Genomic DNA, 71,673 nt, shown 5'->3' on the forward strand with positions numbered 1-71,673 from the left:
TACTGTTTGAACTTGAGCAAATTCGCTTCTGTGAACTTTAGTTTTTTCACCTGTAAAATGAGCATAAAATGCATGCTTCATAGACTCATTGTGAGGTTCAATTGAGATAAAGTACTTAGTAAGCTTTACAGCTATACAAATATAAGAGATGGAAGTAATGATAATTATTCTTATTATCCTGCTCCCTCTTCACTGAACCTACCCATACTGCAGCTGCCTCAGCTCCTACATCTCCCTGAAGGCCCCAGTTAAGACCTAATCTCCTTCCCCAAGTTCCTTAGGTGCATTAGAAATGCTAAACCAGTGGAAATATGAATCTTAGTTCCCAGTCCTAAGATGGCAAATCAATCTATTTTTTCTAACTTTTGATTTTATCTTCATGATCTAACTTGATTTTCCTTCTTCACAGTGTTACAGCTAGGAAACAACCAGGTCAAGGACCTGGTTCTGAAGCAGGAGATGAAGGAGTAGGTCATAGTTGAAGACCAGAAGGACAAACTCCATTTCCTTCCCTTTCTCCTTCCTATTAAAAGCAAAGTGGGACAATGCTGGGGTTGGGGTGGAAGATAGGTGTTAGGATAAGAAGACTCCCAGTATTATTCTATACTTTTCACTGGTGACTCATAAGCCCTCGATGGTTGTGAGAAGCACTGTCCCCTCCTTCGTTAAGTGAAAGTAAGAATCACTTTCTTTCTGGTCCCCTCCAGCCAAGGAGCCCCACACAGCAGGACTGGTTTTGGTGAAGGTTTCCATACCTTCCCTTTTTTCATTTGTCTCCCTCTCCCTGTTTTTCACCTCTCTCCCTTTGCTCATTCCCCTAATTTAACCACTATCACCACATTTTTGAAAACCATGTCTGACCTACTTGGATTCGCTAGCACTGCTTCCTGCCCTCCCCCCCCGCTCCCTCCCCCTCCCACCTCCGTCCCCCAGCAGACTCTCCCGCAAGGTTGGGCAGGCAACATCACAAGTAGGGAGGAGAATTCTGCTCTCAACCCCCACCACATCCTAATTCCTCCTTCCCTTTCCCCCTCCCGCACCAGAACAGAGCAGATTCACACCAGGGCCCAAGAAAGACCCACTTTCCTGGATAGGAGTCCCGGGATTAGTAGTGTTAGTGACTCCACCTCAATGGCAGAGAATCCTCCCTTATCTGGAGTGAAGGAAACGATTTTTAGCTCACCCCATCCTATCCCTCTGGCAACCAGACAGTGGGAAGCTCCTCTGATAGAGGCTAGGATCCCCCCAGGGAACAGCTAGGCTGAGATAAGCTAGGTTCTGGCGCCTCCCCCTAATCTTCCCCCCCAGCCCCGCCCCCTGCCCCCCCGGATCTGTAGGGGCTGCAGGAGCATCAGTCACAGAGAGCAGTAAACGAGGCAACAGCTGCAGCAACACCCGAAGAGACTCCTGCTACATCTCCATCTTCTCCAGCTCCAGCTCCAGCCTCCTCCCAACCCGGTTCCGACACCACGGACAGCTCCCGGGTTTCAGTACCGCGGACAGCGCACCGCCCCACCCCCCGCAGTCACTTGCTGGCTGCGGAGCAGTGAGCTAGCCTAGAGGGAGCAAGGTAAGCTATGCGGGCGGGATGCCCCGGCTCCCGCTCTCCATGGCGCTGCTCCTCAGCCTTGGCCTCTTCGGGCTGTTTCCAGGTAAGGACACTGAGCCGGTCAGAGACATCCGAGGGGACAGGAGTGGAGAAAGAGCAGTATGCTCTTGGAAGGACCGGGATTCCGGAGGAATTGGGGGAGACTTGGGGAAGGGGAGGGGCCCCAGGGAATGTAGGGGACAGGAGCGGGTGAGGAGAGGGACGTCTCAAGAGCAAAAATGAGGTGGAGTATAATCTCGAAGCTCTCTACCAAATGTAATATTCTGTGATTAAGACCATGGGTGGGGGGGAGGGGAAGGGTGGAAGAAGAATGGGGGGGGAAGGTGGGGGGTAGACGAACAAGGGAAGGGCTCGTCATAGGAGTGAGAAGAGGAACCTGAGATTTAGGGAGAGGGGAAGGAATCCTGTACCTGATATGATTTGACTAATTATTTCAACCCCACAGGCAGCTCTCAAATTGGGTCACCACACAGAGATGAAAGGAAGAAGGGAGGGGATCTCTACTCTCTTAGTGGGAGACAGAAGATAGGTGGGAGATGGAAGAGGAGAGACGGTGGGGGAGTGGGAAAGGGGTGAGAAACATTGCTGTATCTCAATGTGCTGAGTGTACCGAAACAAATAAGTGAGCACGTATGTGTGATTCTGTTAGCAACAGTGAGAGTGAGCAGGCACTTGGGGAGGGAGGGAGAGACGCAGGGATTCTGAGGGTTGATGTTAGTGTGTGGCTGAAGGTGCATTTAGTCAGAGAAGAAAATGTGGTAACTGAGAGTGTATAGATGGTAGATATGAGAACATGTAATCTCGTATTGTATGTGTGTCTCCAAGAAAATCTGGAATGAGAAGGTCCTCCTGATATGTTAAGCATGTGACCAGATACAGAGAGGTACATAGAGCAAAGACACCAAGGTACCACAGCACACACACACGCACACACACACACACACACACACAAAGACAGATACACAATTGGTACACCTAGATAATCCATACTTAATACTGGCCACACAGATACAGAGAACATACATACAGACACATATGTTATCTGTACAAATAGCTGGGTTCTGAGGGACAGAAGGTGAGAAAGATGTGATAATCTGCTTTTTACTCTCATGCCCAAGAAGTTGTGAGTGACTTCTTTATAACACAGAGGAAAGGGAAATCTCAGTCACATGTTCTAAGCTCTAATTCCCCCCTTTGAAGAGAATAAGGGAAGATTTACACTGGTCCTCAAGGAATAGAGCCTGCCACGGGGTCTTCCAGTCTGAGAGACACTCTTTTGTGTTCCTTAGTACAGGGACTCCTTTTTTGGAGGATGAGTATGTTGTCTTCTGTGGATTTTCCTACATGTTAAATTTTTTCTCTGTTATATACTTAATAATAATTCTCAAAAATACAAATAAAATTCGAATTAAAATCACAACAAACAACTTACATTTTGATAAAAGAAAAATATAATATGTAAAATAAAAATAACAACTTATTTAGCATGCATCCCTCTTCCAATCTCTTTTCCATCTTCATATGTATAAAGTTTTGTTGTTTTTAAAAAGTATAATTCTTGTCCATGGTATGGTACCCTATGTTTCTTTCACTTAACAACACTGTTTGTCCTTTCATATTTCTTTTTTATTTATAATAATGTTTCTATAGTGCTTTTAAGCTTATAAAGCAATGTGCTCATTACAACCTGATGAGGTAGACTATACAAATATTATCTTCATCTTACAAATGAAGAAACTGAGGCAATGAGAGGTTAAGTGAATTACCCACAGTCACGTATCCAGTAAATATGAGAGTCAGGATATTTACCATTATTTATTTATTTGTTTGATTGGTTGGCTGTGTTTTTTGTTGTTTGGTTTTTGGTTTTGCTTTTTTTTTTTTTTTTAACCAGACCTGTTTTCTTTACCATTGCCAAATGATACTTTCTCTGCAATTGATAGCCACAGAGAGTTGACTGAGGCACTAGAGGTTAAGCGACTTGCTCAAGATTACATGGCCAGCAAGTGTCACAGGCAGGATTTGAACCCAGGTCTTTCTGAGGACCAGATTAACACCACTATCCATTACAACAGATTGCCTCTTATTTTTGTGACTCATATCAATCAATCAAAAGGCATTTATTAAATGCCTGTTATGTGCCAGGCACAGGTAATCCATTATGATATGTTCTGTGGCATTGATACGCCATAATTTTTTGATGATATGATGTTTAATTTTTAAAATTATAAACTATTTTTAAAAGGGGGGGCAGCTAGGTGGCACAATGGATAGAACTCTGGCCTTGGAGTCAGGAGGACCTGAGTTCAAATTCGACCTCAGACACTTGACACTTATTAGCTGTGTGACCCTGGGCAAGTCACTTAACCCTGATTGCCTCACCAAAAAGCCAAAAAAAATTATGAACTATTAAATTATCAACAAACATGAACATTTCCGTACAGGAAGGTAGAAAAATGAGGATTATATATGAAACTGTGGCTCTATTACATGCAGCTTGTTTTAAACAAATCCATATTAATATTAAATTAAAATTTTAATTAACTTAAATTTAATTAAATATATATTAAATTTACCAGCATTGCTTTGTTGATCTGTGTCCACTTCTGAACTATCTTCTACTCTCTTCTGTGTATTTTTAATATGTTTCATTATTGTTGTTTTCTTCTTTTTTTGTATCACTAGAACTAGCCCTGTTACGTTCTCCTCTGTCTAATTAAAACCCTCCTTTATAATATAAGAATAGTCAAGCAAAGGAAATTTGTATTATATTGGTTGTAGCTAAAAAAATATGTCTCATTCTGCATCTACATACAGTCCATCACTAAGAGGTGGGAGGCATACTTCATGATCAGATGTACTGCCATTTATTTAGCCCTTCTTATTCATGAATACATTAGTTCCATATTTTTTTGGCTGTTGCAAGTAGAACATATATATGTATATACCTATGCATATATATTTACAATAGGTCTTTTTTCAACAGAGATCTGAACTCAGATTATTGGATTCGTAGAAGCAGCATTGGCAGAATACATAGAGGGCAGGCCTTAAAATCAGAAAAACCTGCTTTCAAGTCCTGCTTCTGAAGCACATTGTCTATGTGACCCTGGGCAAAGTCACGTGACCTTTTAGTGCCCGAGGTTGTTCCCTAAAACTCTGAGTTACAGGCAGGTTGCCATTCTGCATGGAGGAAGGGAGTTTGCCATGTGAATAAAATCACAGGTCCAACCCTGATCCACGCCCCACCTCTACCAAGAAAAAAAATCCTTATGATGCAGTCTACTGGTAAAGTCAAAGAACGGAATCAGTTTTATAAGTGTAAGTTTCCAGATTGCTCGCCAAAGAGACTGCATGAATTCATAATTCCACCAACATTGTAATAAAATATCTGTTTCCATAGCTGCACAAACATCAAATTTTATTATTTTTATTATTTCACTTAGTGTGAAGTAGTACCTCAAAGTTGTTTTAATTTGCAGTTTTCTGGTTATGAAAGAAGTGGAACAATTTTATGTCATTTTTTACAAATATATGCTACCTCCTTCAAAAACTAACCATTTACATTCTGGTCATATATCCATTATGACATAGTATTTTATTAAATTTGCATTATTTCTTATAGATACTAAAAGTAAGGTGTTTTTTTAAAAAAAATCACATATATGTTTTGTACTTTTGTCAGGAGGAGAGAGGAGGGTAGAGCTGTGGCCTTAGGGTCCATGCTCTGCCTTCCTTGGCACCCTGTCTGTTAGGGAGGTTGTCCCAAAATACATTTAACTAGCTTTTCTTACTCCCTTTTGGCGCTTTCTCTCACTCTATCCCAGGGTTCCTGGCTACAGATACAGAGGAAAGGTTGGTGGAACATCTCCTGGACCCTGCCCGCTACAATAAGCTCATTCGACCGGCCACCAATGGCTCTGAGCTGGTGACTGTGCAGCTTACAGTATCGCTAGCCCAGCTCATTAGTGTGGTAAGTTAGAAGTAGCAATCTTGGCCCTTCAGGCTCACCTTTGTGCTCCTGAATTCCCTAGGATAAGAGGGTAGATTCTCACCTGATAAAATGCAACCCATTAGTGTGATTTGTGCATATGTGTGCATTCAGCTCTCACATATGCTTCCTTTCTGGGGAGTTCTTCTGGGTACTTGAAGTTAGCCGATCTTCTCTACTTGGTCCTCAGGCATTTGTGTATTTACTTGGGAGGGGTATGGAAGAGTCGGGCTAGAATATTCATCAAGAGCTCCCTCTGTTTTAGCATGAGCGGGAGCAGATCATGACCACCAATGTCTGGCTGACCCAGGTGAGTCACCTAATACTCTCCTTTCAAAGCCCCTCTTCTTTTCAGACCCTGTGTCTCTTTTCCTTCCATTTGCTCTTTCCTTCTATAGTCACTTTTTTCTTGCCCTAATTTTCTAATCAATCACTATCAAAATTACCTTCTCCCCTCATACCTCACAAAATACTCTGTAATTTTCTAATGTATTATCATACGATATTATATTCTGAGTCATTCATTGTGAGCACAATAGGGGCAGGGACACTGTCTTATCTCAACTTTGTATTTCTCCTAGTGCCTTCACAGTGTTGCGTACACTTTTAAATGTTTATTGAATGAATGAGCCTCCTCCAAGCCTGTCTCATGGGCTCCAGGACCTCTTTGGTCACATGGATACCTGTCCTTTGTCTTCTGTATCCCTAGTTTATGCCACAGCTGATAGAGAGAGAATAGTCAATGGCAGTAGTGTCTGTATTTTGAACAGTTTTATTGAGGTAGAGGTAGTTAGTCAATAAACACATATGAAGTGCCTACTATGGGCTGGGTACTATAAAAAGACAAAAAACAGTCCCTGCTTCCCAGGAGCTTGGAGTCTAATGGGGGGAGATAACATGTAAACAGCTATGTACAAACAAGATATAGGCAGGATAAATTGGAAATAATCAACAGAGGGAAGACACTGGCACTAAGGAGGGTTGGGAAAGGCTTCTAGTAGAAGATGGATTTTAGCTGGGACTTGAAAGAAGCCAGGGACGCCAGGAGATGGAGACAAGGATGGAGAGTATTCCGGAATGGGGGATAGCCAGTGAAAATGCCTGGAGTGGGGAGATGCAGCGTCTTGTGTAAAGAGTAGCAAGGAGACTGAATCTACAATCTAGCAGGGTACTGGATTGTAGCATACGTGGTGGAGAGTAAAGTATAAGAAGATTGGAGAGGTAGGAGCAGTCCAGATTATGAGGGGCTTTGAATACCAAACAGATTTTATATTTGACCCTAGAAGTGATAGAGAGCTACTAGAATTTATTGAATAAGTGGGTGACTTGGGCAGATCTTTACTTTAGAAAGATTGACAGCTGAGTAGAGGATGGAGTAGAGGGGAGAGAGACTTGAGGCAGGCAGACCCACTAGCAGGCTATGGTGATAGTCCAGGTGGGAGGTGATGAGGGCCTGCACCAGGGTAGTGGCAATGTCAGAGGAGAGAAGGATATATTCAGGGGTAGGGAACCTGCAGCCTCAGGACCACATGTGGCCCTGTAGGTCCTCAAGTTTGGCCCTTTGACTGAATCCAAACTTCACAGAACAATCCCCTTAGTAAGAGGAATTGTTCTGTAAAACTTGTACTTGGTCAAAAGGCCTTACCCATATACATACACACACACGTTATGAAGATAAAATTGACAGGTCTTGGCAAGAGAATGGATGTGGGGTGGCATGAGAGAATGAGGAGTTAGGGATGTTGTGAACTTGAGTGAATGAAAAGATAATAATACCCTCAACAGTAATAGTTCCCTATATAAATTCATAAGGGGGGAGGTTTGAGGGGGAAAAGAATTAATTCAGTGAGGGAGGGCATACAAATATACCAGACTCATTCTCTCCTGCAGAGCCATCTGGGTCCAGTGACAAGATATAGATCAGGACTCAGTGGGAGACCTTGGCCTTTTTAAGTTAGGTCTTTCCCAGTGTCATATGCTACAAAGAGCTCAAGAAGGATGAAGACTGAGAAAAGGCCATTGGATTTGGCAATTAAGAGATCATTGGTAACTTTGGAGAGAGCAGTTTTAGTTGAATGATGAGGTCAGAAGCCAATTAGAGAGTTACAAATAGAGTTTGAGGAAAGGAAGTACCTATTGTAGATGGCCTTCTCAAGGAATTTAGCCATAAGAGGAAGATAAGGTGTGGGTTTATTGCTAGTGGGGATAGATGGGCCAAGTTGGGGTTTTTGAGGATGAGGGAAACGTGACCATATTTATAGGGAGAGATTGAATAGAATTGAGAGGCTGGGGATGATGGAAGGGGCAATCTGCTGGAGAATGTAGGATGGAATGGGATGTTCATTTAGAATGTTTTGCTTTGGTAAGCAGAAGGCCACCTCTACATTCGAGATAAAGGAGAAGGGGATAATGGCAGAAGGCATCTCCGTGTTGTAGCTTTCTCCAATCCTTCCCTTTCACATTCCTTGTCAACCTCTAGTTCCTCCCCCAATCCTTTCTGTTATTGGAATGGCCACTCTCTGCCTGATCACTTCTCTGGCATTTCTCCTCAGGAGTGGGAGGATTACCGGCTTACGTGGAAGCCAGAAGAATTCGACAATATGAAGAAAGTACGGCTCCCTTCCAAGCATATCTGGCTTCCAGATGTTGTCCTCTACAACAAGTATGTACCTCTTGAGTAACGGGGAGGGAAGGAGGTTGCCAGTGGGAGGATGAGTTGAGTTAGAAATTTAAAAAAAAAACCAACCAAAAACTGGTTCAAGGTAGATGAAGGGAAAGGAACATAAATTGACCAGCATATAGGCAGTGACACAGACAAATAAATATACGTATAGATTAGTTGACAAATAAGATCATTTCAGCTACTACTCTGACCCTTATAATGATTCCTTGTGATTCATAGAATGTTAGAGGTAGAAGAGACCTGACTAGTCATACAGTTTAACACCCTCCCTTTCCTTACCCCTCCTTTTGCAAACAAACAAAACAAAACAAAACAAACAAAACAAAACAAAACAAAACAAAACAAAACAAAACTAGAATTTTGAGCAAGTTTAGAGCAGTAAGAGCAAAATTAGAATCCAGATCTCCTAAACTCCCAGGCCAGCACTCATGTGTTGAGGGTGTGGTGGAAGGAGAGAAACTGTTTAAAAAAAAAAATGCTTGCCAGTTGACTAGGCTGCTTTACTTGTAGTCTAGGTTGAGAAGAGGTGGGAAACAAAGGGTCTTTTGAGGTCCCTTCTCTCACCAAGGAATCCCTCCCATGGCCAGGGGCAAGAATCACCATTCTCTAATAAGTTCATCCTTCCCTATATGTTCCCTATCTTCCCACTGCTTGGGGTTTCAAAGGCTATATCCTATGGCTTCTCTGTGTCTCACTTCAAATCTTAATCCACTTTGTTCGCACTATCAAGCTCCCCGGATTCAATCTAAGAATTACCTGCACCTTTCTATCACCACCTACCCTTTAATCCTCTTTCACTTTTGAAAGTTCCCACAGGCTATTTTCCCTGCTTTAGATAAGCCCCCTTTGCCTCCTACTCCAGCAGTCTTATCCTCCCCTGTCACAAAAGCACACACTCTCTCTCTCTCTCTCTCTCTCTCTCTCTCTCTCTCTCTCTTTCTCACACACACACACACACACACACACACACACACACACACACACACACACACTTTCTTAATCCTGTTCCTCCTTCCTTCCCTTCAGAGAACCTTCCTAAGACTGATTACTGGTCCTCATTCCCCCTCCCCTCCATTTCCTTTTTTTTCCCCTATTCCCTCAACTAATGTTGAGAACACCATCTGGCTGAATCATCTGTTCTTTTTTCTGTCCACATCTGTGCCTTGTAGAATGAGTGTGGTGATGGTGTCTTATATCCCTCATAAGACTAAGAACTTCCTAAGTGTAGGAACTGAATCTCTTTCTCCCTCTAGATGTCCAATTTATGTTACCCAGGACAGGGTGGGTCCCCGAAGAAATGAGACATGACTGATTTCCCCTCATCTTCCCTCCTACCCAATCTTCTTGCAGTGCTGATGGGGTGTATGAGGTCTCCTTCTACTCCAATGCTGTGGTTTCCTATGATGGTAGCATCTTCTGGCTTCCACCTGCCATCTACAAGAGTGCCTGCAAGATTGAGGTCAAGCATTTCCCCTTTGATCAGCAGAATTGTACCATGAAGTTCCGTTCCTGGACCTATGATCGCACAGAAATTGACTTGGTACTGAAGAGTGAAGTTGCCAACTTGGATGATTTTACACCTAGTGGTGAATGGGACATTGTAGCCTTGCCCGGACGGCGGAATGAGAATCCAGACGACTCCACTTATGTGGACATCACCTATGACTTCATCATCCGCCGCAAACCTCTCTTCTACACTATCAACCTCATCATTCCTTGCATCCTCATCACCTCCCTTGCCATCCTGGTCTTCTACTTGCCTTCTGACTGTGGTGAGAAGATGACACTCTGCATCTCTGTCCTGCTGGCTCTCACCGTCTTCCTCCTGCTTATCTCCAAGATTGTCCCACCCACCTCACTGGATGTGCCGCTGGTCGGCAAGTACCTCATGTTCACCATGGTACTGGTGACTTTCTCCATTGTCACCAGTGTCTGTGTCCTCAATGTGCATCACCGATCACCTACCACCCACACCATGGCCCCTTGGGTCAAAGTTGTCTTCTTGGAGAAGCTACCTGCTGTCCTCTTCATGAAGCAGCCACGCCAGAACTGTGCCCGGCAGAGGCTAAGGCAGCGAAGGCGGCAACAGGAGCAGGAAGGTGGTGGGGGGCTCTTCTTCCGAGATGCCCCAGGGGCCAATTCCTGTACTTGCTTTGTCAACCAGGCCTCTGTCAAGGAGTTTGGTGGAGTTTTTGGGGCTGAGTCAGCTGAATCAGCCAATGGCTTCCGGGGGCGAGCGGGCCCTGTTGGGCCGTGTGGCTGTAGGCTCAAGGAGGCAGTCGACGGTGTGCGCTTCATTGCTGATCACATGAGGAGTGAGGATGATGACCAAAGCGTGAGTGTGTGGGGATTGGAAGAGGGCTGGAGGAGTAGAGGTCCTCCCTTGGGGGACGGAAGAGGTATACATGGGGGGGGTATTGGAGGTGTCCTAATGACTTGGTATATAAATTATTTGGTCAGTCAAGTTTCTTTAGCACTCATAAGATACATTATAGGTTATACTATATTATATATATGTACGCACACATAAAAGAAACTATCCCTGTCTTTAAGAAGGTCAAAATATTAGGGTACAATCAATAGAAATGGAAATAATGCTGGAGTTGGAGTCAGAGGAACTTGGTTTGAATCCAAGCTCTAATACTTTCTACCTGGATGGCCTTGGGCAAGTCACTGATCCTCGTGAGGTCTCATCTATAAAATGGGGAGGGTGGTTGGGGCGAATGGTATCTGAGGTCCCCTTAAGCTCTAAATCTGTAAGCCTATGAAATACATAACCACAAAATTTATAAATGTATAGTGAAAAGCGGGACAAAAAGTGGGCCAGAGATCATACTGGGATTTTGAAGTTGAAAGGGACCTTGAAGGCCATCTGATCCAAAGCTTTCACTTTACAGATCTGAGGGGCAGAGAGGGGATGGGATTTGTCCAAAATCACATGGTTAGCTGGTGGTAGAGCCAGACTCTGAACCCAGTCTTCTGTCTCTGTATCCAGTGCCCCACCTATTCTACCACCAGGATGGCCAGTAGGCAAGGTTAGTTTGGAATGGCTTCCTTCAGAGGTCAATCTTTGAGTTCTGAGTGATACAGAATTATCTTTCTGATCTCCAAATATCTGTTTCCAGAAAGAAGCAACAACGGAGTGAGATGGTTTAAGTTGGGGCAAGGGAAAGAGAGAGGGAGAAGGCAGCTTTCTAGAATGTGGTGTGGTCATCTTACCCACCTCTCTTGACAAGCGAAATCTTGTCTCCCCCTCCCTTCAGCTATGTGGTGCAGTGGATAGAGTGATGGGGCCTGGAGTCAGGCAGATTCATTTTCCTGGGTTAAAATCTGGCCTCAGGCACGTGTTAGCTGGATGACCCTGGACAAGTCCCTTAACCCCATTTGCTTCAGTTTCCTCATCTGTCAAATGACCTGGAGAAGGAAATGGCAAAACACCCCAGTATCTTTATCAAGAAAACCCCAAAAGGGGTCACAAAGAATTGGACATAACTGAAATGATTGAACAACAACTCTAAGAGTGGAATGGAGGTTGTGTGCTTTCTGTCCTCTATTGGATATAAAATAAAAGCCCTGGGAAGAGTGGGTAGTAGAAATATCCTGAGGTATTTCCCTCTAGGACAGGTCCACTCCTGGCTCTGCTAGGAAAGGGCATCTCCCCAAACTAATATCCCTTTTCTACTCAATTGGCTCCCCTGGATAGCAGCCTTATGAAATATTTATGGCTGGGACCTTGAGGGTGGAAGCAAGGATGTTGGTTGCTGGGTAGGCATTTTTCATCATTTTCCCCTGCCCTTCCCCTTCATCTCCTCACTGAGTTTGTACTATTCTGGAATTTTCTTCTGCAAAGGCACTTTCAATCCTAGGATCTCAGGGGAGATGGATTTGGTTTTGCTGATGCAATCACTTGGAGAACCTTCTTCACCTCACACTCTCCTACATTAAGCCTGCTCGCCCAGCCTGACCCCTTAGCTCCATCTTTTAAAGCTCAAAGAATTTGTAGCTGGAAGGAAGAGATCATATGGTCTAAACCCTCCCCCCCCTTCATTTTTTTTTAACAAAGGAAGAAACTGAGGCCAAGGTCAAGGTCACATAGGAAACAAGTGCTGCAGCCAGGATTCAGCCCAAGGAGCTCTTTCAAAATCCAGCGCTCTTCTCATTACGCCACACCGTCCATAATCTTGATAGGGAGCGGCCCGTCCATATCACAGCCTTCTCTTTCAGATCCACGGGGGTGGCTTATTGGTCTCCCTCCATAACTGAGCCAGCTGCCGTGGGAACTGGAAGTGTTTTGCCATTGTGATGGGGAATTGGGGGTGGGACGAGGAAGGGATATACTCCATGAGGCTGTGGCTTCTGGGGTCAGTGGGCTCCACATTTCCAGGCAACTGACTATTGGGAGAGTGGATAGACAGACAAACGGATAGATAGAACATTTATTAAGTTCTTACCATATGCCAAGGACTTTGCCTGGGGATACAAATAGTAATAATAATAATAATAGCCAACCTTTATATTTATTGTCATTCAATCACATCTGACTCTTTGTGATCCTGTGGACCATGGCATGCCAATGCAGTCCATAGGGTTTTTTTTTTTTTTGCTTTTAGGCAATTGGGGTTAAGTGACTTGCCCAGGGTCACACAGCTAGTAAGTGTCAAGTGTTTGGTCTGAGGCCGGATTTGAACTCAGGTCCTCCTGACTTCAGGGCTGGTGCTCTATCCACTGCGCCACCTAGCTTCCCCTTCCATAGGGTTTTCTTGGCAAAGATACTGGAGTGGTTTGCCATTTCTTTCTTCATTGGATTGAGGCAAACAGAGGTTAAGTGACTTGCCCAGGGTCACACAGCTAGCAGGTGAAGCCAGATTTTAACTCAAGTCTTCCTGACTCCAGACCAGTGTTATACCCACTGAGCCACTTAGCTGCCTCTGACATCTACAGATACTTTACTAAGAGCTTTATAATTATAATCTCATTTGATCCTCACAACAATCCTGGGAGGCAGAGTACTATTATTGCCCCTATTTTATAATTGAGGAAATTGAGGCAAATAGAGGTTAAGTGACTTGTCCAGGGGCAACAGACTTGCTAAGTGACTCATATAGCTAGTGTCTGAGGTCAGATGTGAACTCAGATCTTTCTGATTAGAGGCTTAGTGCTCTATCCACTGTGCTACCTAGCTGCCTCAATGTAAGTGTAAGGGCCGGTTTTTCCTTAAGATCTTTTTCATAAGGAGCAGTTAATGATGAAAAAGGTGGAAAATTGTGTTTTTACTGTCTGAGAGAAGGTTATATAAGCTGGCCAAACCAAGAAAGAAGTGGGGTGTCTCATGCTAGGTCCCTTCACAGTATCAGTAGCGACCAGACCCCGCTTGTAGCACAGAAAGGGTGCTACCTAAACAAGCATGATAGTCCCAGCCCATGAGGACCTTTCATTCTACTGAGAGTTGGAAATGGACAAGGTACTCAGCACTACCTTCTCCACAGTGTGGAGAGGTCTGGAAAATGGCTCGTCGGCCTGTCTGTCCCCACCCCCCTGGCAAAATAAGTTAAAAGGACACTGTCAGAGGCAAGGGACCCAGGAGGCAGAGTACAGCTTACTTACTGGTGGGGAGGAGGTGAGGCAGGATGAATGAATAGTCAGATCTTTTGGGGAAGCCATGTCAGTGTCTTGGGCACAGCCTGGAGCTTGTGGCAGGAGAAGGAGCTAAGAATGTTGGTGGACCACAAGCATTTTATGAGGCTCAGTGAGACCTGGCTGTCAAAACAGCTAATGTAATTCTAGATTGCTTTAACAGAGGCAGAAAGGATAATACTGATACCGTATCATGCCAAGTAATACTGACTTTTTTTTTTTAAGAACTTGACATAGTAGAAAAAAATACTAGACTTGTATTCAGGAAGACCTGAGTTCAAGGGCTGTGCAGACACTTTAGCTGGAAGGCCCAGGCTGGACAAGTCACTGAACCTCCCCTTATCTCCACTGTCTCATCTGTAAAGTGGGGATAATAATGGTATCCACCTCAGAGATAATCTTTGTTAAGCACCTTGCAAACCTCAAAGTACTATATAAATGTTAGTGGTTATTATTATTATTATTATTGTTGTTGTTGTTGTTGTTGTTGTTGCTGTGGCTTTAAATGAAAGCAGAAGATACAGGGAATTAGAACCTAAATGAAAGGATGGCTCACAAATTCTCCTTTGGAAGGCAAATAAGAGAGTTGACAAAGTCAGTCTCACCTTGTGTAGAAAGACAAGAAAGATCACTTGAAAAATCACTTAGTAGGGGCAACCAGGTGGCACAGTGGATAGAGCACCAGCTCTGGAGTCAGGAGGACTTGAGTTCAAATCCAGCCTCAGACACATGTACTCATTAGCTGTGTGACCCTGGGCAAGTCACTTAACCCCAATTGCCTCATCCAAAAAAAAAATCACTTAGTCACTTGTATCACTGTGCTTATCATATGTATTTATAAAAAGACTACTGTCAATATAATTGCAGCTTATGCACAGAACCTGTTACCAAAAGAGGAGGCAGAGACATTTTAAGAATTCAGAGAGGCCTGTAATTGGGGAAAAATAAAATACTAAATTAAAAAAAAATTAAATTAAAAAAAAAAGAATTCAGAAAGCCAGTGGGATGTAGTAGGTAAGGCATTGGACTTGGAGTCAGGAAGGCTTGGGTTCAACTCCTGTGTCAGGGATTTACTAGGTATGTGACTCTGGGCAAGTCACATCATCATCATTATCATCATCATCATCATCATCATCATCATCATCATCACAATAATAATAGTAATAACAATAATACTAGCTAACATTTATATGGCGCTTACTAGCCAAGCACTGTGCTAAATACTTTACAATTATTATCTCATTAGATCCTAACACTAACCCTGGGAGGTAAGTGCTATTATTATCCCCATTTAGGTTTTTGAGTTTCCTTATCTATAAAATGAGGAAACTTGGACTTGATGGCTTCTGAGATCCCTTCCAGATCTAAATGTGTCATTCTCTGATCCTTTGAAGGAGGGAAAGGAAGGGAATAAGCATTTATATAGCACCTGCTATGTGCCAGGTGCTGTGCTATGTGCTTTATAAATATTATCTCATTTGATCCTCACAACAACATTGCAAGGTAGGTACTGTTATTATCCCCATTTTGCAGTTGAGGAAACTGAGGCAACATAGGTTAAATAACTCACTTAGGGTCACACAGCTAGTAAGTGCCTAAGGCCGGATTTGAACTCAGGTCTTTCTGACTCCAGGCCCAACACTTTAGCTGTTGAGTCACTCAGTACTCAAGGAGATGTTCAGTGGTTTCAATGAAAAGGTGGGCATAGAAAGGCAGTGAAAAATATGTTGGGAAATTGACTCCAGACCAAGAAATCAAAGGGGCTAAAGGCTTTTAGGCTCCACAAAAGCCTCATACATGCTATATATGTATGTGTGTATCTGTATATACACACACAATACAATATATACATATGTGTGTATAGACATATATGTATGTATATATACTTATATGTAATTTGTTCAAGAAGAGAGTCATTATGCACTGGACCTGGTGAGCACTGAGTAATACTATTTTTTTAAAAAGAAATTTTTGTTGTTGAATTGTTTTTCAGTTGCGCCTAATTCTTTGTGACCCCATTTGGAGTTTTCCTGGCAAAGACACTGGAGTAGTTCTCCAGCTCATTTTACAGATGAGGAAACTGAGGCAAACAGGGTTAAGTGACTTGCCCAGGGTCACACATCTAGTAAGCGTCTGAGACCAGATTTGAACTCAGGTCTTCCTGACTCCAGGCCTGCTGCTCTATCTGCCTGTGCCACCTAGCTGCCCATCAAAAAGAAATTAATTATGTCTCAAATGGAAAATGATTGGTTGTCTATGTAGGAATCTTTCACAATTAGCTAGTTGTGTATAGACAGATTAAGGACTTCTTAGGTCAAAGATAAAAATCAATGCCAAATTAGAGGAAAGAACAAAAATTAGAAGGTATGGCATGTGATCAAAATATCTAGTCTGAGCTACTTAACCTATTGTGGGAACTGGATACAGCAACAATCATTGATATAACACTATCACTATTTCTGAAAGAAGTCTAAGTCTAAGAAGTCTAAGAAATATGAAGCCATTGCCACAATGAATAGGCCAAAATAGCCTGTTCTCAGTTGGCAAATGCTTGAATTCCATGCCAACCAGAGAGACGGAAAAGGCAAAGGCAATGCCAATTTAGAATATATGCCATTTATACATCCAGTAGAGAAGGATGGTGAAAGACCAGGGGCAGCAGCATATCATAAAACAGGGGAAATGATAGAGGAAAGACCAAGCTAATGGAAAGCTTGCCACGAGTCCCAAATTGGCCAGATGATCTCAAGAACATTTAAGGATGAAATTAGAAAAAGGACAAGAGACAACAATTGAAAAGATCTCTCAAGATGTTTATAACAAACCATATTCTCCACTGACAATGAGTGGAATGATGAATTTTGGACTCTAACGTCTCAGTCCCAATGAGCTATGCGAAGAGGCAGAAATGGCACTAAAGAAAATGAAGACAGGAGGAACAGCGGGACCAGATCAAAGAGACACAGAGTGGGTCCACCCTGGAGCAGACACAGTTTTGAGGGTGTTGAGGGATTGATTCTCAAGAGATCCAAAAATGAAACCAAATGATTGGAAAGCATCATGTGTGTCATTACATGTAAGAATAGTATTTATTGCCAATTTCTATCTCTACATCTCCATCTCTACAAACTCTTCAGAGAATTCTTTACAACTGTATCATGAGCATTTTTGGTAAAAATATGAGAAGCTTTCAGAAACAATATTCTACAGAGGACCACATCATTGTAGTAACAAATTAACCAAAAGATGCAGAGAATATGGAGATGAAAATGGCAAACCACTTCAGTATGTTGGGCAGCGAGGCAGTAGAATGGATTGCAAGGCTTGGTGCCAAGAAGACATCCTCCTGAGTCCAAATCTAGTCTCAGACACTTACTGGCTGTGTGACCCTGGGCAAGTCATTTCACCCTGTTTGCCTTAGTTTCCTTATCTGTAAAATGAGCTGGAGAAGGCAGTGGAAAAACCACTCCAATATCTTTGCCAAGAAAACCCCAAATGGGGTCACAAAGGGTAAGACATGACTGAAAAATGACTGAACAACAACAGAGAATATAAGGTGACAACTATATTTATTTTTGTTATATGACTGAGACAGCAAAATGCGGTTCTAAAGGCTCTTATCCAACAAGGTACTTCCCATAAGATTGTGCAAAATACCTTTAAAGATATGGGATGATTATGTTTGTCCCATTATTAAAACAACAGTAATACTAGCTAGCATGAATAGCTTTAAGGTTTGCAAAGCGCTTTACAAATATTAACTCATTCTCCCAACAACTGTGGGAGGTTGGTACTCTTACTATCTGGGTTTTACAGATGAAGAAACTCAGGCACAGGTTAAGTGACTTGCCCAGGGTCACACAGCTAGATCTGAAGCTGGATGAGTCTGTCAGGTTTTGCTGACTCCAGGTTCAGGCCTCTCTTCATTATGCCATCTAGGTGCTTCTTATTAATATCAAGTAAGACATAAAGCAGGTACACACATTTGCTAAAGATGTTTGCCATTGTCACAGAGGATGTCCAGGACAGTCTATATGGACGAGAGATTTCTGATATGTGGTGAGGCCCAGCGGATGTTCCAGTTTGTGAATGACATGGTACTTATTGTAACACCCAGATCATTGCATAGCCTCTTAAGTGAGATTCACATCATTCAAGATGTCAGCTTAACAATCCACACAAGAAAAATCAAATGGATGAAGAATGCCTATTACCCAGACTATGATATACAGCCCATAGATCTGGTTCATCAATACAGATACCTTGGATAGACACTACCTACTAAAAATGAATAGGCCCCGGGATTGAAAAAGAGAAAACAACAGGCTGAATCACGGGAGGAAAACGTGCAGTATTTTTGATGACTACAAGATTCTTCCTGAAACAAAAATCTTACCTTTTAAAAACATTAGTATTCTTCCAGTGATGCTATATGGCTGTGAAATCATGGGAATATCGTGCAATCTCAAAAAGGTGAAGCAAGCCAGTAGTTCTAAATCTTTTTTTGTGTGTATTATGGGCCCCTTTGCCAGTCCAGTGAAGCCTATGGACACCATCTTGGAATAATATTTCTAGTGCATAAAATATATGGAATTACAAAGGAACCAAATTGTATTGAAATACATTTATCAAGATTGATTTTTTTAAAATGGTCTGACAGTTAAGAATCCCTGTAATAAGCTATCTCTGGATGTAGGGGGTTCCCTATCACTTGAGGTCTTTGAGTGGAAGCTAGATGACCACTTGTCAGGGACATTATAGAGACTCCTTTTCAGGTGTGGGCAAGACTAGGTGATTGATGAGAACCTCTCTATTTAAGGAAGTGCTGGGGAGAGAGAGGCACCCTTGCTTCTCAAACCTCACTGCGGACGAAGCCATCCTGGAACCCAGAGTTCCGGCTAACAGCTCTCTTCATCTCCAATTATTTTTTTTTTTGGTTCGTTTTTAGTTTTTAAATTAAAAAAAAAATTTTTTTTTTGGTCTAGGCAATGGGGTTAAATGACTTGCCCAGGATCACACAGCTAGTAAGTATCAAGTGTCTGAGGCCTGATTTGAACTGAGGTCCTCCTGACTCCAGGGCCAGTGGCTCTAGCCATTGCATCACCTAGCTGCCCCCGTCTCCAATCACTTTATTTATTTATTTGTTTTTTGCTAGGCACTGGGGTTAAGTGACTTGCCCAGGGTCACACAGCTAGTGTCAAGCATCTGAGGCTGGATTTGAACTCAGGTCCTCCTGACTCCAGGGCCACTGCTTTGGCCACTGCATCACCTAGCTGCCCCCATCTCCAATTATTTTTCAGTGGTGCACATTTGGGACACTGCCAATGAAGTGCAAGTTATAATAATAATGGACACCTGAAATTTATATAGGCCTTTCCATTTTACAAAGTACTCTTATGTAGATAGTTTCATTTGATCCACACAATAACTCCGAGGTAGGCAAGTCAGGGATTATATTCCTGATGAGGAAGTAGAGGTTTGGAGAAATGAGGTGACTTGCATGACGTCACACAACTAGTGTGTGGGGTATCATGGTTTCAGAATCAGGTCTCCTACCTCTATGTCCAAGGCTCAAGGACGTGATCGCTATATTCCTTCATGAACTGCCCCAACATTAAACCAGACAATGTGGGCAGCAGCCTGGGGAGTAACACGTTGGGAGCACAAGGGACACTTTTAAAGCTTGTTGGTTTCTTGGAGACAATCGGGGTTAAGTGACTTGCCCAGGGTCACAGGACTAGTAAGTGTCTGAGGTCTGATTTGAATTCAGGTCCTCCAACTACAGGGCCTATCCACTGCGCCACCTAGCTGCCCCTAAAGATAACTTTTTTGCAAATGCACGTATCAGCAACTCCTGATTTCCTCTTTTCATGGCCAGTAGGTCCTTATTTTTCCAAGTCAAATCGCACGTGTGAGACCCACCTGCTGCTCATTGCAGGAGATGGCCCTATTTTGTGGAGCAGGGAGTAGATGTAGTATCAAGAGATCTGGGCTTAAATTCCATCTCTGACTCTGTGACTCACAAGTAAGTCCCTTGATACTGATGAGCTAACAGGACAATGCTTTGTAAACCTTAAAGTTATCTACAATCGTCATCATTATTTTTATTATTAGAGGCGGAGCCTGGGTGTCAAGCCTCTTCTATGGGACAAGGGGGGAGCAGGCAGGAAGGTGCCCTCACCCACCACTCATCCCTCTCCCATCATGTTGCTGACCCTCTGCCCTCCCCCTTCTCCTCTCTTTCTTCGAGCAGGTGAGTGAGGACTGGAAGTATGTTGCTATGGTGATTGACCGCCTGTTCCTCTGGATCTTTGTCTTTGTCTGTATCTTTGGCACCATCGGCATGTTCCTGCAGCCGCTTTTCCAGAACTACGCCACCAATACCTTCCTCCACCTGGCCCACCCTGCTTCCAGCTCCAAGTGAGATCACCGCGTGTCCAGCCCCCAAACCTAAGCCACCTTAGCCCATCCATGATGGAAGACCCATGGTAGTGGTGGCGGTGGTGGGGTTTGCTGCAGACAGGGAAGAGCAGGAGTGAGGAGCTTCCCTCCAGACGCTTACACTCTCTCTTATGCCAGGCTTAAATTCCAAGCTACTTATGGAACTTGGCTGGTTTGTGCCTCCCCTCTGGTCTCCCCAACCTTTTGTTGCTCTGGGGCCCTGAAAGCAGCTAGTGGTAAGAAATGCCAGCTGAGAAATAAAGGAGCAGAGATGGCAGGAGAGGAACGGACTGAAATCAGAACTCCTGTTGGAAGTTTGAAAGACAAAGAAATGAAAAGGCCTAGAGTCCAAAAGAAGGGGCCTCATTCTCCTCACCAAAATAGATTGTCTCCAGATCATAAGAAAAACAGGGTGAGGGTGGATTGAAGGGGAGAAAGAAGAGAGAAGTGTACAGACATAAGCAGGCTTTTCTGGTTCTTGGTTAAGTTGAGCAAATGGTAGGTAGCTCCAGAGAGTAGGGCATAGCAACTAGAGTCTGTACAACCCTCTTTTCAGAGAACAGACTTTTGGCTTATACTAACTACTGCTGAGTTTAGCTGCAAGGGATTACAAACTGGTCAGTGCATCTAAGTCTAAGGGACCTCTGTGTGCCTGTCTGTAGCTTGATACACAAACCCCATGCTGGAGTGCATTTTTGACCATCCCTCTCCCCCTACTTTCCCTTTTGTAGAGACAGAAAGTTTTTTGGCACCATCCCACTCTTTGCTTTCTGGGCCCTCTCAGTTTCTGGGATGACAGAAACCTCGATCCTACCTTTTGGCTTGTCACTTACCCCAAATGCTGCCACTTCAATCATCCTCATATACCTTACTCTACCTTGGGATGGAAGGAATGTGAGGGGATCGCTTGGTGTCAGGATGGGCTGATCTTACAAAGGCAATCTAGGTACATTTCTAGAATTCCAGGGTTCTAGAATTCGTATTTAGGGGCTAAGGTCAATGATGTTGCCTCCTTAACTGAAAAAGTACAGAAAATACAAGTATGCACAGTCAGTCTCTGACAAACTTTCTGGGAGGCTGAATTGAGTTTTTTAACTGAAGTGACCAAATTTCTTGGTTCTCTTCACCTCGTGCAGACCTAGTCTCAGCATCGTGTTGAGGATCTGAGAGCAGAGAACCAGGAGAGAGGAGGGCAGGACTTCATCTTCTAGCTCTGCCACCTTCACTCCTAACTACACCTGACCTTATCTCCTGGCGTGACTTTAAGAAGGCCCGACAGCTCCCGTGGAAGGGAAGAGTCTGCTGATTCCTGCACTCCTTTCTCCATCCCTTTGGACTCTGCCCCCCACTTTGCAGTTGACCTGGATTGCTGTCTGCAGCTGCTCCAGCCTGATTATAGCTCAGGAGGTTGGGTGGAGGCCAGAGTGGCATTGGTGGGCCATTGTCCTAGGTAACAGAATACCTCCCCTCCTCCACTTGGACCCTGTGTTGATTTCAGTTTGCATGGTTTATCCAGGGCTCACTCTGTGGTCAGCAGAGGGCTGTAAGTGTCAGTCTGTATATGTGATCAGACTTGGGCACTGGTTTCCAGAGGGCCAATTTTACTTTATACTTCTTCAGAGGTGAAGAGATGAAGCTGAGATCAGAAGGGGCGGAGATGAAGACATCAATTACCTCGGCAATCCTCTTGCCACTGGCCAAGTAAACACCTGTCTTCTAGTACTAGGACCCCCCCCCACCTCCCATACACACACTTTACCCACCCCAAAAAGAGATCTGTGGGAGTACAAGATAAGGATAATTACAGGTCACCCACAATTACTTTTTCTGTGAATTAGTCCCAGAAAATTTCCACTAGACTAGGCTAGCCCCCCTTTGCAAACTTCTTACTAGTCTGTTCTCAGAATGCAGGCAGAGTTTAAAAAAAAAAATTCCAATGTCCAAATTTCCAATCCAATAGAAATGATCATTGTTGTCAGCAGGGTCTTGGGTCTCCATCAGTGCAGTTGGGAGTTTACAGGAGCTCCAGCCAGACTAGAGTAAATTACAGCCACATGGTGGCAGTTTCAGCACTACTGCCCCCTCCTCCACTCTCCCCACCACGCCCCCGGCCCCGGGGTTGCTGGACAGACTTCCACGCCTTGTCTAATCAGTTCTTGCTTTGGACCACCCCTCTCCCTTCCCCTCCCCTGAGATTTAGGCGGCTGAGTCCGCGACAAGCGCTGCCCTCTCTTGGATTTATGTAGTCACCACATCCACATTTTGCACCCCGTTTGTGGATAGACCAGAACAAAGCTTCAGAGGTCGGGGGCGGGGCGGGCTGGGAGTTCCCTAGATCCTGAAAGGGCATTCCCATTTCACAAATGTGGCCACCGATGCCGAGAAAGGTGGCGTGACAACAGACGTGCACTTCTTGAAGGAAGGGTTTTGTTTCATTTTTGGTCATCGTTATCACTAGCCCCTAGTAAATGTAGCACACGTTGTAGGTGCTTAATAAATAGTTGAACTGGCCAGGGTGACACTGGTGATTAAACATCAATTCTGGGAATTCAAACCCAGGATGGTATAGTTAGTAGAAGGAACAGCGGCCTGGGAGACGTGGGGCATCGGCGGTGGGGTGGCTCCCAGCTCAGGCATTTGAGGCTATGACTTACCGCAAGTTACTCTTGGCCCTTTCTTTATCAGCAAAGTGAGAGTTAGATTAGATTGGGGGTGCTCTAACTTTTTTGTCACGGGTTCCCACTTTTGGCAGTCTACTAAAGCTTTTGAACCCCTTATCAGAAAAAGGTTTGTTGCCCACATTCAGAATTTAAATGTTACTTTCCAGTTGGGTTAGTAAAGATTAAAGATATACTCCTCCCACCCCCAACCCCATCCAAGTTCTGGGACCCTGAGGAGCCCATGGACCCCAGGTTAAGGATCTTTGGATTAAATTCCGTACTCTTTTAATTACCAGGTGCAGGGAAGCTTTGGAGGAGTTTGAAAGTTGGGCAGGCTCAAAGTTCAGCTCTGGAGGCATAGGAGAGGGAGGGCTGGACCCCACTGAACAAGCAAGGATGCTCAGATGCAAGAGGTCATAGCAGTTAAAATACTTATTTTAGGGCTCTATTAGGTTTCTTTGAGCTGCTGTCACTTCTGCCTCTAGGTCCTCTTGCTCTCTTTTGGAGATACTTTTTCCTTTCCAAGTGATTGTTCTATATCTTGGGACTATTGTCTGGTCACTTGCCATCTGCTGAGGATGAGAAGTGAGGAAAGGGTCAGAATACAGGACGAAAAAGAAAGCTTATAGGAGCTGAGGTAAGCCCACTCAAAAAAACAGGACATCAAGAATCACTTCCATGTTTCAGCAGGCCTAGCAAAGGAGGGATCATTCGTTGTCTCTGAGGAGTGAAGGCTATGAACTGTGTGGAGTAGAAAGGTGTCAGCTTAGGTAACAGGAACCTTGCAGATAATGAAGTAGGAACACAAGAAAATGAGGATGGACCAGATAAGCCCCAGACCTGCTAGCTTAGTGAGGTGTGGTTATATCCCTACACCACAATACTGAAAGGTCCTCAAGATCTATGCAATGGTGCTGACTCCTGCTTTTTTCTTTCTAAAGAAATAACTTCCCAATCACAGTTTATTAACTGCTACTGCCTCAGCCCAGTTAAGAAGAAAGATAGGGGGAAACGCTGACATTAATCAGAAACTTGATCAATCTTTGGACTAGATGGTCTCTGAGGTCCCTTCTGGCTTTACTGCAATGAACCCTTTATAAAACAGTTCAGTTTTCCCCACCTCATGAGCACACGTTGCGTGTATACACACACACACACACACACACACACACACACACTCACTCTCTCTCTCTCTCTCTCTCTCTCTGTCACTCACACAGAGTGCCTGAGGGAGTGAAGGCCTGGGGAGCTGGAACTCCTTCACCTCCCACTTCAATGGTCACTCTTATCTGTCCAGTCTTAACACTCAGTGTTCCAACTTATTCCAGTCTGGATGCCACAGGAATTTAAGATTTTGAAGGTTCTTCTTCTAAAGGAGCATCATCTTGGTTTTGACGTATAATAAAAAACAAAAACACTATTCAGCCAGAGTCCTGATTGGTTTTTTTCCTCCAGCTCAAAAAAGAAGGGCTGGAGAATTACATTTAACTGAAAAATAATAAATAAGGGTTATGGGAGTCCAAAAGAAGCCTGTTCTCACTCATTTCTATGAGTCTTCAAATTCATAATTTATGGCAGTTGGGTTCAATCATGGTGACAGGGTATTTTCAATTTCATCTCATGGCAAAATTAAAAGAAATGCATTTAAACCGCAGCAGAAGGTATTAAATTGAACAAATCCCAGAAAAAATGTGACTTTGGGGAGGGCTATTCAACATGATGAGCTATGGGAGACTTCAATATAATAGCTAAGATTTATATAATGCTTTTAAAGATTTTCCATGATTGCTGCAACTGATCTTCAGTAGAGGTTTTTTATATGTAAATCATTACATACATGAGATGCCTAGAGCAGGTAGGAAGGAAGCTTGGATGGCTTTTCAAGGTTTCTCCTTTTTTTATTTTTATTTTTTTGGGGTGAGGCAATCGGGGTTAAGTGACTTGCCTAGGGTCACACAGCTAGTAAGTTTCATATGTCTCCGACTCCAAGGCCAGAGCTCTATCTACTGCACCACCTAGCGGCCCCTCAAGGTTTCTCCTTTAAAAGACAGACCTGTTAGTCCATATGTAGAAAGGAGCCTCTCAATGTAAGCCTACAGATTGGGAAACAGTTAAAACTAGAGGTTAGCTATTTGCCAAGCATCAGGGAAAGGGGAAAGATGAGTGCGGGGCGGAGGGGAGCTGATCAAAAACACACCTTAGCAAAAATCATTATCCACTGGAAGCTGCCTTTTCCCTATAACCTGCTATGGCAGGTGGCTAGCTGACCACAATCTGTCTCAGGAAATGTCATGCCTAACACAGGCAGGACTTGTGAAGTGGGACTTGGAACAATCAATCCTGTAAGAAAATCTGTGATAGATCTGTCCTCACCCTAGGCTTAAACACTATGACATGAGGAGATGGGAAGAAAAGTCAAAAGATAGCTATTTCTTGCTCCTTTCTCCCTACAACACATGGAATGGACCTTGCTAAGGAAAATGACCTGGTTTTTTAATCTTACCTAGCATACAGGTTGATGCAATACTGGTTATTTTTTTCTTTCAAAGCACATACCTACTTATCTTGCAAGCAACTTCATGAGATCAAAAGAAACAACAGGTCCCTTAGGAAATAATGGGTACTCCATGAAAGGAAGGTGAAAGACACATTCAAGGTATTATCAATGTATTAAAAAGCAAATGGCCAAAGTCCAATTCCATTAAAACAAGCAGTCAAAGCTGAATCTAGGTGTACAATATACTCTGACCTTAAAAAAAAGTAGACCAAGGCCCTGTGGAAGAAGTGATGCAAATGAGAGGAGACAGATGAGCAAGCTGGGGTTGGGGCTGGAGCACATAAGCCATCTGGGACATTTCTAAGGGCAAATACAGCCCCTTCTGGGGGGGCTGCTGAAGCAGCTTCCCTTTGTTCCAGGCAGCGCCTTTGAAATGCTTCCTTCTGCTGTCAAACAGATGCACTGGCTCTCTCTTCAGAACAGGTTTGCAATCAGCTCCTCAGCATTTAAAAAAAAATCCTAGGTCTTAGGGTTCCTTCTCTGAACTTTTAACTCACCAAATGAGTTGCAGAACTAAGGTTGTCTAACAATACAGAAAGTTTCTTTTATTTCTTATGAGGAATGTATATCTTCAATCACTGATATCTAGGGATACTTAAAGGCAGAATTATAAAACAAGTATATTGTGGTCAGTTTTCTCACATTTACATTTGCTTCTCTGTTCTGCTCTCAAGAGCTATTGCCAAAAGGCCCCCCACTCCCAACAGCAAACTAACCCTCAGGTTCAAAAGGGAAATTGGTTCAGGTGGAGATAATTTATGCTAAGTGATTTCTCTAAGGGATATACAATTGCAACTGTTCAGGCTTACCAATCATTGCATTTACCCCCCTTTTGGGAGGAAGGTTGAGAAGGATCATGATAAAGGGGCTAAAGATCCAAGAAGAGACCTCATAAAATGGCATCAGATCCATCCCTGGGAAATTCCACCTTCCCCTTCTCCATTGCTCAGCAGCAGACAAAGGAGGGGAGGGCGTCTGTGTGAATGAAGTAGGAAGGAGAGAGTGGGGCAGGATTACCACAGTCTCAAACACACATTCCTTTGCCCAATGTTCCTGCAACACAAACAGAATCATTAGTAAGGGACGGAGGTATGTTTGATACATTGCAGCCTTCTCATAAAAACAACGTTCACCATTCTACATGGTGTGGACCAGAGCCAACAAAGTATGTTTTGCTGAGGGTTTCTAATATCCAACCAAAGCAGACTGTGGTGGGGGTTGTCAAACACTCCAATTCTATCAACGAGTAATGAAGGAGGAAGAAAGAGATAATAATGCTCTTAATCTGGGGACCCGGGATAAAAGAACTTCCTGTCTGGGAGATTCCTAATTACAGTAGTCACAAGACCTCACTGCCCCCTGGGGCAAGTACCAGGATATTACCAGCTTCATCCAACCTATGACTGAAAGGGATGAAAAGTATTGGAGGCAGGGGCCAAGAGCTTTTGCCCTTCTTTACAAAGAAGGGCACTATTTTTCAACATGCTCCTAGGGACATTCTGGTTTGCCACAAAGACACTCTTACCATGTCATGACATCCTGGCTTTCCTCACTCTCCTTAATTTCTGATTAAGAAGACAGACTGTAGTAGCTACATAGCAAGTGTGCGTACACAGATACATATATATGTAGATATAAAAATGAATGTGTGCATGTTTATGCTTGCGTTTATATATTTGGAGGTGTGGAGGTATGAACAGATAGTTGGACCAGGGGATTGCTTGGACAATGGGAAGGAGTATGTCTTGGCAAGATAACAGGTATAACTGTATCAGTACCATTCTAGGGAGAGCTAGAGAAAAGACAGATGTTAAGGGTGAAATATTTTTGCTATTCTCCCTGAGATATCTGGCTAATCTTTACTCCAACTTGAGAGTTGGTGATGGAGGTGCAGACAAGAATATCTTGGGCCAAGGAGACACTGGGCCTGAGCATCTAACTCAGAGTTAAGTCAGCAATTTCAGGAAACCTTGCTTTTTGCTTACAATGTCCACTTTCTCCCCAACAAGCAGGGGAAAGGAACCATCCTATGGGCCTTTGTACTAGTCAAGAGTCATCTCTAGAAATCAATGATCAAAACCACATGGAGATACTTCTAATATAATTGAAGGATTAAGGTACTAATTTTAAACTTGAATGACAATTCTTGGTTACTTCTGGGAATGAAAAATTAATAACATGTATTTTTAAACCCCCTATTTTTGCCAACACAAGTCAATGTTCCTTGGCCTGGCTGGCAAGAGATCTAGTACTTGACTGACCTGAAGCTGGTCTGATCCCCCAGCATGGCAACTGTCATGCCCTTCTTTTTGTTCCCCACTGATTGAAGATTTAGGCTGAGGAGGTTATACACCACCTTTGGGATCTGACCCAGGCACTGTCCCACTCAGCTGTTTTGGGGTAAAGGCCCTCTTACCTTTAGTAAGGAAATTACTATGGAAAGCAACTATCAGCAGCGGGGCTTAATAATAGCTAGGATTTGGGGGCTCCAGCCCCCTCCAGTAGTGTTCTTGCCCCTACTGCACCGAGGAACTAAACATGTAGCCCTAGGAGAGTTTCTTTCCTACTCTGCTCCTTCCCTCCCGTTATTGCTATGAGTCAGTATTATGCTTTCCACATCCACCCACTCTCAACTGGGTAGAAGGACACGTGACTACCAGGTTTTTTGGGTAGATTAGCTGTAGATCTTGATTATACTAATGCTTTCCTTTACTGGCACAGATAACCTTTCTTCACTTCAGCCTTTCTTCTCTTTGCAAATATTCTGCCCAATACCTGAAATTCACCACTGCGTTCACCCTCCTCAGGGGGAAATGTGGAGTAGCCAGACAGTTTAAGGAAGGGGAAAGAAGAGAAGGTGGAGAAGCCAAAGGACCTGGGATAAACCACCAATTATATCAGTCTTTGAATCACAAAGAGTTGACTGGAACCTAATCAAGACCTCAAGAAGTGAATGTAGCAAAGAAAAAGCTTGAGGGACCACCTTGCATTTGCCCAATGATTGCTTTTGCTTATTAGAGACAGAAGAGCTCTTCTCTCCCCCACAGATTTCTGCCTATTCTCTGGGAATACAGGTGGTGGCAAGGCCTCGCCCATCCTACCCTACCGAACAACCTCAGAGGAGGCAGGACAAATGGGAATCCAAAGCCCTAAATATTAGCAATCTTGGGTCCACTAAAAACAAAACAAAACAAAACAAAACACCAACATAATAAAGAATGCTACCACCCACCTCCCACCCCAAACCCTGAAATACCCCTGAACAACCAGCTGAGCACACTATGCATCACAGAGGGAAAAGTTCTTTTCCTCCAGAGGTTTGCTGATCCAGCTGCCGAAGCCCATGTCCTTCAGACTTTTTATGAAGTACTGCTTGGCCACCTGGTAGTCCTGGGCAGCTTTCTTGGCTTCGTTATAGGAAACAAGCCTCAGTAGGTCCTTGCGGTTGTGATGGGCACATAGCTGCTGAAACAGGCTGAACATGCTCCTCTTGGAGAGACGTGATACATCAAGTCTTGGTCTACAAAAACCGGAATATTTTCCTCATTAGAGCCTGAAAAGGTCAGTTATGGAAGTCCCCAAAGTAGAGAAACTATCAAGCCAACCAGAAGGAAGCAGACTGAATTCACACTAATAGTTTCACATAAGACTCTCTAGGCCGTCAACTTGGGATCACAGATTATGTCACAAAGCATTTAACTCTGGAAAGGACCCTAGCAATCTTCTCCTGTAGCCCTCTGATCTTACTGATGAGAAAACTGAAGTCCAGAGGAGGAAGATGACTGGCTCTCGACCACACAGCTAGTAAAAGGCAGAGCCCAGCACAATGTCCACTAACCCAACAAGGACTTAAGGAAGATGTTTCCCCCACTTCTACCAGTACAAACCCTTACCCTTCCACTTTGCCTTTGGTGCCATCCAGGACCTCTATTTCAGTTCTGTCAGCCACGCACCAGTTAACACTGGACTCCTTGGTCTTCCCAGTCTGCCTTGTAGAATCATATACACTGACCCTGCCCACCTACGGAAATCCAAGGGAAATAGGTCAAAAGTGGATCTCTCTCTCCACTGGGGGATGCAGAGGCAGGGGCCCATGGGGTCTAGGAAAAGAGGAAGTGAAGAAGGGGGAACAACCTTCTTTCAAATGAATTCCATAAAGGTCTGAAGAAGTGGTGCCATTCTCCAAGGGAGGGCTGGGAGGATGAAAGCTATTTCCTCCTAACCCATTCAAATATTTACACATCTGTTGTTGTTGATTGGGCTATTTTATTTTATTGTTATTTTTTTTTGGTAAGGCAATTGGGGTTAAGTGACTTGTCCAGAGTCACACAGCTAGTAAGTGTTATGTGTCTGAGGCTGGATCTGAACTCAGGTCCTGACTCCAGGGCCGGTGCTCTATTCACTGCACCACCTAGCTACCCCAGCAATTTTTTTTCTTTTTCGGTGAGGCAATCGGGGTTAAGTGACTTGCCCAGGGTCACACAGCTAGTGTCAAGTGTCTGAGGCCAGATCTGAACTCAGGTCCTCCTAATTCTAAGGCTGTAGCGCTATCCACTGTGCCACCTAGCTGCCCCGATAGGGCTATTTTAAAGGGAGGTAAAAGTTATAGCACCTTAGGGTGGTTGACAGCGTACGGAGGCTTCAGCCCTTCTTGGAATGCACTTTCGTCTTTGGACATACGGCAGCAGATCGCCCGTGTCAGGTGTCCCTGGCTGTACAAGTAACCTAAGTAATTCAGAAAAAGTGAACACGTGCATCAACAAATGAACCAATCAAGTACTTACTAAATGCAAGCAAACAAAGGGTTTCTGCTCCGAGCACTCTTAACAGGCAGGTGCGTGCCAGGGCCTACAACAGATACATCCAGGCAAGCAGACCCCTTCCTTGTGGGGAGAAGGGCTGTCCGGCTCTCTCATTACTGCAGATTCCCTGGCCCAAGCTTGGGTTAGTAAAATATTACACACCACATAAAGACACCCACAGAATCAAAGACTCTGGAGTATAAAGAGACACTGACACTGCACTTCTAGCTACCGCATTTCTTTAACTTATCTTGGAGAAAATGTTGCTGGGCATGGCTTCATGCGGGCCCAGCTGCTTTAAATGTTCAAACTGATTTTCTTACAACAGTGGAAAGGGCACACAGAATCAATTAAAACCAATGCATAAAGCACCCTGTAAACGGGAGGCCTCCCACTAATGCCAGGCAATGCAGAATGCCATCTGCTGGGGTCCAGGCAGTACCAGCTCACACCAGTCCCAGATCCCAAGCCAAGTCCCTCACCAAGAGTGACTGAGCTGAGATAAATAGGCTGCAAGAAGTGGGACAGCATTGCCCCCTGCAGGCCAAGCACATTCCAACGAAGAATCTTATCACTGCAGGACATAGTACGCAGTCTTTCTCCATGTTGAATGCCATCCCATGTTGGCAGGATATCGCTCGATTCCACTGGGATTGTACCCTCTCCTGTTAAAGACAAGAGAAAGATCCAAAGGCAACTTTTACAATCCCACTAAGGATGCCAGCCCATAACCATCCCCTGACGTGGTATTTATGTACTCATGTGTCATCCTAAACTCTAAGTTCCTAAAGGGCAAAGACAGTACTGTGGGTGTGGGGCCTTTAATACTTGGGACCCTCATTCTGACCACCAAGCCAGGAGCCTTGCCTCTCTGCCTCTGGTTACAGCCCACTCTTGGGGTCACTGGAACTGAACCATTCCGAGGTCTCTTCCAACTCTAAGATTCTGTGAGTCAATGTCACAGCTAAACAACCAGTTTTCTTTGACCCTCCTTGCCTTGACTTAGATCTCTCAACATTACTCCTTTACCGCCAACCATTCTTACTGACATATTTTTATCTGTTTCTTCCACCTTTTGCTCCAAAAAAAGTTAACAAGTTTAGTTAGAATTAACAAGGCTGTTTCTCTGGCTCACTGCAGTATATGTCTTTTCCATTTGTGAGTATTGTTTTCTCAGCCTCTAAGTTCTCAGGTGGCAAGAACTGTGTCACATAGACAGAGGGGACTTAAAGGTATTTGATGATGAGAATAAAAAGTGATCTCCACCTGTCCCCTGTAATCATTGTGGAGTTGAACTTTGGGGGAAGGGGGAGGCATCTGTGACTCACCATTTTCTACCTTGGTGCGCAGCTTGCCTTGTTTAGGGTTCTCAAAGAGTGGCTGGTGCTGTGAGTCCATGTAACTCTCTGGAGGATCACTGCATGTCTTGTCGAAGAGGGCGCCATCTCCACAAGGGGCAGTGCTGAAATACAGAAAGGGAGTCTGCTGGACTCAGGTTCCCTCTCAGTTTCTTAGGGGGACAGTTGGAAGAACACTTAGGTTCAGAGTCAGAAGATCTGGACTTGTGCCCCAGTTCTGCCACTTACTAGCTATGTGACCTTGGACAAATCACTTAATTTCTGAACTAGTTTCCCCACCTGTAAAATGGGGATATTAATACGTGCTCTACTTTCTACACAGGATGAGAAGGCTCAAATGTGATAATATGTAAAGGACTTTAAAGTGAGATGTAAATGTGGGCTATTAATTTTTCTGTGTCTTGTCAAATTCAACATAGAGACATAAAGCCACTTCTTCATTTGTAGCTTAATTCCATAGGCAGGTGCAAACGTCTAAGAGAAAGGACTGTAATTCATTAACTCATGGTAGAGAAACCAACAAGAGTATGAGTTCCCAGAACAACAGGAACAGAAACATTCCTTGGAATCACTGTCCATTGTTTGGGATGGGTTGTACAAAGAATGTGAACGTGTACAGCTGTGATGTGTGCCCTAAACACATGGATGAGTGAGTATGGCTTTCCACAGATATGTGTGATAAAGGACTTCCCGCTACTTGGTAAGAGTTTGACTTGTGGACTAGCTCAGACGACACAATATCTTACATGACAGCCACCATTTATGCAGCACTCTAAGGCTTAGAAAGCCCTATACACACATTTGTACACACATATTTTATCTGACCCTCACAATGACACTGGCAGGTAAATGTTATTATTTTCATTTTAGAGAGGAGGAAACTGAGGCCCAGTGCGTTGCCCAGGGTTCCAGAGCAGCAGTGCTGGAGGTGAGCTATAAAGCCACGCTGCTGTATCACACCGTGTTTGGGGCCTCTCTCATGTCAGTGAGCCTTCTCTAAGGACAAGACAAACTCGGATGAAGAAGAATAATGATGGCTAACGTGTAGACAGAGCTCACTAGATGAATGACCAAGGGTAATCCATACCAACCTGATGTAAAGGTGGAAAGTCACATTCTTTTTTATTTGTAGCTTATTTCCATGGGCAAGCTCAAATATACTGTCTTTCCAAGACATGGGACTGTATTTCATTAACTCATGATACAGAAACCTACAAAAGAGAAGGAGGTTAAAGAGAGAGGTTCACTCGGGGGGCTGGTGCTTCTTCCTTCAGCCCCTTGATTTGTCTGGGACACGTGAGAAGGTGTCTTCACGCACCAAACCTTTCAGTTTGCTCTCCAGCTATGCAAAAAACTTCAGAAGGCTCAGGAGGCAATGGGCAGAAACCATTTTCAGACCGGAGTTTACAAAGCTTGGCAAAACACCCGCTTAATTTGGTTTTGATACTACAAATACTCATCTCTACAGTGGCTGAAGAGAAAAATGCTGTCTAAAACCACAGTAACACACTGTTTCTCCCAGAGTTGTGTTTCCTATCCTATAGTCTAGGACAGACTAAAGAAATCATTCAATGGAAACAGAGAGGTAGTAGATACAGGCTGGGCTTTTTATATGATAAAAACATTCCCAAGGGTAGTTGTCTCATTCCCCTGACCCCAAATGCCAAGAAGTAATTTTTGACTTCCAAAAAGGCTATGAAGGTAGCCAAGAAGGCTAAGAAGCTAGAGCACTTAGAAACTCGGCTTGGGGGCTCCTCACAGCTCAATGTGTAGGGCACAGATTCTTTCCAGAGAGGGGATGAATTCCTTAAGATCAATTCATACAGATAGGGTGGCAGTCTGAGGACTCACCTGCTACACAAGACTACTTGTTTTTGGCCAGTCATTCAGTGATGTCTGACTCTTAGTGACACCGTAGACTACAGCACACCAATGCTGTCCATGGGTGTTTTTGGGCAAAGATACTGGAGTGGTCTGCTGTTTCCTTCTCTAGTGGATTAAGGCCAACAGAGGTTAAATGACTTGCCCAGGGTCATACAGCTAATAAGTGTCTGAGAATGGATTTGAACTCAGGTCTTTCTGACTCCAGGCCCAGCACTCTATCTACTGAGCCACTTAGCTGCCTCTTACACAAGACAATATGAGGCTTACAGCCAAACTTCAGAGTTTAAGAAGCCAAAGCTCAAAGCATCATTGTCAGGCTTGAAAGGGGATGAGGAACAGAGATAAGGTGCAATAGGGAGTGAGCTCAGTGATCTCTCATTTGAATTATCACATTCTACCTTACTTCAGATGTGCATATGTTGTATTTCATCCTCTTTTCCCTATCCCTGATTTTAGATTGTAATCTCTATAAGAGCAGAGGTTGTACTATAAAAAAACAACAACATGGGGCAGCGAGGTGGCACAGTGGATAGAGCACCGGCCCTGGACTCAGGAGGATCTGAGTTAAAATCTGGCCTCAGACACATAACACTTACTAGCTGTGTGACCCTGGGCAAGTCACTTAACCCCATTGTCTAGCCAAAAAAACCAAAAAATAAAAATAAAAAGACAACAACAAACTTATGGGTATTTATTGGTATTCATTTTATACCCTGTTCCTTGTCCTTCTGTGTCATTCCTTGTAACAAAGTGTATCAAAGAAATTTAAAAAAAAAGCAGTTCAGCAAGACATCACCAAGTGAGTGGTCAGTACAGTGCCTCATGCTCACAGATCCCCCTGGGCTGTCTTATCTTGCACAGTACCTGGTACACAGTGGGTGCTGAACTGACATCAAAAGGATAAGACACTCCAGTGACTGGTGCTTTTTCCTTTAACCAGCTCCCCTCTGTCTGGGTCACAGGAGGAAGTCCACAACAGACAAGGGTTACATGCTTGTGAGGCATCTCAGCTCTGCAGCACTCACCTGACAAAACCCCTCCGGGAGATGATTTCGGCATGGCAGTCGTTGACTGTCTCTCCCTTTAGACTCAACTCTTCTCCCTTTACACAGCGATTCCCTGTGGTTGGGGGAAAACCCAGATGTGAAGTCCAAAGGAGCAGAGACTTAGAACTGAAACATCAGAGACCACTTAGTTCAACCCCACAGCTCTACAGATGAAGAAACTGAGGCCCAAAGAGATCAGATAACATGTCCAAGGGCACACAGGTGGTAAAGGTTGCAGAGCCAGGACTCAAACTCTGCTTCTGTAATGCCAAATTGGTTGTCTCCCCCCGCTCCCCAGCTTTGAACAAAATCAACGAAACATACATTCATAATGCTGAAACTGAAAAATGAATTTCAATGGGCAAAACATCCATAATAGCCTATCTTTCCCCAATCTATCTTTGCTTTACAGAACATTTTTACGTAAATAAATCTCTCTTGTTCCCTACAATTCCTTCTATTTAGCAGACAATTTTTCTGCATTTCATAATTGAGTTATGTATCATTCTATTTTCTTACAAAGTCATGTCTGCCTAGGCACACATATGTGTCCTCAAAAACAGCTTTTTTCTATGGTCCGGCTGCATTTTATGTGAAATGAGGCAAGGTTCTAAATTGTTATTCACATTTCTCTAAAACACTAAATAATGAATCCTTTTTATTAGTTTTTACTTTTCCTAGATTTATCACACATATCTGTATATTTGATTCTATTTCTTGGCTGGTTCATCCCATCGTTCTATTTTTCTAGTTTTTGAAGAATACTGATTTATAACACATTTTAAATTCTAGTTTTTAATTTCCTTAGCACTATTTCCCCAACCCTATAGCAACCTCTAATGTTCCTGTTTGCTTGCTACCTAAATTTCACTGAGATTTAATCCAATTCTATAAAGAAGCTCTTCTCTATAACTATTCTTTTTAATATTTTAATTTATGAATGGCTACTATAATCTATTGGAGGACTTTTCTGCATCTACTGCTATGATCATATGATTTTATGTTTTTCCTTCCTAATGTTTCACATTATTTCCCCCCCAATCCTGTGGCATCCATCTTTTCTAGAATAAATTCACTGTCATGATAAATGATTTTCAATGTGCTAAATTCTGCTAATATTTTTACATTTAAATTAATCAATAAGACTATCCTAAAAATCTTTTTAAAAAAAAAAACCCCTCATCTTTACCAGGTTTTTATAATTAAGGCCATCTATATTTGCCTTATAAAAAGAATTAGTATATTACCTTTTCCTATATTTCAAGTCTGCACAAGTATAGAAATTATTTGTTTCTCAAAGCTTAGAAAAGTAACTGATGATCTCATCAGGACCAAGTGCCCAGGATTATAATTAGAATGTTTAATTATTTGACTTATTTACTCCCCTAAAACTGTATTAATTTTGTTTACTGATATTTTGCAAGTTTAAATTCTCAAATTACCATATATAGCTACAATATACCAATATTTTATATTTTTTTGTATTTGTGATTACTTTTTCCATTTCTAATTTCAGTGACATATCTCCTCTCTCCTTTCTTCATTCAGTTTGCTAATGGTTTGTCAATTTTTTGGTCTTCTAGAGAAACTAGTTCTTGGTTTAATTTATTAACTAAACATTTTCTTCATCTTCTACTCTGATTTTTAATATTGTTCTTTACCTACTTTTCTTTGGACTATTATTTTGTTCCTTTTCTAAAATCTTTAGGTACAGCTGTAATTCAATTAGTCTCTTCCTTTTATTAAACATTCAGTGTTATAAACTCATCTCTAAGAACTGTTTCAGCTAAATTCTACAGATTTTGATAAGTGGCATTGATATTATCTTTTATCTTTAAGATAGTATGTTATTGTTTTTCTAACTTCTACTTTACTCTAGTAATTGTTTCAGGGACCATTTTTTGGTTTCATGTAATTTATATGATGAGAAGCAGATGCCCTTAGATAGTAAGGGGACCTTCGTGGATGCTGCTCAAAGTTGAAGGCCTTTTTTCCCCCGTGGCTCTGCCTGGCTATTGTGGTAGTGGCCTCTGATGCCTGCCCTCACCCTCCTCCCCCCTGGTATCTCCCCAAGTCATTCCTCCCTCTTTATCCTGCCCCTTTCTCCCAGCCCCAATACAGTGTCGGTCCCTTTTCAGGCCCTCTCTCTCCCAGACCTGAGGCAGTACATCTTTTAGTGGCTGTGGTTCCTATTCCCTTTATATATATATATATCTTTACCCATCTGATACAGGGGAATCCAGAAGGCACAAGCAGTTGCTCCCCTTTGGGTTTTTTCCTTTCATTTTTCAACCTCCCCACGACCAACATTTCAGTAGTTGTGTGTTCCCTGGTTTGGGTTCAGTCTAATACCCTCTTAGAAGTCTCCAAATGTAAAAAAAATTTTTTTTGTTAATTTATTTTGATTTATCAATAATCATTTCCATAAGCTTTTGAGTTTTAAATTTTTAAACAAGATTTTGAAGAACGGGGCAGGAACTACTGTTTTTGGACTCTACAGAATACTTAACCAGGCTGGGTGTATAGGAAAGAAAGCAATTATGATGGAAAGAACGCTGGATTTGGTATTAGAGTCTGGGTCAAAAACCCCACTCTACCAAAGATGTAACCTTAAGCTAGTTACTTAACAGCTGGGTCTCAGTTTCCAAACCTGTAAAATGTCAGGGATGGACTGGATCTCTAAGAGATCTTCTAAAACTCTAAATTAGGGGTGAGGAGCCTGTGGCTTTAAGGTCATATGTGGCCTTCTAGGCCTCAAGTGTGGCTCTTTGACTGAATCCCCTTAATAAAAGGATTTGTTCTGCAAAACTTGGACCCAGTCAAAAGGCTGTACCGAAGGACCTAGAAGGCCACAGATTGTCTACTCCTGCTCTAAATTCTATTATGTGTGATACTAAATTATTCCTAAAGTAAAAAAAAGCAAGATTTCTTCTCCCCAACTTGGGAGTACTCCTGCTACTACACATAGATAGGTTTTCTCCTTGAAAGGAAAGACTATTCAACAACAAAGAAGAGGAAAGAAATCTTGAACTGAATGAGATGTGAAACGCCAAGATGGCAGGTGGTGGGACACTGGTAAAGGGCAATCCTTAGGGAAGGGTCGGAAAGGGGGTGTGTAGGTGAGTGGGGCTGGGCTGTGCATACCTGTTCCAAAGCTAACCACGAGGCCCAGGTCGTCATCGCTTTTCTTCATAATGATGGCGGCCAGGATCTTTCGGCCAAGCAGGCTATGTTGGATGGGTGAAGTGAGGGAGCTGAAGCACTGGTGGCTCAGCATGGCCACTTGATCGTGGAGGGTGCTACCAGTTAGAGGAAGCTGCAAAACATGAGGCTGGGTTAGGATCACAGCTCCCCACTAGGGAGTTTCTGTCCTATTCTAATGTTTCTACCTTAAAGCCAAGAAAAAAGAGAAATACTTTGGAAACAAATTTTTAATTCTCTTAACTATAGCACATGATTTAAAAAAAAAAAGTTCCAAGAATACCTATATGATATATCGTTCTCTTTTCTCCCTCCTTCACTCCCAAAATATTTAACTTCTAAATTGCTTCATTTAAGGTAGTCTTTAAATCCCATAGGTCGTCATTTAAAATGTGTTGTGCTTAATCTGGAGGTGCACAATCTGTCTGTGGATCATCAAGTGACCTAAGGCCTCAAAGGCGACCAGGAGAAGAGGCAGCAAGAACAGCTGCCACCAGGATGGCCCTAGGGAGTATGGGACAGAGCAGGTTAGGTTCCCTACGAAGGTCAAACAAGCACAGGAAACGACAAGGTCCTGTCACTGTGGTTACCTCTGAAATGCCCATGCCCCCTGTGCGCTTTGCCCTCTCTGTCTCCCCAATCAGGACGCGCAGGGCTGCATCGGCTGCCTCCTGCTTGCCCTGCTTCTTGCTGTGTGCGCTGACAGCGGGGAACCAGCGACCCCCAACTTTTGCTTGGTAAATGAACCTGTTGGATTAGAAAAAAAAGCTGAAAGGCATCGTTAGACCTGGAGAGAAAGCCCTTACAACTGTGGCTTTTAAGATTCCAGGCCAACCTTTTTAAAATTCAGACCTATGATTTCATTAGTATTGGAAACTCTCTTCCCCCAGTTGCAAATAGGCAACTTAGGTATTTTCCTAAGACACAGAAAGGGAAAGGGATTTGCCCATAGTCACAAAATAAGTACATGTTAGAAACAGGTCTTGAACCCAGGTCTTTCTGATTTGAGTTCAACACTCTATTCACTAGAGGGATTGAGTGCTTATCAAACGTATTTGCAAATCTATAAAAACAGTTCATTTTCAAGTATTTCACCCTATTAGAAGGAATAGCACAGAAATTACCCATAGTAAAGACCGTGATCCTTTCATCATCAGTGGAACTTCAACCCTGAGGTCCTATTGACTGGATAAGTGTCAGCCTTTCTTAGCTTATTATTTCAAGATAATCCCAACCAAGTTTAACCTTAGTCCCAACTCCTTGGTCATCTAACTGGACAGCTTCACCAACAGTCTTGCTATCCTTACCCTTTTTTCCCCTCACTATACATCGCTCTGGAACCACAATCAAATCAATTCTATCCTTGTTCCTGGATGTGATGTTATCAATCCACCCCCAATGGTCTCAATTCACCATCTCTGTAACTTTTTGGATCAAAGTGCCTCTTCCCTTACTACCTTCTCTCTATTTGTGAGGTTCCTCCTATTAGGATGTAATCTCCCTAAGAACAAGGGACTAAATTTTCTTTTGTATTTATATCCTCAGCACAGTGCTTGGCAAAGAGTAAGCATTTAGTGCTATTCATTCATTTGTCCTTCCCAAGGAGACAAGGAAACCATATAATTAAATATGTCTGGATTTAAAGGGCCAGATGTCAACAAAGATGAAATGTTAATAAAAGTTTGAAAATAAAATGTGTTATGGCATGCATATCTACGGGTTTGCGTGTGTGCACACCCCCCCAGAGATAAGTTATTGCCACTGATAGTGAAATCTCCTAGTAAAGCAGAAAAGCTGGGTCACTATCTGCTGAGAATTCCCAAAGATGACTGAGATGAATGTGGGGCTGGGTGGTGGTGGCAGCAACAGTCCTGGCAACTCACTAGTAGGCCCTAATTTAGAGATTATTCCTCTTGAGAATCTACAGACCAAAACAGAGTTGATAGCACCATAATTTTAACAGTCCAAGTTGTGAAAATGAGCAAATTCGGCACGATAACTACAGATGTGAAGCCTGAAGGGCCAACTGTTAAGTATCAGATGCTACCTGGAACTGTTCTTCAATTCCACTAAATACCAAAAGAAATGGGATAAATGTTTTGCATGAGGAATTGAAGTTAAGCAACAGGGGTTAAACTGGATTAGTAATAACAGTGACTGGCTTTACATACATTATTTCCTTGAGTTTCACAACACTTCTGCTGAGAAGTTGGCTGTATTTTCTGTGGCAGTGCAATGGGAATGGACAAATTCTCACTATCTTAGAAATGTTAAAATGTGTCCCTGCCTTAAGGCGTGATCTCTTAAGGCTCCTTCAGTCTGAAGGCTAATCTGAAAGGCGGCAATCACCCGGCATGTGGCTATTTTCAAGGTTGTTCAAACAATCCCTCAGAGGCTGCAATACCAAGTCTAAATAATCCATTGGAGGAAAGTGCTCCTTCTCTCCCAGGAAGCTCACGTTCTTTTCTTCTCAAAGAAAGCCTTTCTTTTCTAGACATCTAGTGTCTGCAGACACTCCTAGGTGGAGTGAGGTGAGGACTATGGCTAGAACCCCAGAATACTCACTTGGGCTCATGGGGAGGTCCAGACTGGTCTACCAACTTGAATTCTGCAGCAAAGCCATTGGACCTGGCATATTCAAACAAGCCACTGATAGGGTTGGCATTCAGGTATTTGATAAGATCCCCAATCTTCTTTGCCCTGCCGGGTGCTGGCTCTCCTAAGCCGCCAAAGGATGCAGGATCACTAAAGTAGTCAATGCACGGCTGAAAGAAAATTAACCAAAGGAGACTCATCATTGCTGGTACGTCTCAGCAGGGAAATAGAAGGCCTCTGAAGGACCGAACAGTTTTAAGTATATACCTGCTTGGTCCAAGGGTTCAGGCTAGGATTTCCACAGAGAGCCTTCACAGCCACCTCAGCTGCCATCTGCTTTGCTGCCTTCTTGCTATTGGCTATCATGGTTGGAAACGTCTGACTCCCCATCCTTACGCAGTATTTAAACCTGGCATGGGATGTAGTTTAGTAGCGGAATAAAAATTTTTTTGAGGGAAGAAATAAAGCTTAGACCTCTTGAGTCTGTCAGCCTTTGGACAACTAGTTTCTTAACTTAAATACCATCTAAGTTCCATTTGCAGGTCTTGAGCTTTATTCTGGCCCTAGAGGTAAGCATTTCTTTCTAGTAGGCAGGGGTTCATTTTCCTTCCTCTTTCTCTAGCATCAATGAGTTCTAAGTCCTGTAGTGTTCTAGTCCTTAAGCTTGTCTTTATCACCAAGTTCCTCAACCTCTTATTTTCTCCCCCTTTGGCAACAACCTTGTCACTGAGACCCCTCATTCTGCCCCATTCTGAAAAAGACCACCTTAATGAATGAAGCAATCCTTCACTGGAAAGACACAAGGAAAGCTCTGTTACCACTGTAGGAAACCTAGGAAAGGATGTGGCTATTCTCTGCATGGAGCTAGGGAAATGCATGCTGGAAGTCCCAACTACAATCTCCAAGAACAATGTGACATACTTGGGGTCATGAGCTGGGCCTTCCTGGGATAGAAGAAGGAATTCACAGGTGCTCCCGGATTTTTGCACATGCTCCATCAATACACTAATGGGGTTCTTCCCAAAAAGAATACTCGAGGGGCTGATGGGACTGGGCTCAGGCTCTGGAGCTGAAGGCTATACAAAGTAAGAAAAAGGAACAAGAACTTCATGACTACAGCAATCAATATAAGACAGCCAGATGAGAAAGAGCATGGTAGAATGTTAGGATGCTTAAACTACAGGTAAAAAAAAATGGAAGATTAGGAGGTATTGCCTAAAAAGGACAACGCAAAGTATCCATCCTGGATAGCGACAAAAATAAAAGGCAGAGCCCTTACCTTCTCTGGTTCTTCTTCCATAGGTTGAGGTGGCGGTGGAGGTGGTGTTGGCGCTGCCACTGCTGGTGGCGCTGCCGCTGCGGAGGTTACTTCCCCCTGGGCTCCAGACTCTTGAAATAGGACTGTCATGGCTTTCGCAGCGGCATCTTGCTTGGCCATCTTCTTGCTGCCAGCTTCTGCTGGAGGGAACCGTCGGCCACTGATCACAGCCTGGTATTTAAATCTTTGTGGAAAGTAATTAAACATATGAATGCTCACCTGAGTCGACTCCCCTCCCTCCTTCCATCCCTCCTGTCTCAGGAGTATTTCTGGGGCCATTCCTCTACACAGAGTTCATCACCTGGGGATTTCCTAAGCAAATGGGGCTTCTGATTTATGGGTGAAGATGTAAGGGGTCATGGGAATCCTTTGATTGCTGTCTCTTGAGCTAGATGTCAGGAAACTGGTATTCTTTCAGTAGCTAAGCACAGCAACTGGAACGAACACTGGATGTGATATAGGAAAACCCGGGTTTGAATTCCATATCTGCCACTAGTTATCTGAGACCCCTTGGACAAGTCAGTTAACCTCTCTAGGGAGCTAGTCTGGACAGATCTCTAAAAAGTCTCTCTCAATTCTAAAATCCTACGATTTCATGGACCTGTGATCAGAGGTGCCTATGCTTGAGTCGACTGCACTGGTGATAACCCCACACCTCTGCAAAGACTGAAGACAGGCTTGATGGGTATATACAGCAGATGGCTAAGTCAGGTAACTAACACTATAAAAAAGTGCTGGGGGATCTATCATCACAGGTTCCTAGCTCTAAGGCTGGAAGGCCAGCTATTCCAACCCTTTCTTTTTACAGGTTAAGGCCCAGTTACAAGGTCACATGGACAGTAACAGAGATAGGATTTGAACCCAAGTCCTCCACTCAAGAGCTTTTTCTACCAAGCCACAACATTATTCCTGTCTCTCCACACTTCCCATGGTCATTTTCAGTTCCCAAAGTGAAGTTAATATCTTCTTTGGTCCAAGATCATGATCCCTACACACAAATGCCACAGGATCTGGAGGTCTGAATGATCTCTTTTCGGTCTTTCAGGCATTATAAGTCTCCACCTGTCCCAGTATTAAGCTTGAAATCAATAGTGGCTTCCTCTGGGTCCCCCCATGAGATCATTAAAGCACATGTTCAATGCATTTAGATTGCTTCTCTTTCCAAGGTGACCCAATCAGCCTGCAGAGGGCCCTAACTGACTTGGGTGGTAGAGATATCTGTTCAACTTTCTGCTCAAATGGAGAATTTATTTAAAAAAGGTTAACTTTCCAGTCTCCTGTGTCTCTTGACATATGTGAACACAGCATTAATGTGGCTTATAAATGGAACCCAAGGAGAGGAAAATTGTACACCCTAGAGTTACCTTAATTATTAGTGGCTTTAGGGATGAGGTAGCAAGGAGAGGCAGGAAAGGATACCTCTTTTTCCTCACACCAAGAGAAACAAACTTTCCCCTAAAAGAGGAAGGGGAGGTATTTTGGCTAGACACCTCTCACACTGTCTAGAATGAGAAAATTTCTCTTGAGGACAAACAGCACTCCTGTCAACCTTTAGCTTCACTGAAATAACCAATACAGGGATAAAAAAACAAAAACAAAAACAAAAACCCTGTCTGAGAACATTAGGGCCTGGAGAGCAGCTTTAGGGAATCAAAAAAAAGGGTCAACTCCTTAATGTGGCTCTGCTTTGCTGATTCTCAGCAGCTCCCCAGCCTCCTTCTGCCACAACCCCTCCCGTTCTTCTCTAGGTTCACGTGTTTTTTGTTTTTGTCTTTTCCCCATTTCATTCATTTACCTTAAGAATCTTTTCAGGGTAGGAACTATCCCAAAGATTCTGCCACAGTTTGGCCTCTGAGATGGTTTTTTTTTTCCAGTTTCACATGTAAGGGGCAAATCTGTTTTCAGTAAATTAAATGTAGCAGGAAGGAGTAAGCTACTCATTTGTGTAAAGGAGGTAGGTATAAAACAGAAGTGCCCACTTCTGACATGGGGACAACTGGGGCACACTCTTCTTAATATGGACACTTGACTTTTCTGGACATGTACCTAACAGAGGGGTGGATTTTGGACTTGCTGACATTTAGCAGCACAATTCATTTTAACTCTGTCCATAGCCCCCCTCATCCCTTAAATGATAATAGTTTTTATTAAAACAAAGCACATACACACAAGTTTGGTTTGGGGAATAAATACAGTCAGCTTGCCATCTTGTGTGGCCCTAGAAGCCAGGTAAATAAATGAAACCTAATAACTTCCAAACAAGCTTTATTTTAGTCTATAAATTCAACTTCTTTTTTAATCAGAGAATCTGATTTGAGATTTATTTCTCCTCAATCTCTAGCATACTGGACTAACTGACAATGAAATAGCAAAAAGAGAGTAGGAAAGGGCATGAAAAATTAAAAGACCAAAATATCTGAACCAGAATCTGGTTCATCTGAACCGTAATCACAGGTATGAGTCCAACTTTCTACTGAGGTTATGCAACTAAGCGGCCCAGTGGATCAAGCACTGGACCTAGAGTCAGGAGGACCCAAGTTCAAATCCACCCTCAGGCAATTACCACCTGTGTGACCATGAGCATATTACTTAACCTCTGTCTGCTTCAGTTTTGTCCTGGTTAAATGGGAATAATAACAATAACATCTATCTTCTAGGGTTGTTGTAAAGATAAAATGAGATACTAGTAAAGTGCTTTGAAAACTTTAGAGTGCTATGTAAATATTACTCATTATTTTTTCCTGTATTGTCTCTTACCTGGGTTCGTGTGATGGGCCACTCTGTTCCAAGAGCGTGAACTCACAGGTCTGGCAGGTGAACTGAGCATATTCTAACAGTCCACTGATTGGGTTCTTCTGCCGGCAAGCTGTCAGTTTCTTGATAGCTGTGAACTGTGATGAGGCACCAACACGGGCCATGTAGTTGGGTAGATCCATTATGGTGTGCAGGTCATCTCCCTGCTTAATGCTATTTAAATCATCTGGGATGTCATCTGTGGCCCACTGACCATTTTCAACCTTCATGTCTGAGGGGTCATTGTCTTGAACTGGGGGTTCCTCAAGCAATCCTGGGACGCCCACATTGCCATCCTCTGTTGGCCCTGATGGTGGCTGATGTCCATTCTCAACACTCTCCTCTTCTTCCCTAGCAGTGAGTGTGTTGGGGACATCTGAGTTACCTGGGTCAACCTCAATATCTGTCTGGGATATAGGGCTGTCTACTGGGATATTTTCATTTTTCTTAAGTTGCATCCTCTCTCGCTTTTTATCTGTCAGTGACCACCTCGGAGGAGTGAATCCTTCTCTTCGAACATCTCCCTGCCTTTCCAAGTCAAAGAGTAAGGTATTTACATCTCGGGCCTTAGTAAGGCCAATGTTTTTGGCTAAGTTCAGGGCAGAGGAATCTGGAACATCAAATAAGTAGGCACAGATTTTCTCCTTGATATCAGCCATGTTGACAAAACTAAGTGGATCGGATTCAGGGATGAAACTTTCGTCTTTCAAGTCTGAAATAGGGCTTTTGTTTGGACCTCTTCGGACAGCTTGTCTCACAACCTGGTTAGTCTGTTTCCAAGCATGGGATGGGGTCGGGATACTCCAGTTAGGGGGTGTGCCTTCTTCCCTGTGTAACTTCCCCTGCTTCAGCAGATGGTACAAAACTCGATTTACTTCCTTCTTTTGGACCCCAAGTTTCTTGGCAAGATCATATACTGTAGCAGACTGCCCTTCCCCAAGTTCCCCTAAAAGTTTTAGAATCCTTTGCTCCTGATTTTGACTGATAGACAGCTGTTGGAAATTAAAGGTAAGCTTAGCCACACCTTGCCTTGATGTGGCTCTGCCTCTTGGGGAAGGTGAGCCTTTCCAGGGAGAGGAACTGCTAGGAGGTGGCCTTACAATATTCCAGTTCCCAGGTTGCCTCACGTCAGCAGGTGGTCCTGTAAAACTTGGCCTCTCCCTGGTCAGGAAAGATGTTGATGCCTGCTCTCTGATCAGGGGCACTTCTAGGAGTTGTCCCCTCAGGAATTCTATCTGCTGATTTCGGAATCTATCGGGAAAGAACCCCTGCCCCAGCTGCTGTCTGGGTTTGCTGCGATCATAGTCTTGTATCTGCTGGTTACGGTATCTGTCGAGGGAACACCCCTGCAGGACAAGAGGATGGCGAAAAAAAGGCAGGTTAGGATGGCAGCAGTGAGAGTGTGTGTGTGCCTGACACCAACCTCTGCTTGAAGCAGCACCCCTGTTCATAGTGTGTTGTTGGAATGCAAGTAAGACTCTGGGCTTTCACATCCCAGGAGACAGACAGCTGGGATCAATTTGCCCACCTCACAGTTGCTACAGAGGCCTGCCAAAGGGAAAACAGAGAGGGAGGGGAAGAGAGAGGCAGAGAAGAATGTAAAAATGGGAATTCAGATATGAATCCCACCCCTAAACATCGTATTTCTGGAATGACTTAGGCCTCACTGTCATAAGCGTCTTTCTGGTAAGATGAGCCATGACACATCAATTTCACCCAAACCACCAAAATATCCTCATGGACTGGTGGGGACTGCATTCTAAAACTATAAATGAGAGGTAATCATCAGCCTCAGGTGCCAATAGAAATCTGTCCTTCTTTCCACACCCATTATAACCTATTATTGAAGCAGTCACATAATTTCTTGCTGTTTTGGTAGCATGTATTACTACTATCTGTTTCTGGTAATAGAGGTCTGAATACAGGTCTCTCTGGTTAGAAAACAGACATTTATACCACATCAGAGAGTTCTCTGCCTCACTTTAAATTCCCAGAGTACTGAGTAACAGTTCTCCAGATGTAAACTCTTTACTACACCTCGGTGAATTTTGGAAGTGAGACATATTTCAAGATAGAAAAGTTTAGTTCTTTAATTAAGCACTTTTCAGTTTGCAAAAAACCCCCAAAACTGAAATTACTATTTTCAAAGGAGAAAAACCACCTGGATAGACTCAGGAAGGGGGCGGAGGCAGGAAAGATGGAAATCAGTTAATACTTATTCCTGAACCCCTCAACATCTTCATATTCATATTGTCCATCTTATGTGGGGCTTTAAGAATTTACTTTAAACCCTGGCTTGTTAAAAATTGTGTTTTTAAAAAATTCTTAGAAATCATGTAGTGTGTCTGTGTGACCTCGGGCAAATCACTTTACATCATCTCAAGGCCTCACTTTCTTCAGCTGTAAAATGATGCATCAGTCATTTTAAAAGGACCAAAAAGAACTTGTTAAAAGATCTCTTAAAAAAAAAAAAACAAACCAAAACAAAAAAAACTTCATCCAACTCTTTAAAAAATACTCTAAATTCTAAATTTCACTCTGGGTCTGTTTCAGTTGTAAAATGTGGGAGTTGGAATATGTGACCTGAGGTTCATTCTAGCTCTAAAGTTCTGATTCTAAAATTCTATGAGCCTAAAATTGCTTGTTGCAGAGCTAGGACTCACTGGTGTAAAAGAGAATTAATTCTTCCTTTAAATCTCCAACCTATCTGTGAAGAAACCTTGTGATGGTATGGGGATGGGGTCCAGACAGTTAAGATTGATCCTCAAATGGTGAGGTGGGCATAATTACCAGTATGACTCCCTTGGCTTCTGGAAGTGGCAGGGGTATGAACATGGTGGTGGCAGTAACACCACCACCATAGGGATCCTTCAGTAGATCCCAATGTATTGGCTGGAGATGCCATATTCTAAATCCTCAATATTCAAGCCTCATATTAGGTCCAAGACAGCCACAGGACTCCTGCAGAAGTTAGTTAATAATCAGAAGCTGCCCTTACCTGAAGTTCGTCCATACCGATGAGCATAATTCATCTCACTTATCTGAGCACAAGAAAAGAAACTCGCGTGGTGTAAACTAATCCATTAACTACAGGAAAACTTCTCTCTAGAGAAGGAGAAAGGAGCTAAGGGTGACAGTAAGCCTCCAAAGGCTAGTTCTTTGGCTCGTATAATAGCTCTTGCAGTCTAATATCCCTGTTTAAAAGTAAAGAGGAATAACTTTGATAGCATGAAAATAAAACATCTTCCTTTGGTCCTATGGAGATTACACAGCTTGCAGACTAAAATGGCTGCAGCTAAGTTTTACTTTCATTTACTCAGAAGCACTTCCCCCATAGAAAAGCTCAGATCCACCTAGAGGTGGAGTTAAAGCAAATCCAGGCCAGAGGTATCCGGTTTCACTGAAAAAAAAAAAACAACAACACAAAAAACCCCCAACAAACTCCAATGCTTTCAAAGAATGCATAAATGAATGCTATCGAAGATTGCATTTTTTTCCCCTGGGAAACCCATTACAAAAAAAACACAACTCCATAGCACTCAGGATTTTCTTCACATGAAAGCTACAGGTTTACATTCGATAAAAATAAAAGACAAAAACAAAGAGATATGTGAACCACATCTAAAACAGAGAGTCTCCTAGGATTTGTAAACCCTGTAGAACTACTAAAACACAAACAAATCTCAATAATTTAGCCTGGGAGGTCTGGGGAAGGTTCAGAGGGGGCTAGAAGGGTAAAGAAAAGAGTCTCTCTAAAATTAGTTTAAAGTTAACCAAAAACAGTCTTATTACCGTTACGACATTATATATTATAAACAAAATAGTGGGTATTGGCAAATAAAGCACTGAAAATTACCATTCAAAATAGGTTCACATTTTATAAAGACCTCATGTTTTATCACTGATTTTGAACTTTTTTTTCTTTTCTTTTTTTGGCAAATGGGTCACATTTTTTGCCCAGGGTCACATAGCTAGTAAGTGTCAAGTGTTTGGTCTGAGGGCAGATCTGAACTCAGGTCCTCCTGACTTCAGGGCCTGTACTCTATCTACTGCGCCACCTAGCTGCCCCAACTTTGAACTTTTTATTCAGTAAGAATCACATGAGAGGCATCATGGCAGAGTGGACAGAACTGACCCTGGAGTCAGGAAAACCTGAGGTCAAGTCCTACTTCTGACATAGATTAACTGTATAACTCAGGGTAAGTCACCTAATCTTTCATTCTCCAAGCACCTTTTAAGGATATAAATTGCAGAGAAGGTGCCAAGTGCATTGGAAGGAGGAGTTGTCTCACTGGGAGTTCCCTGTATCAATAAAATCATAGGTCTAGTCCCATTCCAAAAATCATGAACCTTGAATTCTCTCAAATATCAAATTAATGGGGTCCAAGCTAATACATTTTTGCTGTAGTGAGATTGGTTCATCTAATGACAGGATAATCGCTCTGTTGGTAGTGTCAAATGAAAAGAAAACAGAGGAAGTCCCCCTGCACATGCTGGATGGATTTCCTGTGGTGACCTTAGGGGAGGCCATGGGTAAGTCACAAAGGATGGACAAGGCCCAGAAGAAGCTTCGATCTGGAGCTCACAGACCATACAACTGTTGCAGAGAAGTGTGAATGTAAACTCCAAAGAGCATATGCAAAGTGTTTTAAAGATCAGGCTTGTGCTATTCACAGGTCTGGAGACTTAGAGCTTCATGAGCACTTGAGGGACACTGGGTACAATGTCCTCATTTTATAGATACAAAAACTGAGTCTCAGAGAGGCTAAGAAACTTCTCCAAGGTCAAAGAGATAAGAAATGGTAGTGTCAGGATTACAACCCCACTCACTCCACATCTCACCCTCTTTTCTACTTTTCTCTCCAAGGCCTGCACTGCACAAAGAGATTCTACGTACCTGCTCCAGTTTTCCATACCCATTGTTGTCAGATATTTCTCTTTCAAGTTGAATTTAAATTCTCCCAGTTGCAATGGGTACCTCCCCCCATCTCAGTAAAACTAGTCAGGTCCTACCTCAGACTCCTGCTCTTCAGGTTAAATAACCTCAGCTTCTTTAAACTTTCTTTAGGTACAAGCCTACAAAAGATTCCCCTCCAGTAGGTCTATCCAGCTGTTACCTTTTGATCCAACATAGTATACAATAATAAACCATTCAGTGAAGTTTCTTCCCTAAACAGATTAGTTTGTACACTGAAACAGGAAGATGAATAGCTCCTGTCATTTAATCTTAGCAACTCAAGTAATTGCTGTCAGTCTTATTCGTAAACGTTACATCTCCCTGCCCATTTCTAATCATTTTAACCTCCTCAGCTACAAAGTGGTGATAGAAAACTCTTGTTACTCCCTGCCTACACACATTCCAGGCTCCAGTTCAAAATGAAGTATTTTCAGTCCTGACATCTACCTCCTGCCCCATCTTAGCCCTATGTTTTCCTCTTGTCTTTGCTTTATGCCTGGAACATCTTTCTTCCTTTTTTCCCCTTGCTAAAATCCTTTTAAACTCATCCTTTAAAGCTCAATTCAAACATCACCTCTCCCTCTAAGTTTTTCCTGATCCTTTGCCAGAAGCTCAGATCTCACATAGCACACTGTTCTCTACCTTTCTAATATAATACTGTGTCTTCCATTTATCTAAGTTTGGTCCTTTTCCTCCTCTCCACCTTCAAATTATAGGTTCTGGGAGGGCAAGGGCCTATTCTTATCCAAATGGTGTGATTCCCCAGTGGCTCAGCACAGTGCTTTGCACACAGTGGCTTCTTAAACGCTCTGCTGACTGAATTGGTGTCTCATCTTGGCAGGCCTCTGCACCTGTGACATGGCCTTGTCCCACCATGGAAAAAGGCACAGGCTTTTAGGTGAAAGGAATGAAGTGTACAGGGGCCAGAAGGAGACTACACAGTGTGGATCCCTGTTCTGTGTCTGTGCCTGATGCAGACATTAAGAAGATGGCCTTGAACTCCACATTCTGTTCTTGCTCGTTCCCTTCCATTGGATCCAAGAGTAGGTTCATTCAATATGGCCTCATATTTTCAATGTGACAACTTCACATACTCCCTCACTCTTTTAATTTGTGTCCCTCCTAATGGATTTCTGGCCTGTGCCTATTTCTTTGCCTATGCAAGGCTCCACAAATTTTGGCTCCAAAAGTCAAAAAAACTTTGTCAGCTTTCAACTAATCAACATGCATTTAGAGGAAAAGACTGACATGATTTACTGCACTGGTTTTCAAGCTCTCAAATTTATTAAAGGGGCTTTATAAAGGTCTTCACAGATATTCGGAAAAGGCTCAAAAAGATATAGAGCTAAGTGCATCTGGCCAAGGGATTTCTTGGTACAAACATAAAGTAAGCAAAAGCCTGGGTGGTCAGGACTCCTCTCCTTATGCCTATAAGAAGTTGAGCAGAAGTGATGAATTTATTTTACACCTGCTATCAGGTAGCTAGGTGGCACAGTGGATAGAGCTCTGGGCTGGGAGTCAGGAAGACCTGAGTTCAAATCTTGCCTCAGATACTTATTAGCTATGTGACTCTAAATAACATGTAACATGTATATAACATCTCTCAGACTCAGTTTCTTCCTCTACAAAATAAGGATAATAATAGCCCCTACTCCACAGGGTTGTTGTGAAGCTCAAATGAGACACATTTTTAAAAATTAAATTTTAATAAGTATTTATTTATTAAGTGCCTTCTATGTACCAGGGACTATGTTAAGCATATTGCTAACTTCAAATGCCATATAAATGTTAACACAACAAATGAAAAGGAGCAATCAAAAATACACACGAACAAGAATAATGAAACAAATGGTTTCAATTTCAGGTAAGACTGTGCCAAAAATATTAGACACCATGGCAACATGTTTTCTAGATTTATCAAATGCTCCTCTAGCTGAGGAAGGAAGTTCCAGCCTGTCCAATAGGCAGAAAACTTAAACTGTATGGCGTTTATAGGAAACTGACCTCTTTTCAGTTCTCTGCTAAAACAGTGAATATAACTGATAAGAGGGTGTGGCTTCAGAAATACTTAGACTTCAAGGTCACACTTGAAACCCAGGGGCAGGAGAAGACTATTTGGAAACAATACAAAGGCTTTAAAAAATTTTTTTTCCCACCTTACTGCTACCCAGTGTTACATATCTGAAGGAGAGTAAGGGATGTAGGGAGGGGTGAAGAAGCCAAGGTAGTTAAAGAAGAGTTGTACAGCAGTATCAACAGGCTGTTGCAGGATAATTTAGAGAATCAAATATTAATAACAGGAGACAGAGAAGAAAGACTGAACAATAGGGCAAGGGACACTGGGTAGAGAATTGGAGAGGGACAATGGATCCCTTTATTCCCCTACCGATTTAAAATAAGAACATCTTATTAAGAAAAACATCTTGGAAAAGGTGAGGGAGGGTGTCATAAACCCTTTAGGGTTGTTGTGAGGATTAATTGAGATGATGATTTTGAAATGCCTTTACAAACCACAAACTGATAAACCAGCGATGGTCTCATTATTATGAATCCCAATTACTTAGTACAATTTTAAGATGGTTGGGGCACAGACTGAACTTTTCACATAATATTAGTAAATCAAGCCTTTCTGACCTGTATAATTTTTAAATGGTTAGACTGAAATCAAACTTTTTCAATCATCATTCCACTCAACTGAGAAAATAATTTTATATATATATATACATATACACACACACACACACACACATACATACATACACATACACACACACGAACCAGCACCCCTTCCTTCAAATAAAAAAAAAAAAATCTGCCCACCTAGACAGTACACTGACCCTTCTACTAAACACAAATGCCCCAAAAGGAGAGCTAATGGTATCAGGATCAATGATCTCAGCTGCATTTTACCTCAACCTTCCTAAAATTATATCTAGCATAAAGTTTCTGCCTTTCCCAAAGGGTAGCAAGTGAGAAAACACCATTCAGATCAACCAAGAATAAGTAACAGGCTCTTCCTATTTATCACTCTGATCTTAACGATTTACTTGGATTACTTCCATTATATCAGAGACGCAATCATAAGAAGACTGAAAGAGACAACCCACCCCCCACAAACCCCAACTATAAATATCAACACTGCAAAATCATCTTGCTCTTTCCAAGTTAATGTAACCATTGGCTGCCCCTCCCAAAATGCAGCCAGTCTGTTGTGTGAAAACTCCCTCTACCAACTTGGTCTAGGACTTAATAAATACTAGGGAGTAATTAGCCTGGTGCATACAAAGATGATGTGACTTGTCCAGAATCACTCAGTTATTAAGTGTCAGAAGGTAGATTTGAACCCAGGTCTTCCATCTAAACCCAGCACTATTTCTGCTATATACACTTTCTTTTTTAAAAACAACTTTTTATTGATGTCTTGTTTTTTACATCATCACAGTTATTCCCTGTACCCCTCAAAGAGAGCCATCCCAGATAACAAATATCCGCTATAAACACTTTAAAATAAATTCGATGATTAAGAACTATTTGTATCTAATGCCAAGTGATCATTATATGTTGACTAGAAAACTTAATCTAAGCCGTTTCATTCATCATAGTCCAAATCTAACAGATACTACACTAAGTCACCCTCTATCTCTGAAGACCACTGCAAAACCCTAGTGGTACCAAATACTGAGTTCTCTATCTTTGGCATTTAAAAAAAAAGCCTATTTTGAACTGAAGCACACTTTTCTCTTTCTCCACACAATTTAAGACCATCAAATGCTTCTCTTTTGAAAAAGTACTCTCCTTATTGTTGTAATAAAAACACAAATGTTTCTTTACCCCTCCCTACATCCCTTACTGCCTTTCCCATATGTAACACCTGGTAGCAGTAAGGTGGGAAAGATTTTTTAAAAGCCTTTGTATTGTTTCCAAATAGTGTTCTCCTAGTGGCTAGCTAAAAGAAGAACTTGTAGATGGATTCATACCTCCCTTAGGGTAGAACTAACAACATATAAAGATCATTCATTTATTCAATAACATTTAAGTGATTAGTGTTAGCTACAGCAAGCCACTGGCCGATAAAAAAAAATCTCTTCCCCTTCTGTTGGGGGTACCGCCATACAGCTGAATTCGGTGTCAGGGTCTTTATGATATGTATGTCACTTCAGCTTATTTGGGCCTCATTTTCCTCATCTATAAAGTAAGGACCCCCCTTCTAGCTTAAAATCTGATATATAAGAACACCTCTATCCTTACAAATAAAATCAGGCTAGTAAAGGATTATTCTCTGAGAAAGTGTTACTGCAAGTGACCTGGGCTTCAACGGTCAATATGCTAGGTCTTTATGATCTGTTATCTCTCTCCACATTTCCTTTATAAGAGGAGGCACTGGATTGGGATCATAAAGTCATAGCTCTTGAGTCAGAAGGGATCTTTGGGCAGCTTAATCCTCCTCCATTTTACAGAAGAGGCTCAGAATGGTGAACTGACTTGCCCAAGGTCACGTAAGGTAGTACAAGAAGACTTGAACCCCAGAGCCAGTGCTCTTTCCAATGTCTCATAAAGGCCTGGGCCACTAACCAAGATGCACTCCCCTTTCTTGTTTCTTTCTCTGAAAAATGAGGGTGCTGAAATGCCAATTGATGAATGCTGTCCAGAAAACTTAAGCCAAGCAGATTCACTCAAAATAGTCCAGATGATATACTAAAATAAGCCTATCTATAAATGCTTATGAATAATTAATAAATCTATCTCTGAAGATCACTACAGAATTCTAGTGGTATCGACCACTAAATTCACACTCTTTTAAGTCTGCATCCAAGCACAATAGAAAGAGCACTTCATTTGGAGACAGAGGCTTTGGGTTCCAAAATTCACTTTGCTACATACTACTGTATGCAAATCAAAAATTCTCTGAGCCTCAGTGTCCTCATCTGTAAAAGGAGGAGGGTGGACTTCATGCTGTAAGCTCCTCCTTTCTAGCTCTAATGTTCTATGGGCTCAGTGGCAGAGTTAATGTCAGATCCATTTTTTTTCTCCTGTCCTTTCTTACTTTTTTTCTTCCCTCACATCTGGAGCAAAAAGTCTGGAGAGAAGCCGTAGCAAGACTGCGGAAAGTTCTTTTTTCTTTTCAAACAAGAAAATTCATGACTCTGGGGTCTTCAAAAGAGGGGAAGGCCTCTGTTTTGGAGGGTGGGGGATCATGGAAAAATTAGCAGCATGCCTCACTTGTAAGTCCCACAATTCAGTGCTTCCTCCTCCGTATGACATACATGCCCCAGCAATCCTGCTCGATCCCTCGCCTGCCTGCCTGCCTGCCTCCATCCGTCCTCAGCCAACAAATCACAGCCTGGGACTGCTTCAGGAGGAGTTTCCTCCCCCATCGTCGATTAGGGACCGGTTTCCTCCGCTGGATGCTAAGATGCTCGATGCACGACGTAGACACTTGCACCCTGCATTTCCCCCGCCCAACCCTCCCCCCTCAGCTAGCTTTAGGCTGGAACCTGGGCTGCTGCCACTCTCCCTCCTCCCCCAGCCCCCAACTCTGAGCTCTTCCAACCCGAGGCCCCGGTGCAGGCTCACCCTCGGGAGCCCGGGCACCGCGCCAAGCAGCCCGCCGCCTCCGCCTCCGCCTCCTCCCCCTCCCACCCCCTGCGGTGGCAAACGGGGGGGGCCCCGGGGCGCTTCAACCCTCCCTCAGAAGGCGCACAACCACGCTTGGGGGATCGGCCAGGCAGCCTGGGCTGCCAAGGCCAGCGGGCGGCAGGGGGCGAGAGCAGCAGAGCGCGGCCGGGGTAGTGGGGGGCGGGGGATGCGGACGCGCACGGCTGCGGGGGGAGGGGTGCGCGTGCGCGAGGAGCGGCCCCCCCCCCAAGGAGGCGGCACACGGCCTCCGGAGGCGGGGTGGACTCGCGGCGGGGCCTGCAGCCTCACTCTCCCACCTCCTCCCCCCCTTCCCCCCCACAACTCACCCATCGCGCGCTCACAGGTGCGCGCTCCCCCATCCGCCACAGTCAAGACCGGCGGGCGGCGGGCACCTCGGTGTCCGGTTCCAGGAAGCTGGCGGTGATGGAGGAGGAGGAGAGGGGGGCGGAGGGAGGAGGAGGAGAAGAAGGCGCTTACCCCGTCTTCCAATTCGGTGGGAGACCGAGTCCGAGGCTGCAGCGGGTCAGAGGGCCGCCAGTTCCCACCCCCCCACCCCGACCCCCTCTACGTCTCCCTCTCTCCCTTCTTCAGGCGAGAATCAATGGTCTAGTCGCGCGCTGGTGACGTCATCGGGGCGCCGCGCGGGGGAGGAGAGCAGGCTCACGTGACTTTCAACCATCCCTTTCTTCCCTCGCTCTCCTCCGGATTTGGGGTTTTGTTCCCAAGGAGGAGGAGGCAAGATGAGTCTGTTTCCTCGGCCCTCCTCCCCGCCCGCCCTCCTCCTTTTTCCTTTTCTGTAGTGCTGTTGACGTGGGCTCCCGGCGGAACTGGGGGCGCGGGGACGGGGGGAAGGGGGTCCGCAATGTGACAGTTTTAGAGGCAGCCCCGATCGTACCCTTCTTGACCTTGATTTCTCCGCCAAAAACCCTCCCACCCAGCCACCCACCCGCACATCCCCACGTCTTTTTTCTTAATTTGTTTGCCACATTTGGTTACTCTGAAGTATCCTGTGTCTCTTTGGTGAAGGCTGATGTTGATCACGCCCCTCCGGCCTTCTCCAACCGAGCATCTCCAGATTCTCTGCAAATCTTCAGCAGAACATCCAACCCAGCCCTGGAGGTTGGATGGTCTCCTAGGCCCTTTCTTCTGGGCCTACCTGCTTCGTTCTAAAAACATCCTTCTTTTACTTAAAGCCTGGTAGATATTTTAACTTCTGTTCCCTTCCCGTGGTCCTCAAGTTCCTAGGTGCTTTCTGGAAAGCTCTTTTTGACCCCACCACGGAGTTCTCTAAACTGAATTTCTGTAAATTGCTATCAAAAGGTCAGTCAGTCAACAAGCATTTATGAATTGCCTTCTATGCACCAGGCACTGTATTAAAAAACAAAACAAAAAACCCCCCAACAATCCTTGCTCTCAAGGAGCTAACAGTCTACTTGGGGAGACCACATGTAGACGTTCGAACAGAATAGAATAGAGCTAACAGAGGGAAGGCAGTAGCCTTAAGAGGGACAGTGAAAAATCTTATAGAAGGTGGGATTTTAGCTGCTTGTTGACAGATTGAAAAGGTTCCCTCGACTTTAAACTGCATTAAGATAAAAAGTAATCCCATCTCATTTGCACATATGATCAGGATGTGGAAGGAAAAGCCAAACTATGGTACTGAAAAGATGGTTAATGAAACAAAACACCCAAATCTCTAGCATGTTTTGAGGATTTCTCTTTAACAGAAGCTTAACAGAGGGATTGCTAGTTTAAGTTTGCTAAACTGCCAGCGCACTTCAAAATGTCTGGCAGCTATATCAGGAGAAAAAAAAAGAGCATTTTTTTAGAGGAAAAAAACAAGTTGATGAGTTTCTCCCCTGCTAAAATAAAAATGGCAAAAAGGGTGTAATCAAATTCCTGGGAGGGGAAAGGGATTGGAGGAGTCACAGTAAAAGTAGGAATCAAGTAGGAAGCCTGGAGATACTTTGAAGGCATTATTGGTTTAGAGGGAGAATACACTTTAGAGATCATCTAGGCCTGTTGTGGGGAGCCTTGGGCCTCAAGGCCACATGTGGCCTTCTAGATCCTTGGATGTGGCCTTTTGACTGAGTCCAAGTTTTACAGAACAAATCCTTTTATTAAGGGGATTTGTTCTGTGAAGTTTAGATTTAGTCAAGGGACTGCATTTGAGGACCTAGAGGGCCACATGTGGCCTTGAGGCTGCAGGTTTCCCACCCCAGATCTAGGCCAATCATTTAATCTTACAGATGAAGAAACTGAGACCCAGAAAGATTAAGAGACTTGCCCAAAGTCAGTAAGTAGCAGAGCTGGGATAAACAGGGATGTTTCCTATAATCACAGTCCGGTTCCCCTGAGAAACGGTGGTACTTTGTGAATGAGATAGATACAGGCAGGAAGAGATGTATTTGTGCTCACTACCTGGGGAGGCTGATGGGATGCCTCTTAGTGCTCATCAGGAAGGCTTAGATTCAAATCTTGCTTCTGACACATAGTGGCTGTGAAACCTGGTCAATTAACTTTACCTTTCTGGGACTCAGTTTCCCCATGTATAAAATGAAAGAGCTGCCTAGATGACTACTTAAAGTTCTTCTGTCTCTAAAGATACGATCCTCTGATTCTCTAAAGAACAGACTAATAGCCCCAGCACCAACACCAACTGGCAGCAGTTGCTTCCTCTTCAGCCTTACAGTAGGACAGCTTCTTAGGATTTCCTTGCTGCACTCCCATGACAGCTAAGTTCTCACTAGGTTGGTACCAGATTGGTGATGTGGGGTCAGGGCAAGGTGGTATATTTTTATCAGGGGTTAAAAGTAATGTTAACAACAAGAATAACATCTACATAATAGTGAGGTTAAAGTGCTTTTCGCATCTTAAAATCCTGAGAAGGAGGTAGGGCAAATATTTCATCCTCATTTTATAGATTAGGAAACCGAGATTCAGAGATTAAAAATCTTATCTAAGGTCACACATCTAGTAAGTGTCAGAGATGGAACTCAAAATCTTGACTAGTGCTCTTTTCACTCCACTACAGTGTTACCAAAAGTTATTCTAAAGTCAGAGGGCTTTCTGAGTCTTAGTTTCTTAAATATTAAAATTATCTATAAAATTATTTATATGTAAATGTAAACATTAAATAATAAAATGGGAACAACAATATTTATGCTATTTGCATTATGAGATTGTTGTGGAAAAAGCCCACTCTCTTCCCACTCTGTTTCATTTTTGGAATGGGGGTCTAGGCAGGGGAAATACGATTAGTATGCGTTTGAGCAAAGACAGCCCTGGGATGCAAAAATATTATCACTTGTAGCATGAAGCCCAAGCTGAAGGGTAAACCTAGACACATAGCTGTCTTTCCAACCCAGCTGGTCATCCCCTTTGCCCTGACCCCTGTTGATTTGGTGACTTCTTCAGGACATTTGGCTTGGATGAGAGGGAGTGGTGAATTTGTTTTTTTCTTTAGGATAGCTTGTGTGAGACCTTCAGCCTTGTCAGTGAGGTGATGCAAATGTTTAATTATTTCACTTTTCAATCTTCCAAACTAGATTGTAAACTTATCGATGTCAGATATTTGCATTTTTATACTTTCTCCTAGCCTAAGACAATTCCTTACACATAATAGCTTCTCAATAAATATTCATTGATTTCATTTGATTCCCCTTAGGTTCTGATTCCCAACTTGGGTCCTGAAGGGAAAATTTGAATTGTCCTCGAGGGGGATCTGGTAGCATCCCTTTTCCTTTTCAACCTTTTTCTCTTCATCTCTGTCACTGTGCCTATTAAGATCATAAATTTAAAGCTGAGAGTGACCTTTTAAGCTATTTACTCCATCTCCCTTGATTTACAGGTAAGTAGACAACCTCAGAGAGGTTAAGTGACTTTCTCAGTCACACAGGTAGCAAGCATCAGAATCAGAATTTGAATCCAGTACCTTTGAATTCAGAGTCAGTATGCTTTCCCTGTACCAGTTTATTTAATATATTTAGCACTTATTTTATTAAATAACAATGGGAGTTGATAGTCATATAATACTTTAAGGTTTACAAAGCATTTTACATACATTATGTCACTTTGAGACTCACACCACTCCTGTAAGAAAAATACTACAAGTAAGCTTATGCCCATTTCATAATAAGGAAATAGTATGACATTTTTAAAAAATTGCTTTTAATTTAAACATCCAGACAAACAGGACACAATTGACAATAATCTCCTTTCTCCTTTCTGAAAAAAAAAACCCAAGAATTAAACATGTTAAAACTCTCTCTCTCTCTCTCTCTCTCTCTCTCTCTCACACACACACACACACACACACACACACACACACACACACACACACACACGCACACACACACACACACAAAGTTAAGGAGGGGAAATGAGTAGTCTAAGGTCACACAACTTGAAAAATGGCAAAAACTGGAAGCTAGGGCTTCTGTTGCCATAGTTTCTACTACACCAAACTGACACTCTGAGCTGCTTCAAAATTTCTGACAGTAGATGTGAGCAAATTTTTCCAACATGAAGTAGATATTCTTCAATTTAGTAAACATTTTTCTGAAAAAAAAACCCATAGGAGCTTAGATTTTAGGGGAGGAAATGTTAAGCTAATGAGTGTTATGAGTAGCTCCTATTTTCCCCAGTGTCTTCTTTTCTATAAGGAAAATGGTTTTCCCCAGTAGGTTCTGCAATCTAGATCAGTTTAGTAAACCCTAATGATGTAGGATGCCCTTCCTGGGAAAGTTTTGTCTCCTCACCATTCCATAAGCCTCCAAAAGAAGAAACTCAATGAGAACAACCATAAACAGCTATAAACAAAAGAGCATCTGTGGGGTCTAGTTAATAAAAAAGGACTTTTTCAAAAAGCAAATTTGATATGAGAGGGAATAGGTGAGGAAATATTCATTTGCTTCCATGTTTCTTGAAGTAGGTTAGGTATCTTGAGGACCACTGAATATTAAAGAGCTTGAGGAAACCCGAAGAGATCATGTATTCTGACCACCTTATTTTATGGATAAGGAAATGGACCCCCCAGATAGGGGAAGTGGTTTCCCCAAGGTTATATAGCATGTTAAAAGGCATCACAAATTCAACATGTCCAAACCCAAACTCAGTATCAGTCTCCAACATCCACCCATCTACCAAACATGTCTATTCCCATCAAAGGCATCTCCATTCGTCTAGGTTCTGAGGTTGGCAATGGCTTCATCACTCTCAGCTCCTCACTCTTCCCCATCCCACATATCGAATCCATCGCCAGATCTTGTGGTTTCTACTTTCACAGCATCTCTGGATCCCACCTCTTCTCTCCACTTATATGGTTGCTGCCTTAGTTCAGGCCCTCATCACCCCTCCCTGAGACTTTTGCAATGATCTAGTTCTCCCTGCCTCAAGTCTCTCCTTCAGTCTCGCCACTAGACAGCTGTGAAAGTGATTTTCCTTAAGCCATGTCCCTACCATACTCCATAAGCTCCAGTGGCTTCCTATTGCCTCTGGGATAAAACATAAACTAGAGTCTGATTTTGAAAGCCCTTCACAACCTGGCACCAAACCAGCTTTCCATTCTCCCTATGCAAACTAGTCTCTTTGTTCCTGACACAATCTACCTCCTCTCTCCCTCAGTCTTTAGGCTGGCCAGGATATGTGAGGGCCTATTCTTGCTGGCTAAAAGGGCCACTGTGTTGTACACAGCAGGCACTTAAGAATGCTCACTGATTGATTATACTTTTGCCTCTCTATCATGATCTTAGCAACCTCGCAGTTATTTTACTAGAAGTTTACCATTTCTTAGTAATAATAATAATCAGGATGCCATAAACGTGAAAACCATAAGTTTTTGGCTTTCTTGTACAGTTGTAAACCATCCTGTGTAACTGACCATCTGAAAGGAAAATCCAACTAGCTGGGTAGAGAGTAGTACATTTTGGCCTGATGGACAGAGATAGCATACTGACAAGTGCCTAAGAAATTCCTTGAGTAGTCAGAACCTCTCCACCAAATTGTAAAAAAATACTCTCAACAGACCAAGGCCTAGAGAGCATAGATGCAAACAGTGGAGAAGTTGCTTTATAATTTTTTTAAATCAATCAAAAAGTATTTATTAAGCACCTACGATGTGCCAGATCCTGGGGATACAAGTGTAAAGAATGAAAGGGTCTTTACTCAAAATGAGCTGACCTTCTAATGGGGGAGTGCATAGGTACATATGAAAACATAGGTATAGCATACAAATAAAATTAATAAATATACTCACACAAACAGAAATAGGTAAATGCAAGGTAATTTGAGATGGAGGGCACTAGTAGTTGGGATTAGGAAAGACTTCATGTAGAAGATGATACCTGAACTGCATATTGTAGTCTAGTCTTTGTAACCTGCATAGCGAAAGGCTATACCCTACATGTAGTATGGGAGTGTTGTTCTATGGCTTAAAGGGAGGCAGAATCTGTAGCCTTTTCTTTCCCCATCTGTCTCCAGGGGAAACTTTAATTCCTGCCAGGAGGGGAAGCAGAAAGTTAGGGATCAGATAGTTTGGCCATTCTGCTGTCATTAGAGAGAAAGGGTACTGGGCTGGAATTATATCTGTCTGCTCCCTTAAATATTATAAGTCCAGGCCTGACAGGGGTGGGGACCGAATCACAGGGCCACACTTGAGGACCTAGAGGGCCATATGTGACCTCAAGGTGCAGGTTCCCTACCCCTGGGAGGGATGTGATTTTTTGGGTTCCAGCTAACTTCTGATTGCTGTTCATCATTGGTGGAATAGAAGGCCTCATATTTTACATCTGAGGTTTGATCCCTTTCGCACAAAATATCAGTTCTACAATGAAAATACATAGCACTTAGGCAAGAAACCCATTTATCCAAACCAGTAGCAAAACAGAAGTGAGGGGAATTAGACAATTCTTCATCATACTGAATCTGAGAGTCCTAGGTTTGGAAGGGAATTTAGAGGCCACCAAGTGGGCTTGGTTTCTGGTCATAGATGCAGAGCTGAAAGGGACCTAAAAGGCCACCTAGTCCTATACTTTAATTTTACGGGTGAGGGAACTGAGGCCTGGAGAGGTGAAGATGTTTGCTCAGAGTCACGTAGGTAACAAGTGGCAGCATTTGATGATTACAAACCTAGCACCGATCCATAGCTGATGAGGGATCTCCACTGTGACGTTCCTGACAAGGGGTCATCCTACTTCTGCTCGTATGATTTATAATGGGTTTGTACTGCCACAAATGGTGTTGTAGGACTTTTGTTGTTGTTGATGTTGTTGTTATTGTTTTCAAATCATAATCAGACCTGCAATTTGTCCTCCATATTTATTTTTTTCTTATTCCACTTTGAGGATTAAGGAACACAGCATCCCCTGAAGTTTATGCCAATTACTGCATGCTTCAGGGCCAGAAATTTCAGCTCCCTTTGTATTTTCTAGGGAGAAGGAGCAAGGAAACATTTGGTCAACTGTTACCTTACTCTTTGGCTTCCTGCTGAATCCTTTGTTTTTAACGAGCAAGTATTCTGGATGCTAGAGTACAGATCATGACTGAGTTTTTAAAAAAAATTTTAAATTTTATTTATTTATTTTAGCTAGGCAGTGGGGTTAGCTGACTTGTCCAGGGTCACATAGCTAGTAAGAGTCAGGTGTCTGAGGTCAGATATGAACTCAGGTCCCCTGACTCCGGGGCCAGTGCTCTATCCACTGCACCACCTAGCTGTCCCTTTTTTTATGACTGAGTTTTTAACTGTACATCAATAGTGATAGTATATATATATATATATATATAATATATATATATAATATATATATTATATATATAATATATAAATGTATATTTATGATACACACACACATACACACAGACACAGACATACCCACCCCATTTTACATATATTTAAAATGAATATATACATCTATTTCTATCCTTTACTTACTAAATGGGCATTTTGGAGGCATGTATGGGTGTGTATATATATATATATATATATATATATATATATATATATATATATATAGTTTTGTTAAAGATTGGTCCTTCCCATCTTGCCCAGGCTGGAAGTTCAGAGGCTACTCACAGTCCATTTTTAGTGCTGATCAGTATGGAGCTTTGATCTACTCGGTTTCTTACCTGGCCCAGTTTGCTACCCTGTAGGCAATTTGGTGCCGTGCACTCCCAGCTCCCAGGGAGGGGGGTCTCATCAGATTGATGCCAAACTTGGTACAGAAACCCAATGTGCAGAGCCCACTGAAGTTTAGAATATAGGCATGTACCACAACTTCTAGCGTCATATGTGTATATGTACACATATATAAAATATACACTCATATGTATCTACATGTCTATAATATAAGCATATATACACATACAACATATAGGAATATATCAACATACACATATATATTTCATACACACACACACGTGTGTGTGTGTGTGTGTGTGTAGAATGGGAGATGAAATTGAAGGCTAAAGTTGGAGTCACAGGACCAGAATTTGAATATTCTATCTGTGTCTGTACTACCTATGTGACCTTGGGCAAGTCATTTCACTTGGGGACTTCAAGCTCTTCATCTGTAAAATGAGGAAATTGAACTAAATGGCTTTTATTATACCTTCCACCTCTAGATCTAGATTCTAGTGTACTTTCTTGACAATCACCCTTTGAGTTAAGTGATGCAGGCATCTCTGTCCCCACCTTCAGTAGAGGAAACTTTTGCTTTGAGATATTAAATGACCTAACTATACGCTCGTTTTGCATGTTAGCAATTTAATTTCAAGGTATACTTGGCAGCCCCTTCCCACCAAAAGCTACTTACGCTAAAGACCATCACAAATAGTGAATGGCAAATAAACTCATCTATCCAAGCAAAATAGCAAATGGAAATAGACGTTCTACAGATTAGACTAAGCTAGAAAATACATAAGAGTAAATGAGCTCTTTCCTGGGAGCTAGAGAAGATCTCAGTTCTAACCAAGAGAGTGGCCCAGTTTTTACCAAAGGGTAAATCTACAGGATCTATAGAGAAGTAGGCTGGAAAGCAGGGGTGTGTATAGGAGCTGGCTTCCTCTATGTGTTTGAAGCTTCCAAAGTCTTTTCCTCTTCACATGTGTCTCCCAAGAAGTCTCTCTGGAACCACAAATGTCACCAAAGATGTCCTGGTGCTGCTCCATTCCTTTCACAGTCTTCAAAGTCCTATCAACATTTTCTTCACCAAAGAGAAGTCACCTCTCTCTGCACAAACACAGTTAGTCAATAACTTCCATGCACTATGCTAAGTGCTGGATACATGCATGACAACATGCAAAACTCCCCAGACCTGCTTGGAAGCCCTGTATAAAAATGTATAACATGTATAAAAATAAAAATGTTTATATGATAGCTCACATTTCTATAACCTGAAAGGTACTTTCCTCATAGCAAGTATATTCAAGAATTATTATCATCATTTTACAAAATTTGAAACTGCAGCTTAAAGGACATAAAATGATTTGCCCAGGATCAGATAGTAAGTGGCAAAGCCAAGACAGAAACTCAGACCTATTGATTCTAAGTTCATCCCTTGTCATATACAGAGGTTCAGTGATCCACCCAGATTCTTCGATCTGGTTAGTGCTGGAGTTGGAACTAGAACCCAGGTCTTTTGACTCCTGGTTTGTATAGCTCTCGTGGGAGGGATGAATTGGTAAATTTTTTGGCGAATGGGAAAATATAAAGTGGGTTATGGTATGATTGAAATTAAATGAATTGAATTTGCTCAAAGGAACAACGTAAACATAATTTCATTCATTCATTCCTTTGGATTTCCCTACTTGGAAACAGCGAAAGCTGGATAAAATTTTGGTATTGCTCAAATATCTAAATTGATAGTCTTATGCATATTGTTTCCAGGTATCTATGTCCAAAATAATTATATTTATCCTGAATGATTCAGTCAAAAGGCACTTGAGGACCTAGAGGGCCACATGTGGCCTTGAGGCTGAAGGTTCCCTACTCCTGGTTTATCCAAACAATATACCAATGGTTCATACCACTGAATTCTAAGCCTGTCTCAGTCAATCAACAAGCATTTATTGAGTACCTGCTATGTGTTAGGTAGGAGGCAGCTAGGTGGCTCAGGGTAGAGTGCTGACCTGATTCAAATCCAGCCTCAGACACTTACTAGCTGTCTTGACCCTGGGCAAGTTACTCTGTTTGCCTTAATCCACTGGAGAAGCAAATGGCAAAACACTCCAGTATGTTTGCCAAGCAAACCTCACAGCCAATATTGGTGTGCTTTGGCCCATGGGATCACAGAGTCAAACATGACTGAGAAACAACAGATGTGTTAGGTACCGAGGGTACAAGTACAAACAATGAAACAATCCCTCTTTGTGAGGCCCTCACATTCTTTTAAAAAAATCTTATTATTATTATTTTTTTTTTGGCAAGGTAATTGGGGTTAAGTGACTTGCTCGGGGTCACATAGCTACTAAGTGTCAAGTGTCTAGTCTGAGACTCAGGTCCTTCTGACTCCAGGACTGGTGCTCTGTCCACAGCACCACCTAGCTGCCCCAGGCCCTAACATTACAAATATATACAAAGTAGTTAAAACACAAGGTAGTTGAGGAAGGAGGGCCCTGGTAGATGGAAGGAACAGGAGAGGTGTCATGCCAGGAAGATGATACTTGAGCTCTGTCTTAAAGTAAAAGAGAGAGAAGGGCAGTTTGGCTGGAGTACAGACAACAGGAGGGGAAGTTGTGTCCAAAGAGGGTGGAAAGATAGGTTGGGGCCAGGTTGTGAAGAGCTTTGAAAGCTACCAGAGGAGCTTATATTTGATCTGAGAGCCAGTGGAGCCTATCAAATACAGTAGTGAAATGGCCAGAGCTGTGCCTTCAGAAGATCACTGGAAACAGGGTGAGGTATGGACCAAAGGGGGGAGAGATCTAAGGTAGAGAGAAAAGTCAGGAAGCCATTGCAATCACCTAGGAGAGAAGCAACAAGGACCAGAACTAAGGCCGGAGCTGTGGTATGTCATTTGTCCTCAGCGTGTCTGTCTGCGCCTCTCGGAGCCATTGAGGCTCCCATGCCAATAAGAACACTAGATCTTCCATCTTCTGTCCCTTTGAAGTTCACAAAGTTATCACCAGGTAAGGGTGATGCTCCCTCTGGGTTCACTCTACCTCCTTCCCAACTAGGTGAAAAAGTCTGCCTCTTTGAGGATCTCCTGGACGTTCCCAAAGTTTTATTGCTTTGCTCCTGAAATGAACACTTCCCAAACTGGCTTACTGTACTACAAATAGACCCAAAGATTTGTGTGAGTCTTCCAGACAATGACAAAATATTTCCTAGGTTGTGTCATCTGCTTTCATCCAATGATCCAAGTACTTTATTCCTTCTAAATCAAAGATTCGTTAGTTCTAGTTTATACTTTTCACTAATTCAATAGACAAGTCTGAGCCTTCTTTGTTTACATTAATTGGGGTGGGGATACAGAGCCTCCCCCAATTCTTACAGTATTAACAACTGTAAATGAAATTAGGAATAATATATACAGCCTGTCGACAAGATAGACAATTGTCAATAAGAAATATAATCTATTTCAATCAACATACGTTTATTAAGCATATATTTATTTATCTAGCATCAGAAACTAGAACTAGAAATCAGGCATCTTGAATAGCTTTTTTTTTTCATAGTCAGTATTAATTTTTAGTATTTCATGAATTGTAAATTCTTAGCTTTGTTGCTTTATGGAGGTTTCTTAAAGGCTCCCATACTTGCCTGTGTGTGTATGTGGGGATTGGGGTGGGATGAGGGGGAGACACAAATGATGTCATTCTAGCTGCCTTGCTAGGGAGATGGAGACTAACTTCGTTGACCCATTTCTCCCCACACGATGGCAGTATTTATTCAAGGCAGCAGCTGGACCAGAATTCCAGCTTAGACTGAGAATCTGGAGGGACACAGGCTGTAACTTAAAAAAAAATCAGAAATACTAGATATTTTAAGTCACTATCACCTCTCTGGTGGTCAGAGAAGCAGCATGTTCTTGATCATTAGACTTGAAGTTAGGAGACCGGTTCAATTTCTACCTCTTGACACTTCCTACGCACTCATTTAGTACTCTGTGTGCTTTGGGACAAATCATTGGGCTTTTCTGAATTTCAGTTTCTTCATCTGTAAATGGGGATAATAATACTTGATCATATTATCGGTCTCACTGGTCATTGCAAAGAAAATGTTTTGCAATTTGGAAATATAAGCCATCACCACTATCTGTTTTAAAGCAATGAAAACTGGTCTGTGGCTCTCAATGCTTTTAAAATGCTTCCGGGTTGATGAACTCTTTCAAGGGAACAGCTATGTGTCTACTGGCTGCTGACACCAGGAACGGAAGAGGTGTTCTGGTTTCTATGAAACAAAACCAAGAATTTGGCAGTAATCATTAATTCATTTCACATGAAAGCTAGTGGATGGGTTTAACTTTTGGCCCAAAGTGATAAAGAGAGAGGTAAACTGAAAAAACAAGTCATTTGCGGTTTCCCTAAATCATTCAGGGAACAAAAAATGAGGGCTAATACACAACACTAGTGTGATATTTTCCATCTGCAAAATAACTTAGAAATATTAATTAATCTTTCTAGTTCTCCTTATTGAAAAGTAATAAAGGCAATTTATTAAATTCAAATAAACAAATGGACCTACTTGTGAGAGTATTCAAGTCTTTGTAGGTGTTTATTTAACAAGAATATGTCTTTAGACACAAAAATACTGATATTGCAGGTATCTCTATCTCAAAAACATTCTTGATTAAATTGGAATGCCATACAAAATAAGCAAAAAATGCCAGGTTATAACCTCTATAATCTTAGTGTCTTACTTCTGAGATTATTTCCAGTTTATCCCATATATATCTTATTATTCACAGTTGTTTGCATATTGTCTCCCTCTATTAGAATGTGAGCTCCTTGAGAGCAAGGACTAGGGTTTTTTGTTTTTGTTTTTTGCCTTTCTTTGTATCCCCAACCCTTAGCATTGTGCCTGGAGGTCCCTTAATAAATGGCTTTTGACTTGATGCCACAAAAGTCCTACTCAGCGGTCCCACAGAAAGGAGAAAACACTGCATTCTTGAAGATTCTGCCAGCCGAGTCTGATCTCTGGCTGCTGCAACCAACCAGAGATGGCTTTGAGTGCCGTTGGTGCCCAGTGATGAGACTATGTGTCTGCCCTGTGGGATCTGCTTTGCTAAGGAGGGAGAAGCTCATTACTAGCAGGTTGGCCATCAGGCGATGAATATTTGGAGCTGCAGAAATTCAAGAAGATTATCCATTTAGGAAACATGTTTTTGAAATGGATCATGTCCAGAAGAGGGCAATCAATTAAAAGGGACAGGGAGGGACTGGAGACTATGCCATTTAAGGCTTAGTTGAAGGAAGTGAAAATGTTTAGCTCAAAGAAATGGTAGAACTGGATACCTCACTTCAAATATTTGAAGAGTTGTCATGGAAGAAGAAGAGGAAGGATCTACCTTGTTTTGCTTTGGCCCTAGACAAAAAAAAAAAAAGGAGCAATTAGTGGCCTTGAAGGGAAGCAGATCTTGATTCCCTGTAGGGAAAAATTTTCTAACAATTAGAACTATTTCAAAGTGGAATCTATTTGGGAAATAATATATTCAATAGAGGTCTTCACACAAAGGCTGGACAATCACTTCTCCATGATATAGACCCTTTCTGTGGAAGGAGAGAGGCTTTCTGTTCAGGCAAGATTTGGCATAACTGACTTCTGAGGTCCTTTCCAATTTTGAGTTTTTCTGGCATCATAGCTTAGGAGGGGTGCTTTGTAGAAATACTCACACTCAAGAAATCACTGATCTTTTCTAGGCTGTTAGGTGGAGAGTGGATAGAGCATGGGATTTGGAGTCAGGGAGACCTGAGTTCGAATCCTGCCTTGGACTCTTACTAGATGTGCGACCCTGGGCAAATCACTTAACAAAATGTGACAGTAATCGCACCTACCTTACCAGACTGTTGTGAGGAACAATTGGGATTTTGTATGTAAAGCACTTTGTAAACCCTAAATCTTATATGCTAGCCATCAGGTGTTTTCAGTGGCTAATTATAAAGCCCATCAAGTTATAGGGGGACAGGGTTCATGAAAACATATTGGGGGAATCAAAGCTGGTTTGTGTTCTTTGGGAAGTGAATCAGATGCATTGATGAGCAATTGCCAAGCCAAGCATTCATTCCACTTCCTAATGTGTCAGCATATGAGGCATTGAAAGTCTGCTCTATATTACTCGGCTCAACTGTTCTCTGAGACTACCCCTAATTTTAATATTAAAAATTAAACCTGATTTAGCTGGGGCAAAGATGAATTTCATTCTAAATTTACACAGGGAAAAGGGAGAGGCTGGAAAAATGAACCCTGCTGTAGCTTTTGCCTCTGGCCAATTTGAACAAGATAGTTTAATATGTTTGGCCAGTTTCCCAACAGACTACTGTTAGCGTCCTGTTCATTTCCTGACTTCAGCTCTTCCCCAGGTTCTCCAAAGTGGCCATCATGCATGCTTGTCACATTGGCCTTTAAAAGGCAGGCAAAGAAAAGGACACTAAAAAGGAACCAAATGCTGTGCAATTTTTAGGACCAATCTTGGCCCCTGAGAAGAGAAGAAATGTACTTCTCCCTTTTCCTTGGAGGGATGGATGCCTCTGGCTGAAAATGTGACGTACACTGTCAGACATGGCTGGTGTCAGTTGGTTTTGTTTAACTCTTTCTTTGTTGTAAGGGATGGCTCACTGGGGAATGACCAATGGGGCAGATGTGAAAATGACTGTAATCTAAAAACAAAAGGAATAAATCAAACTTTCATTTAGAGAAATACAGGCAAAGAGGCCATGAGGAGTCTTCCATGGAGGACCAGCATTGGTTAGGGCCCATTACCTGGCCCTTATCTGTCTAGAGTACATATGCTTTGAGTGGAGCTATTATGGTCCCACACTTTCATTGCCTTACAATCTGCTCCTCTGACCTGGACTAGTTTTATCTCAAGAGAATTTTGTCTCTATAACCTGTTTAACTTGGCATTTCTGAGACTGCTAGGTATGTGTGAAGCCTTTATATTCTTCACTCAATCTCTCTCTCTCTCTCTCTCTCTCTCTCTCTCTCTCTCTCTCTCTTTCTCCTCCACATGCATAATACATACATACATACACACACACATATATATACATGTATATGTACACATACATACACACATATCTATCTATCTGTCTGTCTGTCTGTCTGTCTATCCATATATCTCTGGAGCGTAGTGCAGCTAAGGGTGTGTGCATGGGTTACTAGAGCAACCTTGCACGCTCTTTGGCCCATTCTATGTTGATAACAATGCTCCTTCACAAATGCAAAGGAGAAGGGGCAGCTAGGTGGCGCAGTGGATAGAGCACTGGCCCTGAAATCAGGAGGATCTGAGTTCAAATGTGGCCTCAGATCAAACACTTGACACTTACTAGCTGTGTGACCCTGGGCAAGTCACTTAACCCCAACTGCCTAAAAAAAGGAAAAAAAAACAAATGCAAAGGAGAGGTCTCCAGGTTAGAGGTTGGAATTGTGCCATGCCTAAGTACTGCCACCTAGTGGTAGTGGCAGCCAATGATGTTCAGTTTTTGTTTTTGTTTTTTCAGTTGTGTCTAGCTCTTTGTGACCCCATTTGGGGTTTTCTTGGCAAAAATACTGGAATGGCCTGCCATTTCCTTCTCCAGATGAAGAAATTGAGGCAAACAGTGTTCAGTGACTTGCCCAGGACCACACAGCTAAGCAAGTATCTGAGGCTGGCTTTGAATTCAGGATTTGAACTCCTGACTCCAGGGCCGGTGCTTTATCCACTGTGTTCTGTAGCCAATGGTAAGGCCCTCTTAAGATGTATCTCTGCTAGTAGAGGTAGCTTAGAGTGTTGGGCTTGGAGTCAGAAACATCCATGTTCAAATCCTGCTTTTGACACTATTTGACTCAGGGACTTATCGTTTAGGGCATACAGGATTGTGATCTGCCTTGGTATAGAACATTCTCATCCTAGGAAACCCTGACACTGATCAATTTCAAGGGCAGTTCAGATGTTTTCCCAGAGCACTTTGACATCCTTCTTTTGTTCTTTTGGCCCTACTGTAATCTATATGGTGTTACTTTTATTGGCATATATGTGATATTTCCCTTTCATAGACTATAAACTCCTTGAAATTAGCGATTGTGGCATTTTTTTATTTTTGGTTAGGCAATGGGGTTAAGTGACTTGTCCAGGGTCACAAAGCTAGTAAGTGTCAAGTGTCTGAGGCTGGATTTGAACTCAGGTCCTCCTGACTCTAGGGCCAGTAATCTATCCATGGTGCCACCTAGCTGCCCCCAATTTTTTCATCTTTGTATCTTCAACATCTAGCATAGAACCTTGGATATAGAAAATGCTCAGTCAATATTTTAAAAATTTGTGCAATTCTTGTGATGCCTCATCACTGTTCATTTTGGGATAACCATCAATTCTAT

The 71,673-nt window shown here is 42.7% G+C and overlaps 2 protein-coding genes across 7 annotated transcripts; one reads left to right on the forward strand and one right to left on the reverse strand.

Annotated features, from left to right (window-relative positions):
- The first annotated feature begins 919 nt into the window (after positions 1 to 919).
- Positions 920 to 22,643, forward strand: CHRNB2 (cholinergic receptor nicotinic beta 2 subunit). Of its 3 annotated transcripts, XM_020991645.2 has the most exons (7): positions 920 to 1,652; positions 5,437 to 5,582; positions 5,866 to 5,910; positions 8,153 to 8,262; positions 9,634 to 10,618; positions 20,171 to 20,337; positions 21,495 to 22,643. In XM_020991645.2, exons 1-7 carry the CDS (start codon positions 1,589 to 1,591, stop codon positions 21,523 to 21,525), a joined length of 1,548 nt encoding a protein of 515 aa, XP_020847304.1. In that variant the 5' UTR covers positions 920 to 1,588; the 3' UTR covers positions 21,526 to 22,643. The 3 variants fall into 3 exon arrangements, with proteins under 3 accessions (XP_020847304.1, XP_020847305.1, XP_020847306.1); XM_020991646.2 differs by having other exon boundaries at positions 20,171 to 22,643; XM_020991647.2 differs by lacking the exon at positions 5,866 to 5,910.
- A 3,025-nt stretch (positions 22,644 to 25,668) lies between these two features.
- Positions 25,669 to 55,727, reverse strand: ADAR (adenosine deaminase RNA specific). 4 transcript variants are annotated; one of them, XM_020991642.2, is made up of 15 exons: positions 55,493 to 55,727; positions 44,537 to 45,918; positions 41,741 to 41,963; positions 41,383 to 41,537; positions 40,729 to 40,870; positions 40,432 to 40,631; positions 38,457 to 38,613; positions 37,810 to 37,981; positions 34,645 to 34,738; positions 32,827 to 32,946; positions 31,706 to 31,839; positions 30,860 to 31,042; positions 30,188 to 30,300; positions 29,469 to 29,596; positions 25,669 to 29,095 (listed from the first exon to the last, which is right to left on the reverse strand). In XM_020991642.2, the coding sequence occupies exons 1-15, from the start codon at positions 55,523 to 55,525 to the stop codon at positions 28,855 to 28,857; spliced, it is 3,477 nt and encodes a 1,158-aa protein (XP_020847301.1). In that variant the 5' UTR covers positions 55,526 to 55,727; the 3' UTR covers positions 25,669 to 28,854. The 4 variants fall into 4 exon arrangements, with proteins under 4 accessions (XP_020847301.1, XP_020847303.1, XP_020847302.1 ...); XM_020991644.2 differs by having other exon boundaries at positions 55,644 to 55,716; XM_020991643.2 differs by lacking the exon at positions 55,493 to 55,727 and adding an exon at positions 47,571 to 51,192.
- Positions 55,728 to 71,673: the final 15,946 nt, after the last annotated feature.

This window comes from Phascolarctos cinereus, unplaced genomic scaffold, assembly GCF_003287225.1.
Source record: "Phascolarctos cinereus isolate Bilbo 61053 unplaced genomic scaffold, phaCin_HiC Scaffold_5;HRSCAF=322, whole genome shotgun sequence".
In the NCBI taxonomy this organism is placed as follows: domain Eukaryota; kingdom Metazoa; phylum Chordata; class Mammalia; order Diprotodontia; family Phascolarctidae; genus Phascolarctos; species Phascolarctos cinereus.

Coding starts and splice junctions, on each gene's coding strand:
- CHRNB2 (XM_020991645.2), top strand. CDS start 1,589: ATGCCCCGGCTCCCGCTCTCCATGGCGCTGCTCCTCAGCCTTGGCCTC. Junction 1,653..5,436: donor CCTCTTCGGGCTGTTTCCAG/GTAAGGACACTG, acceptor ACTCTATCCCAG/GGTTCCTGGCTACAGATACA. Junction 8,263..9,633: donor GATGTTGTCCTCTACAACAA/GTATGTACCTCT, acceptor ATCTTCTTGCAG/TGCTGATGGGGTGTATGAGG.
- ADAR (XM_078156143.1), bottom strand. CDS start 47,407: ATGTTCATACCCCTGCCACTTCCAGAAGCCAAGGGAGTCATACTG. Junction 45,919..47,362: donor AAGCCAAGGGAGTCATACTG/GTAATTATGCCC, acceptor CTTGTCCTGCAG/GGGTGTTCCCTCGACAGATA. Junction 37,982..38,456: donor GGGGCATGGGCATTTCAGAG/GTAACCACAGTG, acceptor CATGTTTTGCAG/CTTCCTCTAACTGGTAGCAC.